The sequence below is a fragment of the Cyprinus carpio genome, chromosome A1 (assembly GCF_018340385.1).
Source record: "Cyprinus carpio isolate SPL01 chromosome A1, ASM1834038v1, whole genome shotgun sequence".
Taxonomy (NCBI): domain Eukaryota; kingdom Metazoa; phylum Chordata; class Actinopteri; order Cypriniformes; family Cyprinidae; genus Cyprinus; species Cyprinus carpio.
In genome coordinates this window covers 3,577,971-3,650,059 of record NC_056572.1, presented here as the reverse complement: position 1 = coordinate 3,650,059, position 72,089 = coordinate 3,577,971, and the positions used below count along the sequence as shown (strand labels likewise).

Sequence of the window (72,089 nt, the reverse complement as noted above, 5' to 3'; positions counted from 1 at the left end):
TATAGAGCCCACCACGGAAGGAGAGCCTTAGCCCACCGCAGACCCAGAGCTATTGCCCGCCATGGACCCAGAGCCAAAACCTCCGTCCATCCCACATCCACCAGTCTGCCCAGGCCAGTCCCAACAGCTGTCGATTGTTTCCCTAGATTAAACTAGTACAGAATGTCCAAGCTGATTTCATTCATTTCCATTCAATAAAAGTGGATGCTGATCTACTGTCAGGTTCAAAAACAACATAGTTAATTCTATCTCTGCACATTTTCTGAGGCCATACAATATATGATTTTAAGCTGTTTTCCCAGAAAAAATTTCAATTGTAAAAATGTTTAATTGTCATTTAAACACTAAAATCATGCTGTCTCCATTGGCTACAGCGTGTCCTGCGAGTGATTGTGACAAGACAAGTCTGAAAGTATATTTCTGAATGACGTTTGAAGATTGCACTCCAAAAAATACATGGATATTTTGGAATGACCATCAATGAAGAAAGACTGTTTAGATGCAGTTATGGCCTCTACCAGCAATTGTAATTATACTAGTTAAACCCTGACTCCATGATTAGGACAAACAGCTAACCCTACTCCAAAATAGGAATATCCAACTTTTCCACATAGAGACACACAGAGGAATAGATCAATGTTTGTAACTCACAGATTTTTTATGCTCTTTGGAAAATCAGTTTATGAAATGCTTACAAAGTAGGATTTATTTAAAAATAATAATAATAATAATAATACACAAAGTTGGAACCTAAAGTTCAATATTTTGTAAATACTGACGAAGCAGTAATGTTATGTAGAAATCTCTCATCCAAAAGCAAGCAAACAAATTAAAGAAAAGGAAGAAAGAAAGAGGACATATAAAGACTCAAATAATGTATGTATGTGTATGTCATATATTATACATAACTGCAGAAAAATTGCAGAATTACACAGAATAATTGGAGAATTTATGACATTGTAAAACACACACACACACACACACACACACACACACACACACACACACATATATATATATATATATATATTTATATATATATATACACACATACATATATAATCATATATAATGTCATTTAATTTCATGTTAAAATTCTGTATTAAATTATTAGCTGTTTTTATGCCGTTTTAGTTCTAGACAGTTTATAACAATCAACCATCATCCAAGATGTTCCATATACTAGATTACATATTGTAAAGGTCTTTTGCTCTAGGCAGGTCAGGAGCATTAAAGTTTTAGTTCATAAATTGCTCACCCTCAAGTCATCCTAGGTGTATATGACTTTCTTCTTTGAGACGAATCCATTCGGAGTTATATTAAAAATTGTCTTTGTGTTGCAGTTCATCAGTCCAAAAGAAGTGAAATTTGCCCATCCATAAAAAAAAAAGTGTCTCACACGGCCCCGGGGGGTGGGGGTGAACAAAGGCCTCCTGAGCAAAATCAAATATCTATATTAAAATAATCCTGTTTAGCTCTAGACAGCATTAAAGTTTTAGTTCATAAAGTTATACACAAAGCAATTGTCTAGGTGCTCACCCTCAAGTCATCCTAGGTGTATATGACTTTCTTCAAAAATTGTCTTTGTGTTGCAGTTCATCAGTCCAAAAGAAGTGAAATAAAAAGCGCCCATCCATAAAAAAAAAAAGTGTCTCACATGGCCCCGGGGGGTGGGGTTGAACAAAGGCCTCCTGTAGCAAATCGATGCGTTTTTGTAAGACAAATATCTATACTTAAAACGTAATAATCACTTTAATGTAGCTTGCGGCAACAGTTGTACACAGAAGCAGTTCCAGGCGGATGATGTATGAGGTCGGCGTTGCGCATGCGCTGGTGAGTCTCATGAAAACCAACGTTTGTTTACAGGAGTAAAGGAAGAAATGTTTCCTTACTTTAGCAAAGGAAAACCAGTCTCTTCTTGGCTTATGTCGAAATCCTCTGACATTCTTCTTTACAAATCCTCGTTTTGTACTTTTAATTAGTGACCGTTGTTTTGTTTTGATCTCTCCCATGCGCTTCTGCATTCATCACTTCTGAGCGGCACATGCACAAAGCCGACCTCGTAAGTCATCCGCCCGGAGCTGCTTCCGTGAGCACAAGCTGGATTAAATTGATTATTGCTTTTTAAATATGGTTATTTTTCTTACAAAAACGCATCGATTCACTACAGGAGGGCTTTGTTCACCCCCTGGAGATGTGTGAGACACTTTTAATTAAGGATCGGTGCTTTATATTTCACTTCTTTTGAACTGATGCACTGCAACACCCGCTGAGTGCCATTAAACAGCTAGAAAGATCAAAGACAATTTTTAATACAACTTTGACTGGATTTATCTGAAAGAAGAAAATCATATACACCTAGGATGAATTAAGCGTGAGTAATTTATGGGCTAATTTTCTTTTTTGGGTGAACTAACCCTTTAACAACCAAACCAATTTCAAAATCATATCCCTTTAAAAGTATACCAACAACTGTAAAAAAGTATTTATAAACCCATAATTACAGTATTTACAGTAACAATCTTACAATAACATGGTCCATTTAAAATATTATTCTGTTCTATCAAAGATGGTTTTCCTGCATTGTTGGTCCACCTCCGAAAAGCTGTACCTCAGAGTCCAAAATATCATCTTCTACTGTACTAAACATGTTTCTTACACACGCGCACACTCTCACATCCTACCTCAATTGCACAAAACACATATGCAGTAAAATGATTTCCACATAAGCGCACCTCATTTTAAGGTAACCCACATAACCTGCTGTGTCTTATCTCCAAACTCAACACACAATCACGGCCACCACATATAGACTATCTTCATCTGTTTAATAACAGTTCTAATTACGTCTTATCTGCACCCAGTTACAGCTGCCCAGCCAAGTGAGCATCTGTTATCAGAAGAGTGCAGTTTGCTAAATAGCATGATGTGAATTCATGATATCTGGATGCTTATTAAGCTAGCTTGTGTGTTTGTGGGTTGCCGTTTTGTATCATCCTAATATGGGTGTAAATGCATGAATGGAGGAGGGGCAGCTCCAGTATTATCTGTTGGCATATTGCATCCCCGTGTGTGTATATGAATGCATGTGAGTGTTCTACTTTCCTAATCTCAATAATGAGGACTGGGATATTATTAAGCCGGTTTATGATAGCAAATATAAATTATGTGTATGCCTTTATAACATATCCATACTAAGGGGACAGAAAAAGGTAGCTAGCAAAATCAGATAAAAGTTCCATTTGGCTAAAGTTTTCAAAAAGGTTTCAAAACTCATGAAACATTATTATTATTATTATTATTTATTATTATTATTTTATTTTATTTATGTATTTATTTATTTTTATTTATTTATTTACTTATTTATTTATTTATTTTTTGAGGTAGGGTTTGGGTTAAGGTTAGCCAATGTAAAATATTAGATAGTTAAAATAATAAAAAGCTATTTTAATTATTATTGACATTATATAACATTTTAGCATTACAGTTTGTGACTCACTAGTGTCCTATCAGGTCTCTGCAAAAGAAATGCTGGAATTATCACATTACTGTAGAATATAATCAGCACCTCAAGCAATGCTTAAAATGTACTTTTGGAGTGAGACAGTCTTACATTTTGGATCAGGTTAAAGTCTATTTTCTTTAAGGCTTAGTCATACTGGATTATAAATCCCAACACTGACATGTTTGCATCAGCAGGGACAACATGATTCTACACACACTCTTAAATTTTTCTCTCTTAAATGTTTCTTCTCTCTGTATTAATGTCAGCACTAATACAGTATCTCTTAAGTTAGCTCTTACAGGATTTTTTCAGATTCAATACAAGGTCAGCTCAATCTTTTTGCCTGAAATCTACAGGCCAAAGCATTGTAAATATATGTGGTGTTAAAAAATATATCTACCAGACCAGACATTGTAATTTTCATTCACCACTATATAAGTTTACCCAACTATGACAATATCTGCTTCAGAGACACCTTCAAAACTAAGGGTCCATGGCAAGTGCAAACTTAAAGGAATAGTTCACCCAAAATTGAAAATTCTGTTATATTTTACTCACCCTATAAGTTGTTCCAAACCTGTATGAGTTTCTTTCTTCTGCTGAGCTAAAAGGAGATAATTAGAAGAATGTGGGTAACCAAAGAGTTTCTGGTCCCCATTGACTGCCATAGTATTTTTTTCTCTCTCTCATATGAAGTTTCCTTACAAAGTAGGTCTGTCTAGTATCTCATTATATAAAGTTCACAGGAATCCAGGTCAGAAGAGTCTATTATCTGAATTTTCATTATTAACTGGATTTATTTTTTGCTTGATATTTTATATTCTTATGATGGTATAGTTTTTTTTTGTGATCAGTGTTGTTCGATAAAGTGTAGCTCTTATGGAGTGTCTCTTCACCAAAGTGTCCAAACAGTGGCAATATTGAAGAAATGTTCAAATTCAACAACATGGGCAGAAATTAGCAATCTGGCTCTTTTGGTTGAGAGATGGGAAGTATTAATGTGTGTATTGATCCTGATTAGATAGGAAATTACATTAGTTTGTTTTGTGACACAGAGCATGAGGGAAGCTAAAAATAGAGGACAGCTGAAAATCCACAAAATGATTAGAAGGGATAATGTAGGCTAAAAAGGAGGTGTGTGTATGTGTGTGCATGTGTGTGTGCATTTGCAGATGCCAGTGAATGCGAAGGATTTTGTTAACCAACACGGCTTTGATACACACTCATTTTATGCTCCAGCAGAACATGTTGATATAGAAAATCTTCAATGGTAAATGTTTCATCTCATGGGGTGTACTTGTCCACTTAATTTTAATGACTGAGTATTACTTTAATTCTAAAGAACTGGATTCATTCATCAAACGATGCAGTCCTTTGAAGTTGTTACAATGTCTAGTGGTGGTGCCCTGGACTGGCCACTGGATGACACTCTTCCCTTCCAATGTTTCATGTCATGAACTCCATTTCCCATAGTTCTTTGCCCGGTCTATTTGTTACTGATTATCATCAGCTGTTGGTCATTTAACCATTAACTCATCATATATACCATGCTCACTTTCTTTTGTTGCTCCGTTATTGAATGTTACGTTTTGTTTTTCTGTCTCATTGTTTTCTTGGAATTTACTTTGGGGGCTTCCTTGTGGTTTTGCCCTTGCTTTGTTTTTGGATCTTTGTGTGACAAGGAATACATCTGCACTTGGATCTACTATTTTGTTTCTGAGATTCTGTGACAGAAGCTTGGCCTAGCAGAATGAGTTGGAATGAGTTCGCTTTTAGCAAGGGTCCGAGTGAAACTGGTCCGCATAGTGAAATGCTTTTTTGATTTAAGGTTCTAGTGAATTTACAAACATAGTATAGGTTGTGTGGTTTATGCACATTTCCAGAGTGGGGAAATATGCAGCACTAACCAGCAAGTCATGATTTCTGTGAGCCATGTAGATAATTGCATGATTTCAAAGTCAAACATACTGTTGTCTACACAAGCATGATTACATATGTTGTTTTGAAACACTTATCAGAACATAAGCGACTCAACGAGTTGCATTCTCAGTTTTGCCAAAGGAGACACTTCAGCAGCAATTAGCTTGAACTACTTTTCTTCTACAGTCAGTTTTTCCTTTTTCAGGTCAACTATAGTCATGGCAGAACCACAGTTTTAACAGAATCTTGATGAGTAAGTTAACTATCAACATACTTATACCAAAACAATACAGTTTAACAGCACAGTCTCATGAGGTTCATTACCAATATAATGCAAAAACATGTTGTAAAGGGAAAGTTCACCCAGAAATGTCAAAAGGTTTTGAACAACTAAGTTTCACTTTTTTTGTTATTTGTATAGTTGGTGTGCCACTAGAGGTCTCACTTCCCCTTATCGTCACTCCACTTTAGAACTGCATTTTCCCATAGTCTTGTCTGTTTCATCACTGCTCATTGCACTCAGCTGTCCGTGGTTATCAATCATTGCACTCAGCCAATTCCCCGTTAGCATTGTCATTTCCTTGTGTATAAATACCCCGGTTGTTCTGTCATTGTCACGGAGTCCTTGTTCGATGCCGTTCCTGAGGCCATTCCGAGGCGGTGCCCGATGCCGAGGTCGTTCCCGAGGCGGCGGGGTCCTTGTCCAATGCCGTTCCTGAGGCCATTCCTGAGGCCGTTCCTGAGACCGTTCCCGAGGCGGTGCCCGATGCCGAGGTCGTTCCCGAGGCGGTGTCCTTGTCCGATGTCGAGCCCGAGGCTGTTCCCGAGGCGGAGCCCGAGGTCGTGCCCGAGGCCGTTCCCGAGGCGGTGTCCTTGTCCAATGCCGTTCCTGAGGCCGTTCCTGAGACCGTTCCCGAGGCGGTGCCCGATGCCGAGGCCGTTCCCGAGGCGGGGTCCTTGTCCAATGCCGTTCCTGAGGCCATTCCTGAGGCCGTTCCTGAGACCGTTCCCGAGGCGGTGCCCGATGCCGAGGTCGTTCCCGAGGCGGTGTCCTTGTCCGATGCCGTTCCTGAGGCCATTCCCGAGGCGGTGCCCGATGCTGTTCCGGAGGCCGATGCGGGGCCCGAGATGGTTCCGGAGGCGATACCCGTGGCCCAAGGCCGTTCCCGAGGCGGTGCCCTTGTCTGAGGCCGTTCCCGATGCCGTTCCCAATGCCGTGACCTGGCCATCGCCACAGCCTGCTCCTTACTGGCTCCCCGATTGGCAGGTTCCGTTCGGGCCACTCAAATGGCGAATTCCTCCCTGGCCGTCTGCACAACGAGAATGGACTGATCCACCGTGGCCACCTGAACTGCCTGGCCCCTCGTGGTCCCCTGAACTTTCGGGTCCACCATGGCCACCTGAACTGCCTGGTCCCTCGTGGTCCCCTGAACTTTCGGGTCCACCATGGCCCCCTGATCTGACCGAGCCACCTGGGCTACCAGGGGAGCTATCACTGCCGGTCCCAGTTCCCCTACACGGGCCTGGCCCGCCATCCCTCCCCCTGTTCTGCCTCCACCAGTCCACCTCCCTCCTGGTCTCTTTGTTGTTTTTGGGTTATTTTGTTCTGAGGAGCATCTGGAAGCTGCTCCTTAGAGGGGGGGTAGTGTCACGGGGTCTGTTCTGTGTCTCCCTGGGTGGCACTAGGTCTCACTTCCCCTTATCGTCACTCCCACTTTAGAACTGCATTTCCCCTAGTCTTGTCTGAGTTCATCACTGCTCATGCAAGGGTCCTCAAGCTTTTTTGTCCGTGGTTATCAATCATCCAAGTGCAACTCAGCCAATTCCCCGTTAGCATTGTCATTTCCTTGTGTATAAATACCCCGGTTGTTCTGTCATTGAGGGAGTCCTTGTTGAATGTCACCCTGTGTTTTCCTGGTTCCCTGGTTTCTCGTGTTTCGGATGTTGTGTATGTTTCTTGTTTCTGGACTGCTTACCTGGACATTGTGACCTTTGCCTGGCTGACCATGAGATTTGGATTATCCTAATAAAACATACTGCAATTGGATCTACCTGTTTGTGTCAAAAGTGTCGTGACTGAACGGGTGACAGAATTATGGGTGAATTATCCCTTTAAGGATGTCGGTGTTTTTTAAGAAATTAAGAATACTTTTACTGAGCAAGGATGCATTTAAATTGATCAAACGTGACAGTAGATACATTTATTATGTTGTAAAAATTTCAACTATATGCTGTTCTATAGAATTTTCTATTCGTCACAAAATTGAAAAGAAAAAATCAGCACAACTGTTTTCAAATATTGATAATAACAAATGTTTACTGAGCCCCATATCAGTACATCAGAATGATCATGTGACACTGAAGACTGAATATTTTTATATAGTGTAGACTTATTCCAGTCAGTGGGGTAAAAGATATCAAAATAGAAAAGGGTAATTTTAAATTGTAATAATAATTCACAATATTTCTCTTTTTACTGTATTTTCAATCAAATAAAAGCAGCCTTGATGATCATAAAAGACTTTTCAACAGCAGTGTATGTTTTTGACTGTAAGAGAGAGAAAGACAGAAAGAGACCAGAAAAAGGGAATTGGATTTGGATGACTAGAAAAATTAATTGGCTTAATAATTATAAGATTGTATTCAGCCAAAGTCTGTGGTGAACATAAAGAACCCAGTGAAGCAGAACAGGTCCAGTGGGGAAAAAAGTCTGTTCTGTGGGAGCAACACAACTACTATGCCAGCCAGACTTGAAGAAGCGTGTGTGTGAGACAGATTTGACAGATGAGTCACAGGCTCGCCTACATCTAAATCATTGGTAATGGAGCATAATGGCAGATTAAATAATTGTCTAATGTAGATGATCAAATTTCAGTGCACTACAAATTGTCTGGGGACCCTGTAGCCACCCCTATGTTTTCTTCATATGCAAATGAATACGCAAAAGCACAAAGCTGGAACTACAATGCTTTGATTAATGCTTGCTCGGTGTCAGTTCTTCTGTCACAAGTGGAGAATATTAAAACATTATGTTAAGCATATGATGTTTTAAAACCAGCCTCTTTTTATCAAGGGCAAAGTCTGGTGAGTTTGAGTGAAAAGCAGATATCAGAGGTCCTGCTGTCCTCTTGCATCAGAGCTCTGCTTTCATCTGCCATAAAGCTCGGGGCACTCTGCTGACTTGCAGTCTCCATCCTCAAAGTCAACCGGTGATTCTGGTAGGGTAAAACCAGTTTCAGAGAAAACTTGTGCTTATGAGCTTTAAAAAAAAAAAAAAAAGTCTGTGAAGTCCAGATCTTTGTCTGTTTTTGATTCCGTGACCTCTTTATCTGATGTACAGAGACTGACAATAAATCACGTTAAGCAAAAAGGGCAATACTCAAGAGGTATGTAGATTCTGTTTAAAATAGCAGGAGGGAAAGCCCTACCTGCATAGCTTTTATGCACAGAGAGTTAGCTCTCCCAAATCTACCCTGAACACCTGCAGCTAGGGAATGCTGCAGATTTGCCTCTGGAATACAGTCAAGGACAGGTCAAAACTGAAATCGGTTGCACTGCCCTGTGATACAGTAATGCCCCATCTAGGATATCAGATTGACCCTGATGACCTAAAAGCTTGCGATTGAAAGAGTGGAGCCTAATAGAAATAAAAACATACAGAATAGACATTACATATTTCATAATTCCGCCACATTTTCCCCACATTATCATGTTGCTTGAGCTGTCATATTTCCATATTAGGTCATTTTATCTCTGTCATCAGTAAGTGATTAACAAGACACTTTCACTGCAGCAGGGAATAATATCTGCCTCACACCGGGACTTCCTAATCCTAATCTATATGCCACCTGCAGAGTGTTTCCAGCCACAGTGATTTGATTTCAAAGGTGATAGATGGCCAGCTGTCCTCATGTGGTTATTCATGATGGCCAAACACCTTTTTTTTTTATTATTCTGGAGTGCTTTGGGTTCAGTCTGGTAAAGAGTGCAGCTGATTCAATTATTCATTTTCCTATGTTGCTGCTCACGCATCTGTTTGGTGTAATAGGTCTTCTTAGAATCCCTCCAAAATGCAACATCTAGTTCTAGGTCAGTGCTGAAATATTTATGAATATGCAAATATTTGTTTAGTAGGGTGCAAATGGGAGCCCGGTTCGAAGTTGAGGGGCCATCTCTTCTGAGATCTCTCTTGTTGCATATTCATAAGCGTCTATCAGACCTGTCCAGCATATCTCGGCAGAGTGATAGTGTTTGCAAAAATATTGCTGATGAAAAGTGTGTGCATGTGGTAAGAAGACAGATGATGTCACTTCGACTTCTTTTACACCTGGTATTAACATTCATCAGATGAGCCGATCACAAGTGGACAGCGCTAAATACAGGTAAACATGGGTAGGAAATGGTTAGTGATCCAATCACTCATATACACATGTAAAGAATTATTTCAATTAACATTTAAAATGTTTTGAAAGAAATCAGAATTTAAAAATAATCTGATGTCTATTTTACTATTGTCCTTCTTGTTTAATAGATTTTATTTTTTTAAATAAATTTTGCCAAAATTATAATATTAATTCTTCTTTTGTAGTTCATCCAAAATTTGCCATGCTTTTGACACAAATATACTGGATTACATGTACTTCTGACTTCAGAATTGGCTTTTTTTTATTGAATGTTGCAGTGTTTATTTTAAATGGGTTTTCCAAGCACATCATTAGTTTTAAGAAAACAAGTGTCCCTCATTCAAAAGCATTAATGGGTCTGCCCCCTCGCAACCACATCTCTTCTCTGATGATGTGTATACCAACATGAAGGCTGGGCAGTAAGTTTGTGCAGTAGCCAGACTAGTATCAATCCTTCACCTCCAGAAACCATTTCAACTCACATGAAGCGATCACAGCAAATAGCAAAAAGACATCAACTCAACCATCCAAACCAATCCAAATGGAAGTCCGGTCCTACATTATTCTTCTTGTTTGAGAAGACATTTCACGCAAGTATCTTGGCCCTTAAGTCAGAAATATCATTACAAGTTCTGAGCATATGAATGACCAAGAGAAGTCGTACTTGGGAAACTTAATTCTAGATAATACACAAGTTATGACAGTGGAAGAAGAGCATTGATTTCAAACATATATATATATATATATATATATATATATATATAATATTCAAATAATATAATTAATTCAAATAATTATCTAATTAAATTATAATATATTATATATTATATTATATATATATTATATTATATTATATTATATTATATTATATTATATTATATTATATAAAATGAAAGATCAGTTAACAGAAAGAAAGTCTTTAGTGAATGGTGTAAATTCACTGAACACCTGTGTTTGACATGCAAACTTTTATATATCAGTTTTGGTCTATGCTTGACCTCACCCTAAACTGGCTCTCACCCAGACTTTCTCTCCCACTCTTCATCTCTACATATCCTATCCATCTTCACCACTGAGAGTGATGAAACCAAGTCGAGTTCAGATAGTGATTCACTTGGCTGATGGTGAGTGGGTGAATTGCTGTCCTTTGAAAGGATGGAGAACCACAGAAGAAGGAAGAATGCAGGACAAAAAGAGAAACTAGAAACTAAACAAATCATATGAAACTGCACCACACGTACTGGCAATCACCGGCATTGCCGGGATCAATCTGTCATGCAGAGAGAACAGCGACTATATATTTTTCACAGGCTCAAGCCAAAATGTGGGCACAATATGTCATGCATGCACCCAACACATACAGAAGGCTCTACAAGGTATTGTAGTATATGTTTGCTGTATGATTTACTCCATATGTAGCTGCATTTAAATGCAAATCAGCTGATTAGTTAAATGCCAGTAAAACACTTACTGTGCTTTATTGTAGATAACAAAAAACATTTTCTTTTTATTTACAATTTACAGATTGCATAGAAAACAATCCCTTAGGCCTGTTTCACACCACTTGCAAAATTAATATAAGCGGTGCATATTAATTTATTTTTATATTTAAATATTAATAGCTTACAGCATTCACACACTTACTGCAAGCATTGCAGTTTCGCCATGAGCTTATTTTTTTACTTTTCACTGTAAACCTATTTATCAACACAGCCTTTTCATTACAGGCTTTTATGCAGTAATATAAAATATTGGCATGAAGTATAAACACATTTGAAAAAATACATATTTTCAGAAAATCTGACCGAATCCATATAATTGAAGTCATTTATAGCTACACTCTGGGGTTTCACTCCCATGTTGGTTCATGCACATGTGTACAGTAGGAGATCTACCTCCTCATATCAATTAGATTTCAGAATGAACAAGTTTGCAATAATTCTCAATGGCCTACAACCCATAACCATTTTATAATTTCTGGACGTTATTAAAATAAATGTTCAATCTACTGCAAATAAATGCATTTATTTATTTATTTATTGCAGATCTGCTGAGTAAAACCACAACACACGCTGTTAAACATGGTTAGCATAGTGTATGTCATGTGAAACACACCTTATTTATTATAGCAGCTGAAAATCCGAATATGTACATTTCTGGAGGCCACCCTCTTGGTATGTGAACTGAAAACTAAACCAATCTGCCAGTATATTACATACCTGTCAAGATCTCAGGTTATTTGTGTCTGTATGTGAAATTTTGATCACAAATCAACCTGGCTGCCAATAAGCAACAGCAACCAATCTGGATGATACATGCCCTGTCATGTGACTTGTTTCACATCTCATTTAATTCAGCTCTGACTCTACTTTCAGTCAATATTAAGACACAACAGATGAATTCCTCAGTAAACAGAGGTTAAAATAAAACAAATATTTTACAAATTTTATCTGTTTGCTAATAGTTGGCAAAACATTTATGCTATGTTGCATTCCTTATTGCCCTTGTCCCTTCTCATATTTTTCTATGCATAATATAAATAGGAATTTAATATACAGTACTGGTCAAAAGTTAAGCTCTTATAATTAAGTTCTTTAATGCATTTGAATGGAGTCTCTTATGCTCACCAAGGCTACATTTATCTAATCAAAAATACATTAAAAACAGTAATATCCTGAAATATTATTACAATTTGTAAACTGTTTTTTATTTGAACGTTTTAAATCCCTCTTTTTTAATAGATTTCAAGAAAATAAACACATAATAAATGGGGGGGGGGGGGGGTGTAAATAGGCTATCAATTCATTAAATTATAAGCTGTTTTCTCTAAAAAGCTGTTTATTCAGCATAGTGATGCCTCTCTTCCATTGACATCAATTCAAAAAAACTCCACGTAATGGCAAAGCGGAAGCGATAGCATTGGCCATTATGCTTTTTTGCCTAAAGGTTGCAGGCTTGCCTTCTAGTGGCTTTGGTAGTATTTCCGGATTTCATTCATACTATCCACCTTTTTCTTGTTGTAATAATTTGTAAATTCTATGGGTCTGGCTTCCAGTCTCATCTGCCTCCACTCCATCCAGCTATTTTGCTGAACAAAACAGTTCGTTTTGCTGCTTGATATTGAAAGTTGGTGTGTCTTATCATATTATTTTAATGTATTATCTTAATTATGAACATACTGGTTTGTAGTGCAAAAAGTTTTACTGTTTACTGCACGTTGTTATTCTCCTTGTTATTTAACTATAGTGGCTAATAAACCGGAAGTCTCACTCATAGGCTTACTTCCGCATTGAAGAAAAAGTTGGATATAGAACATACTTTTTTAATGGTCGTGAAGTAAATACAAATTCAAATGTAGTACCTACTCAGACAGTATGCTATTTCAGTTTAACAGGTGACTTGACATAGTAGTTGACACTTAATTTTCCCTCTTCCTATAGGTCCATACCATACGCTTGTCAAAATGATGATTCGCTTGTCATCTGTTAGTCCCACCCACAATGTTTACAATGTGAGCATAATAGTAAAATGCCCGTGTTTGTGGAGTTGAATTTGAAAATAGTGAAACAAATATAAATCAGTCAGTTTTTTAAAAATAATATATTGGATATCCCAATTGAAACTAAGCCTTAGCAATGAATCCGGACCGTTTACAAATGAAACCAGAACGCTTGCGTGTGATGGATTAATAGATTGGAGACCTCTGAGCATGTTTGAAGCATCATATTCATAGGTACAGTGTTTGATCCGTTAAACAAATGCGTCCTTTGTGGAAAGAAACACATTAACAGTTAGACACTGTTCTACGCAGCAAATTGCATGTTTGCAGCCGCACACATTTCTGCGGTCCAATATTTACTCTGAATGTGAACTGACAGAGACATTAGATTATGAGATCATCTGCGAAGCGCCGTTAATTATCTGAGACTGAGGTAATGCTTTACAATAAACTTCCATTAGTTAACATTAGATTAACTAACATTAACAATGAGCAATACATTTGTTACAATTTGTATTAATGTTTGTTAATGTAAGTTATTAAAAATACAATTGTTCATGGTTATTTGTGTTAGCTCAGATACAAAAGTTAACAGATACAACTTTTAATGTTAATTATGTAATAATGTTTAATAAATATTTAAATGTTAATCAATGCTTTAAAAAGTATTGTGAGTTGAACCTTTGTGATGTATTTTTGGTTGACAATTTGACATGCAGTTTTCATACTACACTTGCCCACCCTGTTTTATGTAGACACGGCCATCTAAATATTCCTGGCCTCGCCCCTGCAACAAAGTGGCTGCACTCACTCTATTGACTGTTTCATGATTGTCCAGACTCGCTGATGACAACAAATAATGTTTCGAGTTTATTCTGACACCTTCAGTTCTGCTTATGCTCACAAATCTGTAAAAACTCTTTTTATGTAATTACTAAAAAATATATAGAGCTTTACAGGTATTTAAATAGTGTTGAAACTACAAATACATACAGGCACTGAGTATTAAATGAAGTGTTTCCACACGGTTGCTACATGAAGACTTCTAAAACATCTGTGTATTTGACAGATGTTGTATCCAATCCACTTCATCTGTGATAAAGAATGCAAACACAACACGAGCATTACTATAGTGAGCAGCCAAAATCCAGCCAAAGTAAACTCATCTATTAATTAATCACATGCCATTTTTATTGCTCAAGGGATTGGCTCAAAAAAAAAAAAAAAAAAAACTGGATGCAATTTTTTTTTTTGGAGCAATGTTGCTTGGACACTTTCACATTGAGAATGGATAACAAATGTCTATCTGGATACTTTAGATTGGTCGAGAGCCCTGAGTCTCCCTGAGCCCTGAACTATCACATTACTGGATGAGTGATGGACCAATCTGTGTGTAATAAACATAACTAATCCTATGCCCCAGGGTTTTTTTTTTTGGGGGTTTTTTTCACAGAAGTTTGGCATCTATTCACAGAGGGTTATGGTTCTCTCCCCAAGCAGCCAGTGGGTTTTCATGCCAGTGAAATACTTGCCAAGTTGAATGCAGTGGAAGATTTACTAAAGTTGGATCCAGTCCCAATTTTGTGGATGCTGGACACATTCACCCAGTTCCAACACTGCCAACACCTATAGAGCATGAGGTTTCATAGTTACAGCCAATGTTAGAGGAGGCCAATTTAGCTATTCTGCCCTAATGTTTCATTAACTTCCCTGTTGTGTCACTCACAAATATTTGGTTTTTTAAAAAGAATTGGAATCTAGTTTATTATATGTACACTGCTGGCCAAAAGATTGGAAGAATTCAGATTTTTCAAAGTTTTTGAAAGAAGTTTCTTATCCTCACCAAGTCTGCATTTATTTATATTACAGTAAAATATTATTGAACTTTAAATATATATATATTAACATAATTTATTCCTATTATGCAATGCTAAATTTTCAGCATCATTACTACAGTCTTCAGTGTCACATGATCCTTCAGAAATCATTTGAAATATGCTGATTTGCTGTTTTGTTATTAACAATTATTATTTGTGCTCAATAATTTAATAATGCTAAATACAATTTTTGCTGCCTTATGTTTTCATATAAATACTTTAAGGATTCTTTGATGAATGAAAAGTACAACAAACAGCATTTATTTAAAAAAGAATTTTTATCATGTCTTTACATTTTTTTTTTTTTTTTGCACAGTTCAAAGTGTTTAATTGCTGAATAAAAGTATTAATCATTTGAATGACAGTGTATCAATAGTAGTGTTTGCATACAAATATTAAGCAGCAATGGTTTTCGACACTGATAATAAGAAATGCTTCTTGAGCACCAAATCTGCATATTAGAATGATTCATTTAAAAAAAAAAAAAAAAAAAAAAACATTTTTATTTTCAATTGTAATAATATTTTAAAATATTGCTATTTTTACTCTATTTTGATCAAATAAATGCAGTGTTATTGAGCATAAGTCATTTCTTTTAAAAACGTAAAAAAAAAAATTAATTATTCTAAACTTTTAGCCCACCATGTACATTTTTGCAAGGTTATGATGACAAACCACATGATACAGATGATTCAGATTCTTACTCTGGGGTTGAAAAGAATATCATATGCATGCGTTCTTTAGTGGCAAAGTGTGGTTGTGCAAAATCCATACACAGACACCTGAGGTTGGTTGCTTATAGACACAGAATAATAGAACTGGGTCAAATAACTCTTGCACAGCTGATTCTCCATTGGAAATGCTTTGCAGTCTAGGAACGGTCTTAATCTGTGTCTAGGAAACCAGACCTTACAGGCTCATCAGCAAATCACTTCAAATTAAATGGACCATTTCTGAATCAGCTCTGATCATCATATTGCATCAGACTAAATCCTGATTAGGCTGTGTCCAGCTCTAAAATAGCCCCATATCTTGTGTACAAGAAACAGCAAATCAACACAGATTCATTGATCTTAAAATTGCTGTTTTCAGAAAATTCCAAACACTAAATTACAGCCTCCACGAAATTGACCAACTCTCATGTTCCAACCATAATCACACTTGGACAGGGCCAGAATAAATCACCCCTCCTTCCTCATAACACGATCAATTTTATACATATGAATCTTTTGGTCTCTTGCAGAGGGCGATAAATGCAGGAAAGGCTCAGATTAGTGCATAATTCTGTTAGAGGGCAGTGTAAATCCTGCCATTTTTATGCCGCTCGTTCGCTCTCTCACGCACTCGTTCAGTCGTTTGGGTTGAATTAAACAGAGTGTTTTCACCGCAATGTGTCATGTTTCTGAGAGAGAGAGAGAGGAAACGCAGCAGTTGTGGGCGTTTCGCTAGAACTATTTCAGTCAGGGCCACTCTCTTTGATTAAGATTATTGTAGAGGTCCTGAACATTATTTTGGCGGTAGGCTTTGCTCTGAAGGGTTCAGATTCTGAGCTGTCCACAAGCAAACCCCCAAAGCCTAATGCAAATAGCAGAATTGTTGAAAATGCAACAGATATAAAATTCCATGCAAAAGTGACAGATCTGTGAATGAGACTGGACAAGACTGACATTTCCATGAATTCGATCTTTAAAGATTAAGCAACAGTTAGCTGATAGATGATTTCTGTGGACAAGATGCTTGTGATCATGCCTGCACAAGGAGGAGCTGGGGATGGAGAAGGGTAAGCGCATGTCTGTGCGACAGACTAAGGCAAGTGTGAGTATGGATGAACTTGTATATTTTATACCAGGACAGTCAGGCACAAGAACAGTTTCTTACCCCAGGCAATCTACCTCATGAACGCATGATGAACAAATGTTCCCCACTTATGCAATAAAAATGTGCAATATCCGTATATTTATTTGTCACCCCTCCATCCTAGTACATCCCTGCATCTTAATCAATGCTATTCCATTATTATTAATAGCACAATTGTTTATTCACTTATTTATTTGCAAAGGTTTTATTTTATTTTATTAAGGTGTTTTTTTTTTTTTTTTTTTTTTTGGACTGTATGTTGTTGTCTCTGTGTACTGGAAGCTTATGTCACTAAAACAAATTCTTTGTATGCGCAAGCATACTTGGCAATAAAGCTCTTTCTGATTCTGATTCTGATTATTTAATTGAAGGGGGAGGAGTTGGCTGTCACACCGTGGTCTGCCTGAACTACGCTTGAGCTCCATTAGTCCCTCAAACGACATTGTATAAGCTTCATTCTATTGCTGTACTTATACTGGAGCATTGGTGATACTGCCTGCATTTTTTCCCATTTTCTGTGTTATTCAAAAGGTGATGCATAATGAGAGGTGGCATTATGTTTATTGACTTTCACGCTGTAAAATGGAAAAAAAAAAAAACATATCAATCAGTATTTGTTTTGTTGTAAAAAAAATCCTAAAAATAAATGTATTTATTAACGTATTATTATTATCATTATATTCACAATAATAATAAATGTATTATTATAATACACCTTCTAAAATTTTTAGATTTATGCTTAGAACAAGAAAAAAACTATTTGCCAATCACATACAAAAAATACACTTAATTCAAAATATATTTTCAGCAAATAAGTCTTGTTAAAAATCTTCATTTATAATGCAGTTTTGATTTGATTTAGTTTTATTTTTGAAAATCTTGTTTTTTTTTTTATTGTATATAATGTATAGATTTCACATACTTATGCAGAAATTCCGATTTCATTTTTTATTCATCAAACATTTTACTTTTATTATTTTTACTCAGTTTGCATATGAACTTGTCATTAGATCCATGCACAACAAAGAGTGGAGTAAAAGAGACAGATATAAAGAAAAATAAAAGGAGGGAGATGTTTTAAAAAGACAAAGACAGGTAATGCTTAAAAAAAAAAAAATAACAGAATAGCAAGCAGAAGGGATAGAAACCCCACAGAGCAGGAACCCCATACTTTCAAAAAGATTTGCAGGGGATTGTAGGAAAGCAGCAATCCAGGTGTATTGCTTTTTGAAATGCTGAGTAACAGTGTCACCGGGTGAGGTCATTTCAAACAGTAAACTCCGTAATAAACTCTTTTGGTAGTGTTTATAAAGTTGTGGTCACAGTTGTGGCCAGGCATTGAAGAGATATGCAGATGTTCATGGCATCATTTTGGATCATTCTCCACTGAATGATCAACATCAGTGAAACACACTCAATATATATTTATATACAGTAATATATCAATCATACCTTTATATTTGTTTTTTTGTTCTCTTCAGACAAAGATAACTCATATAAAATCATTACACAAAGTATGTCTTACATAGATTTGCTGATACAATTAATGTAAACATTTAAACAAAGAATTCATACATACAAGTACTTCTGACCAAGAATGAAAAAGTGGTTTAAAAAAGACAATGATAATAATAATTTCCTGTTTGTTTTGATTGTGCTGAGGCAACAAATCACAGTTTCAGGGCTAGGCGCTGCTTCCTGACAACATATTTGGATATCAGGGTTTTTTTTTTTTAAATCAAGTTTGCTAACTTTTAAGCAAACATTCATTTTGTTGTGTTATTTTCACATCTTACACAATATACACTCACACAGAGTCCACCTTGACCTGATTGTTGTTGGTCATGAGTGGTGAGGGTTTGCTCTTTAGTCTCTCTTGTGCTTCATTAGAACTTTCCACAAAGAAGATCCTCGCAGTACATACCGAAACCACAATGCGCTTATACTCGCGACGGAAGTTCTGGTTCAGAACTCCATAGACGATTGCATTGAGGCAACTGTTAAAGTAGGCCATGAAATAACTTGCCACAAAGAGCCACTCAGGTATTAAAGGAACCACACGCTCTGGAGAAATCGCCACCGCCAACCCGATGAAGTTTAATGGTGCCCAGCACACGGCAAAAAGCACGAAAACAACAAACATTGTGACGAAGTTTCGCACGTCGTGAGGCGTGATCTTGGGACGATTGTCGGGTTTCACTCGTCGTCGCACCTGTATGACCAAAACCCAGATTCGCAGGTAACAGTAGGTGACGATCATGATGGGAAGGATGAAATGGAAGAAGACGACGGCGATCGTGTAGGCCGAGCTCGCCGACTGCTCGAACGTACAGGAATAAACCCGTGGATCATACTGCAGGGAGCCTACAAATAAGTTGGGCACAATTGCAAGCACCGTCAAGGCCCAGATTAGCAGTACATAGCAAACAGAGTTTTTGTCGCTGTAGAGCTTGTCATATTTGAGGCTGTGGCAGATATAACAGTAGCGGTTAATTGCAATGCCGGTGATGTTGAAAATGGAGCCGATTACACTGACGCCCATCAAAAAGCCGCTGATCTGGCAGTGCATGTATCCCAGGTTCCAGCCCCGGTGAAATATGGAGGTCAGGACCAGCGGATACGGATAGATGGCCACCACCAAGTCTGCCACCGCCAAACTCACCACAAAGATGTTACCTGAGAAACACACATAAAGAGAGAGATACAGGTTAAGTAGTCTTTGACTGCATCCGAATGCTTAGGCTTAGAGTTGAAGCCATATCAGCATTGTGCCTTATATTAAGTGTACATACATGTGTGTGTGTGTGTGTGTGTGTGTGATCGTGTGTGTGTGTGTGTGTGTGTGTGTGTGTGTGTGTGTGTGTGTGCGTGCGTGTGCGTGCGTGTGTGTGAGTGTGTGTGTGTGTGTGAATATATATACAGTGGAGATAAAAAAAAAACTACAATTTCCTAAATTTCAAGGTCACTGCTTGGTCCTATTTGAAGTTATCCTAACACGAGTGGAAAAACAGTATATTGCCAGCAGAGTCAGCATTTTTTACTAAGTCTTCCAGGAGTTCAATAAAGCTTTTATTGCCCCATAAACACAAGCATGAGCTGCACTCCAAATATTTGCCTCCATCAATTCATGGAATGTGCATTCTATGTAAAGTAGGGTGCAGGTGTGCATTTATAAATGTGAGAGTGTGCAATTATTAATTAGGTTCCCTCACTGTGTGGATGGTTAGGCATGGCCTATAGCTGATGGCTGCATTAGGGTAAGAGCACGGGCGGTTTTAATGAATGCATATCTCTAATTGCCGCCAGGCACAAGAACTTGACATTGTGTGTAAAGCTGAAATAATTAACTAACATTGTAATCAAGAGGGAAACACTAAAGGCAGTTGCACTCCCTCTTTTCTTAAGACTGTATAAGAAGATGCATGCAAATGCAAACATAGATGCTTTCTGTTTCATACAATACGATATGTTTGATTTTATTGCATTACAAAAGCACTGATATTATTTATTTCACAAAAGGGAAAGAAAAAAATACAAAAGAAATCTGAGTAATATGTCATTTTTGTCAGAGCAATGAGACTATTTGGAAAGCAAATTTTATGCTTCTCAGATTTTTCTACTGAGAAAAAAAAGACACTAATAATCTCTCATGCATTAAAAGAGATCAGTTTACCAAGATACCAAAGTCTACAATCAACCACCTGGACTATCTGATATGCTTTTCATCCTGTTTGACAAATTTTTTTTTTTCCTTTTTTTAAGACATAGATTATGAAACTAGGGTCACCACAAGAGATGGAGTCAGAGGAAAAACTGCAACAAGACAAAAAAAAAAAGTATTTTTACAAAATGTATTTTTAGGGCTGTATAAGTTAACATATTAACTTCCACTGTTATCTTATTAGGGGTATTTTATTAAAATTTATTTTTTGGGCTGTATTATTTTACATATATTCTTCCTCTTTTTTTATAGTGATGTTGATAAGACATTGAGAAATGTTCTTATGAGTCAGCTGTCTCGCAGCCCCCTCGCAATGTCAGCGTGTGTCAGTAGTCTTGTCAAAGCGTAGAACAGAAGCACTAATTTGTGGGCAATGGCGGTCCGTCTTGAAGATTAGCTTGCAGTGGCCTGAAGCAAAGCTGTCACTCACATATCCCCTCAAGCATGCCGTTGACATGCCATCCAAGTAGGGCAATGTAATTGTATCAACATTTTGGGGTTTTTAAAAGATATCTTCTACACTCCTTTTGGACAAATAACCTTGGCTGTTCTTAAATACCAGAGGTCATTTCTCTGAGCATCCTTCTTGTTTCTAATATAAAGCTTAAAGGGATACTTCACTTAAAAATTATAATTTTGTCATTGTTTACTCACCCTCATATTGTTCCAAACCTCTATGTTCTTTCTTTTGTGGAACATATTTTGGGGGGAAAATAATCTTCTGAAAGGCTTTCTTTTTTTTCTGTTCAGTTTTTAGTATGTTTTTATTATTATTATTATTATTATTTCCCACTACTATTTTGTACAACACTGACTTTAATTATATGGACAAAAAGCAATCAAGGCTCACTGGAAAAATATTTTTGTGGCAACATTTCTGAAAAATATTACACTACTTGTTGCACATTTAGCAACTTTTTTCAAAGTGAAACGTCCAGTCAGTGGTGCTAAAAGCGTGTTCAGTTTTTCCCAAAACAGAAAACCAGATGAATGTGATTCTGGCAATGTTTTATTATGTATAACCAACCGATAGTGTTAACAAAGGCAAATGTGAGAAAAAAAATACATTTTCTAATGCAGCCATGCCATTTTTGCTTGTTTATATCGCAAGTAAATGCTGTACCAGGTGAGCTACCTAGCAAGTTTACTAAGCCAGAAAATCCATATACATGTATATGCAGCTGGTCATGTGATGCAAACATCAAAATGTATTAATTTACAAATCATGTACTATGGTAAAAAAAAAAAAAAATGTTTTGAGGTCTGCCCCTGTAATCATAATTTTGTGCTGAATTTTCTGTGTGAATTGTAAAGTATGCTGACAAAAGGGTTGAATCATTCCAAATTCATTATGTGTTCCACAGAAGAAAGAATATTATAAAGGATTGCAATAATATAAGAATGAGTAAATGATGACAGAATTTTCATTTTTGGGGTAACTATCCCATTGATGATCTCTAACTGAATCTAAACATACACTTGCTCATGGAGGCATTCAAAAGTTCACAAAACAAGATTGTTTCAAATCTCTCAGCAGTCACGGTTTGTCCTAGACTCAAGACCTCAGATGGAGCCATTACAGGTTAAGTCTTGATGCACACTGACAGCAGAGGTTACTTGGGTTGTCTCTATGCAGACTTCACTGGTGCACTCCACTTATTTGTGACTAAGAGGGGTGGATGATGGAGGCTAGGAACCCTTCTTTCTTACAGACAGAAGGAGGAATGGAAGAAATCAAAGAATTGTCCTTGACAAAGTCAAGCTGTTAAGTCCCAAGGGAATGTGATGCCATTGGCTTTGCTTGGCTGCCAGTCTGTGAGTTTGGGTTATCAGAGAGATTAAGGTGTCACTCAAACCATTTTATTTAGCTTACAGGAAAATAGGACTCTGGCTCGTGGAAGACATTCCCCATTTTCTCCATCACTCTTTCCAGTTGGTTCCCAAACTTTTAAATGTTTTCCCTTGTGGTATTTTAGATCGGTACCAAACTGACAAGTGATAGAAGCATATTACCAGAAAGATATTAGTCTCTGCCCTTAAACAAATGGCCTCTGACATTCCCTCTAACCACTTAACACCTTGTAATCTTCCAGCTTCCAGTGAATCACATTAGTGTGTGCATATCATTTTCTCTTTTCAGAGTCTTCTATCAAATGTATGGAATAGGCATTCACATGCTAAAGTTCAGGGCTGCTTCAGGCATGGCCAGACTCGTCAGGTGTGGCCAATATCCTTGCAACGCCATGCTGTCTCAATTAGAGCACAATGCCTAGGGCCAGAGCTCAACTTGCGCAAGAGGAGATAGGTCAGCAGGTCACCAAATTAACAAGGACAGAATATGAGGCAGCTTCCCTTTCTTCCTTCAGGCAGGTCATTATACATAACCTTAATGTATGTTAAACACCTCACGAATATGACTACATTTCAATATGTCAAGGCATGCCATTTTACAGATGCATCAGCAGAGGAAGCGCTGTAATTGCATGCATACAGTATATTACATTTACACTTGACTACTTAACAATTAACATTACGAATACTGTTTTAGTGTAGAAATACATTATCATGAATGTCAATCTATACTTTACATATAAACAATATTCTAGATCGCTTCCTCAGCTCTTGAAATGGAAAAAGTTTTCCACATAGATTGACTGATATGGTTTTTTAATGGATTCAGTAATATATGTAAATTTTAGGGATACCAGCATGCCTAAATTTAGTTCAACAGTCAAATTATTCTCATGACATTTGGTTCCATTATGGTTCTGGAATTTCTGCATTCTACCACCGATGAAGATGTATGTGCAAATATATGTGAAACACACAGCATAAGATCAGAGGTGTCCAATCCTGCTCCTGGAGAACCAATACCCTGAAGAGTTTGGATCTAACTTGCCCCAACACACCAGTCTGAAAGTTTCTAGTAATGCGGAAGACTTTGAATAGGAGGTTTTTTTGCATATTTACTTGGGATTGGAGCTAAATTATGCAGGACAGTGGCTGTCTGGAAGCAGGATTGGACAACTTAAAACTTTTGTGATTCATTGTTTATGGCAATTTAAGATGCTGGTCGACAAACATGGGTTTATCAATGGCTGATGTTTGATAAGAAGAAAACAAGGTATTGTAATATATAATATGCATATGCATAATACATTTAACACAAACTAACTGAATCATAATTTTTCACTCAAAAAAATAAAATAAATAAATCCACTGTCCATTCACAAAGATATCAGTAGAATAAATACCAATTTATATAAAATATCAATGCTGAAAACTTCAAAAACAGCAACCTGCAATATATATCAGCAGAAAAATGTATCATGAAAAGTTCTCATTTGGCACTCAATAAACTTTTCTTATTATTATCAATACTGAAAATAGTTGTTCTGCTCAATATTGTTTTGTGGAAATCAAGATACATCTTTTTCAGGGTTCTTTGATGAATAGAAAGTTCAAAAGGATGACATTTATTTGATATAAAAATATTTTGTGAGTGTTCTTACTGAATAACAGAACTTAAAAAAAAATAGATTAAAAAAAAAGTCTTAATGACCCTAAACTTTTGAATGCTAGTGTATGTCTGATTTATTATGACTCACATGCTCTCTGAAATCGTAAACTGAAGAAAAAAAAGCAAGGTAGCTAATGCAAAAAGAATTGTTTCTCCATTTCCATTCTATTCTACATCAAAAAGAATAACAAAAACAGGAATCAGTAATGAATTGGAATTGTTAAGTGGAATCAGAATCAGAATCATGAAATTATATATGATTTGACATTCAGTTAGATGTTTATTTTGCGTGAATCACCTTATACTACAAGCTTGAAATAATGTTGCAATTCTCTGCATGACATAGCACAGAATCACCCCTTTAATTGGGCCTGTGTGTGTTTTCACAACTCAGTGAATGAGAGAGGTTTCTGAACACTTCGTTGATGAAGATTATACAGTAAAAACCCATAAAACGAATGGCAAAGACTCTGTGAATGGAAAACAGCAAGTGGGTGGCTTTGAATGTAAAATTCATAATGACTCCAATTATAGTCGATAAAATGAAAACCTCTAGGCTTTCAGCTAATTATCAACCAATTACCCTTCCTTTTAAACACCCACATAGCTGGCTGTGGTCCCTTAATATATCTTTCTGAGACAAAAATAGGACAGGGAACCTGTGACAGAAATAGCCTTCTAGTTTTTCTCCAAGCTGTTTACTGTGCCAGCAAAAGCCCTTTCACCTGTGCAGTCTACCATAATGTGATTTGACCTGATATGAATATCATGTTTATGAACAAGAAAGGTAATTGACAAGCCTCTCTCTCGCTCTCCCTCGCTCTCTCACTCTCTGTATACTGCAATTCTGAGTCTGTTTGAAAACAAAAGAAGCGCTTTGATGGCTCTGTATGAATATTAATAACAGTACTCCTCAGAAGTTCATTTACTGAAGAGAGCAAAAAGGTATGAATTTTATTTTCACATCTGAATGGAAATGGCTCTCTTTTACTCTTATGGGTTTCCCCAAAGGCACACCAAGCAAAGCACCAAGGTCAAATAGTTTTCAGTCACTGGGTTTAGTGATGCACTCAGAGGCAACAAGGTGTTACATGGAGGACTGTGAGCACAGTAATCTGCTTGATTAACTCCCTTCAGTAAACAGCGCTGAAATTCAAAACCAACCCCTCCAACCATGATGCCATGCTGCTAGTGTGGAGTTAAACTGAGGGACAAGGGCATACAGCGACACATTAACACATTAGTGTGCAGACACATGCAGCATGAAACTGCAGACGCCAGAAGCTTCCGTATTTAGAACCAGAATTCCCTCAACACGCTTAAAGACTATATGGCATTGTGTGTGAAGGATGACTTTAAATACTACATGCCGTATATGACAAATGCAGCTTACAGCCCACAACAATGAATCTCATAAATAGGGAAGATGAGGTGAATTTATTGTGCAGGTCTCACAACACATACTGTATTCCTTATAAAGGTCAAAATATGTTTTCATAGATGTCTTAGCTCCGTAGTTGAGTTTGTTTGCTCATATATTTATTCATTCATAATGAAGGTGTCCATATTTGGCACTCAAAAAAAAAGAAAGAAAGAAAAGAAAACACTGAACCTGGGAATCTCCTACGTTTGTGTTTATTATGACATACAGTATTCAAGTTAGAAATTAAATAGCAGTATCTAAAATAAGATAAATGAACTATAAATTATGGAAAAAAGCTCTTTTGTTGTGTTGTACAAGGGAAAAAGGATAAGTGACTCATATCACTATTACCAAAAAAATAATTGATTCACACTTGGCATCTAAGAAAAATTAATAAATATGTATTAAATAAGATTAGTGTAAACTGTGTTTACTGTGTAAACTGAATTTAATAAGAAACTTGAGGAAACTGGTTGCCCTAAAAACATTAGTATTGTGAACTTTAAATTAATTAAATGTTTTGTAATGTCAATTAATTTGCAGTTATTACACATAATATATTTAAGTTCAATGTACTATATAAGTTGTTTTATATTTTCAATTTGATAAATTATAAAATTTAGAAAAAGCAATAATTCATATAATTTTCTGTTTTATTTCAATTTAATTCCAAATGGCATTTTAAAAACACAACAAAACTTGAATTTTTCAAGTCCCGAAAACATTTCCCCATAAAACTTGATAAACAAACACACTAGTAACAAATTAACTTATTGTTAAACAGTCTATCTCAGAATCACAACAAACTGCATAAAAATGATATGGTTTAGTTTGATTACACTCTTGAGTTCACAATATTGGTAGTATTGCATTTTGGGTGCCAGCTCACCTTTTCCCAGGTTGAGCATTATCTGCTGAATACAAAATAAAGATTGGTCAGTTCATCCATTACCAAACTTTCGTCGATTGCCACAATGGGTTTAGCTGTGGACTTTCTTGACCACTGCTGAGGGAGTCTGTATTGTCAGCTGCATCCTAACAGAGGATTATTAAGATCTTGTCATTTGAAAGTGTTGCCTGTGTAATGTTAAATTACTTTTTTAATGGTAATTTTGCCAATGTTCAATCATTCTTTATACAGTTATGGTGTCTATATTTATTTTTTCATTTATGTATGTATTTGTTGTTTTTTTCAAATTTGACTTACAGTGCATTAGGCTATATATTTTTTATCAGTATGTGTGTTCGCTGGGAATTGAACCCACAACCTTTTGCGCTGCTAACGCGATGCTCTACCACTGAGCCACAGGAACATATAATGTCTATATGCAAATAAACAATGTGTTCTCTTTCTCTGTGTTATATCTGCTCCAAAATATCCCTCTTTATTTGTCAGCAAAAGTCTGACGGATTACGTATTTTACATCAACTGGCTGACATTTGCTGACAAATAAATGGGTATTTTTGACAGTTCCAGGGCTTTTGTGAAAACTGCAGATCATGCTTCAGCATTTCTGCATCCCAGCTGGATAAATCGGACAGTCTGTCATTTCCAAAAAAATAATGTTTACATTTATGAATTTGGCAGAAACTTTTATTCAAAGCAACTTACATCATTAAAGGTATACATTTGATCAGCTCAGACATGACCTTGGTGTTTCTAACATCATAATCTCTTTATTACCTGAATTAACATGTAAGAGCCAAAATGTGAAAATCAACCCCAAACACTCAGAAATGAACCGCAGACCAGCTTAATAAGATGAGTTCAGTTCAATTCAAATTAAAGGGCTTCTCTTCACTTTAAAGTTATTTTTGAGAATTCACCAAAATTCAGGCGAACCGCTCAAAAACCCCTAAAACAAATCCAATGAAAACAAACACTGCCACACTTAAATGACAAGCAAGCACTTTCAGAAAACCCAGATCCCCCTGTGAATGAACGTCCAAGCGAATTTCTCACTGGCCACAGGAATAAACACCATTGCATCCTGTTAAACTGACTTGAAATGATTACTCTTTGGCTTAACTCAAGTGTTTTCATTTTGAAAGAACATGTTTCAATCAAGTAGCTCAAAATAAATCGTAATCTGGATGTAATCAGTGCCATCTTTAGACTCTAACATCATATGTGTAAAGAGAAGCTAGATTTAACTTGCTAGTATGTTATTCTAGCACTTTGGCTGAACTTGATTTAATCATGGACAGTGGTTCCACATGATTGAAATATGTTATTTCCTCTCAAATACTTGTACAATCAACTAAAGTGAACTGAGAAAACTCAACTAAAATTAGGCATGTCCAAATAACTTGATTTAATCGTGTCGAACCAGTGTACATGATTGAATCATGTTCAGCCAAAGAGTAAAGTGAAATATAATTTTATATTAATACTTATTATTGTTGTTGTTGTTGTTGTTGTTGTTGTTATTCCCCTCAATAACTAATGCTTATACTGAAGAAGTTAACCCTAATCTAAATGAAAATACTAAATGCATAAAATAAAAATGTAAACTGAAATATTATTTTTAAATAGTTTATTATACTTATATCGTTATTCTTTTTTCTGTAACCCTTTTGTTTAGGGACCAATTATCACTATTAACTAGCTGCTTATTAGCATGCATATTACCAGCATATTGGCTGTTTATTGGTACTTACTGTATAAAGCACATATTAATGCCTTATTCTGCATGACCATATTTTAGATCCTCCTATACCATACCTAAACTTAACAACTTACTTTATAACTATTAATAAGCAGCAAATTAGGAATTAATTGAGAAAAAACTCCTAGTTAATAATGATTTAATTGTGAGAATTATTGGTACCAAACATTTTCCATATAGTGTTGGTCAACAGGGGCTCTTTGAGTCAAAAAGTTTGAGAATACAACCTCATGTCACTGGTGTTATGCCGCAGCTTGCGGACGGTGTGACGGTACCTGTCGTACAAGCTCAGTGTCTCCCGTGAGTGAGCAGAGATGACAAAACACCACAGGTGGTGTCACACTCCGCGTCAGGCAAGTTCGGAGCAAAGTTGGCAAGACACGAGCTGACAGATCCATGCCACAGACTCTGAAACACATGCACATTCACATGAACTCTGAAAGAAAGAGAGGTGGAGACAGAGAAATACACACAGCACTACTGAGGCCTTCACCCTGTCAGATGACAGGTTTGAGCCCAAGTCACCAAACACACACACACACACACACACACACTGACAGGACTGTCAGTTCTACTTCTCATCCACTGAGTGTCAAGCATTAGGCTGTCCTATTCAAACAAGCATGTCCTCCAAGAGCAGTGGCGTGTGGTGGTCTACTGTAATTTTCCGGTGTAAATTCATAACGTTTTAACAGTTTTAAATTATATGGAATAGCATTTACCTTATACTATCAACAAGGAAACACAAATATAATGTAATAGGAATATCGTATCACTCGTATCACAAAAAAAAAAAAAATGTTTGAAAGCAAGCAGATTTGTGATACAACAAAAATTCAAAAAATTAGATATATTATCAGTATAAAGTTTGAGAACCACTGTGCTATTAAAAAAAAAAAGTTCAGGGATGCTATCAAGCATTTCAAAATTTATTTCATTTATTTGTATTAATATACTTTGAATCAAGTTAACTACAGTTACACAGTAACAAAAACTATATATTTTTTTTCTCTATATTATTCAGAAAGGCTATTGTTGTTTTACTATTTTTATTAATATTCTCCTTCATAACAGCTCATTAGTGATCAAATTCTCACCAAACTTGCACAAAAAAAAGAAAGAAAGAAAGAAAGAAAGAAAGAAAGATGCAAATCATTTCAATTTGTGACCAAAAATAATGTTGTGGGTGAGGCAAAAAGATGCTTTGTTCTGAAATGTTATCTGTTGATGTCTCTGTTAGATATCATTACTTCAGAAATATCAATTAAAATTATTTTTATTGTTATTAAGAGTTATTAAATTCTGAAAATATTCAAATATTATGCACACTACCGCTCAAAAGTTTGGGGACTGTAAGAAATAAAAGAAATCTTTTTTAAGACATTAATACTTTTACTCACCAAGGATGCATTAAATGGATCAAAAGGGACAGTAAAGACTTTTACACTGTAACAATAAAAATCTATTTAAAATAAATTGAATTTCATCTATTCCTAGAATCCTGATAAAATGTCTCAACTTCCACAAAAATATTAATTATCTGTTTTCAACATTGATATTAACAATCAATGCTTCTTGAGCATCAAATCAGCATACTGTATTAGAGTGATTTCTGAAGGATCATGTGACACTGAAGACTGGAGTAATGATGCTGGGAAAAAAACTGTCTGAAATTGAAAAAATAATTTTATATTTCACAATTTATTTTCAATTTTAATAATAGTTCATAATATTATTGTTCTACTACATTTTTGATCAGATATTTCCATTTGTAATGACTAAATGTTTGCACACTAAAGCAAAATTAAAAAGTAAGATTAAAATCTTTTTCTTACAGTACCCTTAAAGTGACCATTTTCCTTTTCCCATTGAAAAAAGCATTTTATTAGAGCATACAGGAAGAAATGGTGTAAACGCATTCAACATGACTCACTTTCTGGAACAGAAGCAGCCCCCAGTTTTTGTGAGTTACAATAATGATAGCAGCAGAGAAATGTGTGCTACGCTGAATAACAGAAAAGCACATATGAGGTAACTGCTGACAGTAGAGGGTGGAGAAGTCAAGCATGCCTTTAACACATTTCTCATATTCATTATGAGTGTGTACTGTTAGGCGTGGGCTGAAGAGCTGAGCATATTATGAGGGTCAGGAATACAGCGCTCCTTCATTTCACCTCCTCAGTTTTAAATAAAGGCCCACTGAAAAAAAAAAAAAAAAAAAAAAAAATATATATATATATATATATATATATATATATATATATATATATATATATATATATATATACACACACACACACACAATTTCAATTAGTCTCAGATCTGTATTTAAACATTTTACTCATCAAAATTGTATATAATATCGTATAGTATATATACTGCAGTATATTATGTATATTATAAAAAAAAAACACACACACATTAGTCTCAGACAGAAATAATTTTAGAATTTCTAACATAGCAAGTGAATCCACCAAGGTCATGGTAAGTGGAATGTGACAAGGGTCACCAGGAACAATATAGTGTCTCTTGCCCTTTTGTGCTGCTGTGAGTAATAGTTATGATTGGTGTTGGAGAAGGTCCTAGAAAAACATTAAACACATTTATTGAGAATGAACAATAAGGAAAAAGCTTGTTTCCAGAACATTCCACGTTATGAGTCCATGATTTCAGGACAATCAACTTTTAAGAGGTGCTCAGTGTCAGCAATTCTCACACCCCGTGAGAGATTTTTAAAGGTACAGTACATCATAACAGCAGCAGTAAAGCCCAGTGGTGGAAGTGGCTTAGAGATTGAAAAATTACTCCAAGATACTCTCAATTTCCAGCCTTGCAGCCACAAGTAAATGGATTTGATGTGTTTGAAGTGTGTGTGCTCACATATAATAAGATTTAGAGGATCACAGGACTTGCATAAGAGACAGAGATACTTTTCATTCTCTCACATACAGTATTTTTTTATGTATAAGGTATAACTCAATAGCATGCATATGCTTGAAACCACAAACAGAGCTACCTGTCCCTTTATTGATAGTGGCAGTTGCCTTAGCCCCTTCCATCTGCCATTCACTTCTTTAAATCACCATTAAGAAGCAGATATCAGAAGCTCTGGCATGATGCCCAATATAGAGCCTGATCAGCATTTGTATATGTGTCTGTGTGAGTGGTATGGGACCTGCAGATCAGTTTTAGAAATGCTGCCTCCAGGCAAAAAAACGCAAGCTATTGCAGTCTTCATAACTGCTAGATCAAGTCGAGTGTTACGGAAGAATCTTTTAGTTTTTTTTTTTTTTAACTTTGAAGGTTGCAAGGGACTAATCACAAATTTGTTAAACTACACTTAAGATCCTAATTAAAAAGGTAGCTAGATACACCAGTGGTTTTCAAACTGCAAGATGAGGTCAAAATTCAAAGGGGAACAGTGTAATATTTCACTACAATGCTACAAACTACATTTTTAACAGTATAATTGGGCATATTTTGGCTAGAAGGGGATCTTAAAAAGTTTAAATCTTTACAATTATCGTAATATAATTTATTTGGCACAAAACAATGAGGAACAATTGACTCCAGCATCTCTGCAACCATACACAGGACAAGCGGATTGGAAAATGGATGGATGGATGGATGGTTTGTTGTTTGCTCGGGCAGGTTATGTATACCAAGAAGTGAAATAAATAAACAAAAATAAAGTGTTTGAAAAAAATAATCTGAATGAAACAATTCACTAAAACGAATTCCATACATACAGGCAGTTCAGAAGAGCGTTTCATTATTGCTTTAGTTCACAGCATCTAACAATGTGAATGTGTCATAACAAATTGTGACATTTTTGTGACATTACACTGCTACTCGAAAAAGTAGCTTGTTACTTTAAAAGAAACGAGATCTGCTATAATGAACACATTCTACTATGGTTCTATAACCTCCTCAACACTCGATGACTCAAGCAAACCCTTCAGGCTCATTGTGAAAAAGTCACTATTCAGGCAAATCAGTGACCCACTAGGAGAAGAACAGCAGCCATGCAGCAAAATGTCTTATAGCATGACAATGGTTCCATTATGTGCACACTTTTATTCAGAGTAACCTTCACCTTTTCAGATAATGTACAATGTATGCAGTGCCTCAAAAGACTTCCTGAACCTCCACTTATCAACTCACTCAATACAAGATGCAGTGTTGGACGACTGCAAGGCCCACTCTCAAGTAGTATGTCAGACTGTACAATATATAGTACATTTGAGCTTAAGACTCTTGTAACAATTGAGAGCAAATGAAAAAGAAAAAAAGAAATAAAGTCACACTGCAAGACATACAGTCACATTGTGAAGTACAGTATAAATTTGCATTTATGAGAAACATATTCGCATCATTTTTTGATCAGAGGTGGGCTTCCACATTAAGAAAAACCTGTTTCTGAAGAGGAAGGTTGTAAAAACATTATATACTGAAGACAATTGTGCCGAAGAACATTTTCAAAATCATTTCACATAATCTCTACGCCTGCTCTTTCTTTTCTTATTTCTCAATATCAGATTCACTGAAAAGTATAAAACCCCACACTCTTTTTAATGGGGTCATATTATGCGCAATGAAATTTTCCTTAATGTTTTGAGATAAAGAGCCTGAGCTTGTAAAACATCCTCCTCAGTCCAAAAAGACCATTTATTACTGCAATAATGACTCATTCTGAACTTATTCGGTACAGGTTGTTTTGAAGACTTTCACAACATTTTGCAAGCTTTGCAGCAAGGCTGTTACTCAAAGCTACAGTAGGTGTTTTTTCTTCTCAATGGCATTTGCTCGGCTGGCACAAGACTCCTACATCCACAATTTGAAAACTGCTATCTTTGCTCACACGCACTCAGTTCTGAGCCAATCACCAGAGTTGTAATGCTCTCAATCACTCTGCAGCAAAGGGAAAAATGACATCATAATGCTGAATGACTGATGGAATCGAAAAGTATCTATATTTATAAAACATCTGCCACATTATAATTGAATATTGCCAGAATATACTGCATGTTGCGTGCAAAAAAAAAAAAAAAAAACAGAACACACAGCTTTTTGAATATCCATGATTTGGTGAAAGATGCTTTTTAGTTAACTAGGGTCTGTACCAGTACCAGGGACTAATGGGTCCATGCTAACTAGCTAAACCTTGACCCCACTAAAGCAATGTGTACACCTGCGTCATACACACATGAACGGGCTCAGGTGTCCCAGACACCTTTTATGGAAAATAAAAGCTCAATCGTATCAATAATATGCAGAGAAAGGATGATTTCTTGCTTCTCCCTCTTTCGCTCCTCTTCATAAAACCAATTACCAAGGCTTGAGCTCCAATTTGCAATTACTGGGCCGAGCAGATTCTTGACAAAGATTGGATTAATCCCATTTCTGCCTGCTATTTTTTCAAGTGCACTTAATATAGGAAGCATTTTATAAGAAACCACTTAACTACTGTATATAATAAAGTGGACAAAGTCTCTAAAAAAACCTTTAGTACACAGAACCCAACTCTAGGAAAACTTCCAGTGAGCTGCTGATAAGAAACCAAAGGGTAGAAAAATCTTAGTGCCCACCTTCATATTCACAATCATTTAAAATTATAATAACCAAAATCCAGTATTCTTGACTGAAGAATCAGTATTGTGTGGTGTGTACTTCAATCAAAATGTCTTGCATAATACCACTGTAATTGTTTTATTTATGAGAAAAAACCGCCTTATTATCTACCAGCAAGAGAAATGACCAGATAGTCACTGTATTCCCTATACTGTAAGATAAATTGAATATTAAGACTGGATCACCAGTCAGCTTGAAAAATTATAGTAGCTATCTTTAAGTTTCCCGAGTCATTACAGGAGGGCAGAAACCGTTCAGCAGCTAAACAAATCTTATTCCCAAGGTAACATTATTTCAATGATTCAGTGCTCCTACAGATGGGATTTCTCACGACAGAGCGAACTATGGAATAAATGAATGTGTCAAATAAAAGATTGAAAACAAAAAAACAAGATGGAGAAAACAGAAGCAACAAACAAACACACGCATGTGTGAAATTGCGCCCACGCATACAGTATGTTCTTCTTTGTGACATTCTCAAATATTCTACAGCATGCATCTGGGGTCTATGTCTCGTCTGATTGGCCAGCAGGCTGATTCTCTTATTTCTATCATTCTTTGCTTTATTAAGCAGATGTATTCAGCCTCAGTTGACCCAAAGAGATCAGATAATCTGCTTAAATTGAAAAAATGTAATGCTTTGACCCAAAGAGATCAGTTTGTTTGATTTGAAAAAATGTAATGCTCATGTAATTTCATTTTAATTTTTTTTTTTGTTAGCCGTGTAAAGGTAAGACAGAGCATGGATCATCTGGCTCCATGTAGCTGGAAGATACAGCACAGAGAGTAGAGAGACAGTCCTTCAGGGTCAGCTAGCCTTAATGCTAAGGTTTACAAATATTGCAGATTCTTGTCTTATGTTTGGATGCAACATATTTCTCTCTCTCATTTCCTCTTTCCGACAAAGACAAGAAGGCTTTTACTGCTAATGCATTAACGGTACACAAAAAAACTGAATTGTACCATCAACGTTCATAATTAAAGCTTATAATCAATAAGTTTTCTTCCAACATTCTTACTCAGGAGAAATCAGGATTCTCTGATGAAGTGAAAGATCAAAAGAACAGCATTTAACAGCATTATTACTGACCCCAAACTTTTTAAAGGTAGTGTACAATTATGATTTTGTGATGACAATCATGTGCTATTAACTTGCAAATATCATTCCTACAGTATATGACATGAAAGTACCACTGTATAGCAAATATTTCATAAGGCTTACATACTTTTTTTTTCTAGTTTTCATTGTGCACACACACACACATACAAACTTATACACAAAGTAGGACAGGACAGAAATGTAAATGATACAATATTGCCAAAGCTTAGTATACATGTACAAAAAGATAAAAAATAATAATATAATAACAATAATAATTAAATGAACATCACAGTAATAGAATTAAATAGTATAACATCTTAGAAGTATTAAACTGTAACAAATTACAACATGTCTCCTTATCTCTGTCTCACTTGCACGCACATAGATGGATGAACACTGGCAGACACACATATTGTAAATACATAAACACATGCAATTATGCAATTTTTAGTGTGTTTGAAAGGAGATCTAACAATGCTTGTGTAGAATGCAAGAGAACAGGACCCGAGATAAGATACGCTTGTATTAACATTATGATAACACATTTCTCTGCTTTTCATTGCTACTGCTTTCCTCACTTTCTGTCACCCTCCCTCTATTTAATTAATTTTCTGTCTCTCTCTATATTTACAGTATCTATCTCTCTATTTATATCCACCACAAATATTCCTGTCTGTACTGTAAGCAGGAGTCAAGATACTGTTTTAAGATTCGTTTTCACATAATATATCTCACAATAGTTTTTTTGTTTGTTTGTTTGTTTGTTTGTTTGTTTGTTTTGTTTTGTTTTTTTCTTGTTTTAAGCATGAATCTCACCTCACTAAACTGTTAAGATTATTGAAAGAAAAAAACATGAAAAGCAAATTATGTTTCTGTCCAACAATGTCCGTATTGAGCAATACTGCAATCTTTAATATGAACATGAATGGAAATGAGTGATTTCCGAGGACAGGCCGGTGATGAGGGGTATGTAGGTCAAAAGAACAGGAATTTTATGTTTTCTCTGGGGTCTCTTAGTATTGCATTGTCTTTGTTAATGGCTTCAGTAATGTATCTCTGACCTCTTGACAGAATCCATTAAAAAGCCACAGTATCTCATGGTCATGTGTCTCTATTATAGTGACCGGTGGAGGAGAACAGAAGAAAAAGGGCAGAAGAAAAATACAGACAACAGCAAACAGGCACAGCCTGTGAGATTCACAGGTAATGCATCAGCTACAGGATTAAATGACCTATTTCTGACTATAATATTTAGGGCCTCTTCCATCATAAAGCCTGTGAAAAATAAGCTTCCTCTTTCACTCAGCCTCCCTCTCTTTTCACATACACATTCACTTCCGAAATGACAGAGAAACAAAACAACAAGAGCGCTTGATTTCAAAATCTGACTTCAAACATTATGAGAGAATAGAGCTATTGTCCTTTAGTTCTTTGAAGTTTTATTTATCACCCCTTTCTCTTCCTTTCATTCTCTCTCTCACTGTCAGACCAGACCTGACGGTGCGCATGTAGATTGGCACTGTAAAGCATGTGCGCTCCGTGTGAGGTCCTGAGACAGAAAGAGATGGATAAATGATTGGATGAAGGGATAACGAGCATTCCTCAGCACAGGCTGTTCGCAGGTGGGACGGATGAGGGAGCCAAACTGATACTCATGTGCAGACATGTGGGTGTTTACTGTGTTCAGATGGACTTATCCTGTATGCCTAACCCTAACCCCTCTTAATGCATTTTTAAATGACATGCAGTGTTTCACTAAACATCGATAAAAATCCTCACACTCACTGGATGCTGCCTCTAGAGACACTCTGGTAGTGAAAATGACACAACCGAACATACTTTCATGCTTTTCCAGTGGACACAACAGGAGAATCAGTCCAAGTCCAGCCCAAGTTGCTAATTTTTTGCTGGACGGGTAAGGAATTTTATGTGCACACTTTCTGAAACTAACTTGTATTAGCGTAATTTATATAAAACCCACATATGATCATACTGATCCATTTCAATAGATAGTAGTTCAGCACATAACAGCACAATCACTTTAGTGAAATTTCACAGGCAAAAAAGTCCATTGCCTGCTGTCAATAGTGTAGCAAAATATGAAGTATGAAAGTCACTTTCAAACCAACCAGCTTTCTGTTGGTTAACAGTAAACATAAATAATTACACAAAGAACGGTTTTGCTAACGCTACATTTTGACTCACTTTAACACACAGCAAAGCTGATCATTTTCCAAGTCTTCTGATTAATTTTGCAGAAAAACAATAACCAATGTACTGATTTCACTCACTGGAATAAATTTAGGGATACACCAAAATGAAAATTCTGGACTGAATCCGAAACCGAAAATCTATTTAAATAATACTATAATAATGATAATATAACACTTTTTCAATAATTTTAATGATACTGAATTTTAAAAATAGGCCTACCAGCCAATTGTCACATCTGTTTTTGATTTAATTTTATGTTGTTTTCATGTCTTTTATTTTGATATTTAGCCATTTCATATTAGTTTCATGTTCCTGTCATGTGTTTTCCTTGTTTCCTCATGCGATCAGAGATTGTCTTACTGTAGAGAGATGAAAGGGTCTGTATTTTTTACTATTGGAGAATCACATGTGCCATAATAACCAATCATATTATAGCCTTGAAGTCACTGAATTTCAGTCAGAGTTGTGCAATACTCAATCGCCGTTTACGGATACCATAGGAATGAATGAGAAATGCCATAAGCTGTATCCCACCTGTCGTAAAAAGTCAGTGACTTCTCTTATAAAACAGCATTTTTTTCAGTGTAAACCCTAAAAATAGTTTAATCCAAAAGTATTGTTTAGTGTAAAACATGTTGGAGATTAGCTGATTAGCTGAAAGGCTGTCGATTTATTAAATGATAAGCTGTTTCCCTTTAAAAAGCTGTTTATTCAGCGTAGTGTGTGTGTGTGTGTGTGTGTGCGTGCGCGCACTTTAACTTCCTCCAGCAGCAGGGGACGCAGACTGAGAGTGATGCACAAAGACAAAAATGTCACAAAGAATAAGCACACCCCAACCAAAATATGTCTGAGTGAGAGAACGAAAGAGAGGGAGAGGGGGGTCACAAAGAGGTAAAAACCGAGAAAGAAGCGGATAGGCACAGATGGAAGATGTGGGGAGGGAATGCAACCCAAAAGACTGAGAGAGGGGTCCTGAGGACAAGTAAACAAGTGTGCATAAGCGAAACGTCTCTGCACGAACACGTCGGGCAATGTGTTACGCGTGTTGTGCCTTTTAAAGAACATGTTTTGCGATGCGCATTGCAGGCATGAGTGATTTCAGTGCCTTTCATGTTGACTGCTTTTCGGGTCACTGTCTCTCACCTCTAGCAGCTACACATGCAGCACACACACAGAACTCCATTCAGGCACCACACACTTCAGCTCTATAAACACATGCACATGTACACAATTCTCAACGCACTACCCCCTATCCATTAGCAGAAACACACACACTCACTCACAAACTCACACATACTGCTCCATTAGCTCCACTCATACCAAACCAGAGACATACAGTATACTTCACTTATGTCATAACAGTACCGTAACAGTAAGGAGTTGAAAGCTTAATCACAGCTAGCTGCAAATTGTGTGCAACACTCAAATTGCCGTTTACGGATACCATAGGAATGAATGAGAAATGCCATAAGCTGTATCCCACCTGTCGTAAAAAGTCAGTGACTTCTCTTATAAAACAGCATTTTTTTCAGTCTAAACCCTAAAAATAGTTTAATCCAAAAGTATTGTTTAGTGTAAAACATGTTGGAGATTAGCTGATTAGCTGAAAGGCTGTCGATTTATTAAATGATAAGCTGTTTCCCTTTAAAAAGCTGTTTATTCAGCGTAGTGTGTGTGTGTGTGTGTGTGTGCGCTGGCACTTTAACTTCCTCCAGCAGCAGGGGACGCAGACTGAGAGTGATGCACAAAGACAAAAATGTCACAAAGAATAAGCACACCCCAACCAAAATATGTCTGAGTGAGAGAACGAAAGAGAGGGAGAGGGGGTCACAAAGAGGTAAAAACCGAGAAAGAAGCGGATAGGCACAGATGGAAGAGGTGGGGAGGGAATGCAACCCAAAAGACTGAGAGAGGGGTCCTGAGGACAAGTAAACAAGTGTGCATAAGCGAAACGTCTCTGCACGAACACGTCGGGCAATGTGTGTTACGCGTGTTGTGCCTTTTAAAGAACATGTTTTGCGATGCGCATTGCAGGCATGAGTGATTTCAGTGCCTTTCATGTTGACTGCTTTTCGGGTCACTGTCTCTCACCTCTAGCAGCTACACATGCAGCACACACACAGAACTCCATTCAGGCACCACACACTTCAGCTCTATACACATGCACATGTACACAATTCTCAACGCACTACCCCCTATCCATTAGCAGAAACACACACACTCACTCACAAACTCACACATACTGCTCCATTAGCTCCACTCATACCAAACCAGAGACATACAGTATACTTCACTTATGTCATAACAGTACCGTAACAGTAAGGAAGTTGAAAGCTTAATCACAGCAAGCTGCAAATTGCTTGAAAACAGCATTAATGACATAACAAAATTATCACACTGATCTTACCGATGTGGAGCAGAGCATTAAAATACTGTATGTGTCAGAGAACCTGACTCTGTCAGAGCTGTTTAATTAACTTTCCAAGTTGACATACTTATTTAATCCATAAAAATGGTGAAGTTAACACATTTGGCTTGCTGTCTGTGAAAAATGGGGTGCCTGGATAAAAGAAAACATCTTATGTGAAAGAAATGTAAGATCATTTCTTATTTAATTGGTTTTCAGTTGTAGCAATACATTATATGCTGACTTTACACCATAACACCTAATTTACACGACCAGTCAGAGGTATGAAATCATTATATTTTAATGTTTTTGAAAGTAGTCTCTAATGCTCACCAAGGCTGCATTTATTTAATCAAAAATACAGTAATAATATAATATTATAAAATGTTATTATTACTATTTAAAATATCAATTTTCTTTTATTTTCTTGTCAAATGATCCTTCAGAAATCCTTCTAATATGCTGATATAGTCCTCAAGAATCATCTCTCATTATTTTGTCAAAAAGCAAAAAAAAAAAATAATACAACATAAAAGCTTTTTTAAAAAAGCACTTAATGCTACCGTTCTGGATGAGAGAGCACCTCGGTTAACTGTCTGGGAGGAAAAATCATGCAATAGTAATGCATTTCTTTCCATAAAAAGACAATGTAACATAAATAATTAGGTATTTAGGAGTAACAGAATAATGTAACATGGCATTTAAAACTAATGTTCTCTTAACACATGTGCTTTGTGATTAGCCCCCGAGTGTGTACTGTTCTAGTATCTATTCAGAGATGTGATTTAGCACAATTTGTGATCTTAATTGGAAGTGCTTCTCGATGCATTGTGTGTGTGTGTGTGTGTGTGTGTGTGTGTGTGTGTGTGTGTACATGTGTGTGAGAAAGAACACCTGTGCTCTACAGGGGGATACAGATGCAGCAGTGTGTACAAATACAGACACTTGAGCACAGCAGGACGTGACAGAACAGAAGAAAAAATCATCAACTTCTTGATGTTATTTACCAGCCTCTCAGCTTATTATCGCTAACAATGGTCAGAACAGATAGACAGGGGACCGTGACAGATCGAATGCCCTATATAACCCTCTCCAAACTGGAAAAGGGCCTGTAAGCGCAGAAAAAAATAACACGAACATGTTGCAGAAAAGACAAACCAGCACTTATTTGGTGAGATTTCAGCACATGGATGTGATAATGATTCCCACTGTGATGTTCCTCATGCTGTTAATTAATAAATGTGTACTTGCTGAGGATAACCACATGTAAAAGAAAACAACAGCGCAGCAGGAAGTAAAGCAAGATCTAAAGACCTTATATTTTCAAAAGACTGAAGGCTTAAAGGAAGAGTTCACCTTAAAATTTAATTTTGCCGAAAATTTACTCACCCTACAGCTTTCCAAGATGTAGATGAGTTTGTTTCTTCATCAAAACAGATTTGGAGAAATGTAGAATTGCATCACTTGCTTACCCGTGGATCCTCTGCAGGTAATGGGTGCCGTCAGAATGAGAGTCCAAACAGCTGATAAAAACATCACAATAATCCACAAGTAATCCACACCACTCCAGTCCATCATTTAACATATTGTGAAGTGAAAAGTTGTGTGTTTGTATGATTTAAAATATTGTTTATTGAATTTTTGCTTTTAGGTGTAGCTTCTGGACAAAATATTAGTCTGTTTTGGACTGTTCTTGTAAACGGCGCTTGATCTGTGCATATATCTTATGATATGACTTTTTCACTGGAGAAAGCAATATTATGGATAGAGGGCTCATATTTTTACTGGAAACAACGGTTTGAAGTTAAAAACGTCTTAATGTTAGATTTGTTTATTGATTTTAAACTTGCTTAACCCCTTAACTGTCACTTCCATTTTTAAACATAAGACTTGTAAAGTGCACGATCCAAACTTAAATTTTGATAATTCATGAACGAATAAGTTTTGTAACATGATATTGATGTACCATTTTCATGGTAATGCAATGTCTGATTTTAAAATGGGTTTCAAAGGATGAATTTTGAGATTTTAAGTTTTCAGTTGATATATAATTTCTGATGATTTATAAAGTGTGATAGAGAAAAAGGCAACGAAAAATACTTTTTTTGACAAAGGTCAGAACTCCTGTAATGATATAGATTTTTGAGGGTGCACTCTTGTCATAAATTAAGAACTCCTGTAATGATATAGATTTTTGAACAAATAACATCGGGTAAAATATCTATTTAGGAGTCGTAGACCTTTCCAACGATGTACAGTTTGTCATGATTAGATTAGGATTTAATTGTAATATAGTGAAGTGATTTTAGTGACAGTTAAGAGATTAAAGCTTGTGGATTATTGTGATTTTTTTATCAGCTGTTTGGACTTATTTATACTTATTCTGACAGCACCCATTTACTGCAGAGGATCCTGCAAGTGTTATAATGCTAGCTAGCGATGTAATGCGATTGATGAAGAAACAAACTCATCTACATCTTGGATGGCCTGAGGGTAGGTCAATTTTCAGCTAACTTTCAATTTTGGGTATATGATTCCTTTAAGATCTATCTCGGAAAGCAATACATTTTTCACACAGAACAGTGTGTGTGTCCTTAGAAGTGGATAAAAAATTTAGCTAAACTGAAATCTCTTTGAGTTTTCTCTTAAACACTTAAGGTTAGGATATGGTTAGTGAGGCACACATGAGGAAAGAACTGAAAAGTTTTTCTCTAAATGTGCAGATTCTTTTGGGAGTTTAATGAGAGGATGTTTCTTACAGTAGAGTGCACTTTACTTAAACTCTCCCTTGAAACACACTATACACCTGTAAAAGCTTAAAGAGACAAGACAGGACAGTTACCTTGTTCGGCTTATTGCCTAATGGAAACACATTAGTTCTGATTCTTAGATATCTCAAGCATGATACTAAATTTGGATTTTACAACAAGTAACCACCAAAATATTGGCTACAAGTGTGTTTTGTGCTTGTTCTGATCCACTTTCAATAGCATTTCCCAGAAACTGTTTACTGCACCTTTAAGACAACAAAATATCAAACCATACCTTTGTTTCAAAGCCCAACATTTCCTCATTACAGCAAAAAAGAATAAAGAAATGTCTATCAGTTTCCAAACTACACCTGATTTGTTATTCTGTTTTCAATGCTCTGAAACCCATACATTTTAAGTCTGGTCCAAAAACTTTTAGTGTACTTTATATTTATGGTTCAATACAAATCCTAATAACAACCAAGCAAGAATCCAGTGTGTGCCTCCTTCCATGTTAGTGTAAAAACCTTTCTCAAATCTCAGATCCCTCAGAGTGGCTTTTCTGAAGCCTTTCTCCACTGGACATGGCTTAAAGTCACAGTGAAACTGTTCCTAGGGCCTTTAATTCTTTCCCTCAAACTCGACCAGTGGTGACCCGCCACTGCAAACCCATTTCCATCCACTGAGAACTATAAACACCACATCTGAGGGTTTGAGCAAGTAATGAATTCCTTTCAGACTTCAGAACGGCTACAGAAAGGATATCACTGTTATCATCTGCACTAATTATTTGGCTACACTCATTAGAGACAGCGAATCCTTCCCAGAATTCACTTACAGTACATAGCTTTCATCAGTCCCCCACCCACACACCAAAATGATACAATAATACACAACCACAGTGTAACAAAAAGCAACAGAAATGTGAAAGAAATAATCTGGTGTGCATAAACCCATGCCAGTAAATGGTCAGCCAATACAAACAGAGAATAAGCTGTGACAAACAAATTATATCAGGCTTAATAGTGAATACCAGAGGGAGAACACTGTCAACAACTTAAGCTAATACAGCACATCTAGTACAACAGTCATCATAAATTTACAATACAATTCAGTTATCAAATCTACAAAAAAAAAAAAAATCAGCATTTATGACCATAAGAGACTTATTTCAAAAACATTTTAAAAAATGACTGAAAAACAGTGACACTTGTAGTTGTAAAAAAAAGTTCAAAAGCCGTCTGAGTGAACTTTCTTCACTCAACACAGGTAAAAGTGTTTTTGCGAATAGCAGAACCAATTGTACAAATACCACTCTAGTGTAAACATGCGCTGTCTGCTAAAGCCTGTGGGTTGCACACAGTAAGAGCTCTCCATTACTACACACATCCTCCTCTGACCTAAAAACAAGGCTCTGGTCGCCCGCTTACACGTACAATGAGTCGAGAGAGAGACATCCCAGATTACGGTTGAGCACTGCAATCACACAGGCAGCGGTACAGCACTCCTCCCCCAGCACACACTGTCACTCGTTCATCTGGCACTAGAGGACAGCCATATGTCCAGCAGTGGTGGTGGCTGCTTCGATCGCTCTGAATTACAAGGAGGGGATTTGGTTGATTGGAAACCTTGGCTGTCTCTGTGGTAATTGTTCATGTTATGTGTGTGTGTGTGTGTGTGTGTGTGTGTGTGTGTGTGTGTGTGTGTGTGTGTGTGTGTGTGTGTGTGTGTGTGTTTCTTCAAATGTAAAGCCGTCCCAACAGGTACAGATTGGACGGGGGTGGGATAGGCGTGACTCCAACATAAATGAAAGTATTTTAATAAATTAATCAATTTGAATCTTTTTTGGATTAATCGGGCTTGCTAATTAAATAATCATTGCTCAGAAATGTCTAATATGGATTACAGACATTTTCCAGCCTCCATTCAACAGTAACTATACATACCTAGTCAGTCTAAAGTTTTTGTCTATTTCTTTCATCTTATCATGGTCTGTCTAACCTGTTCTTCCCATAAGAAAGTCTGCAGTTTTTGTGTCTTCCATTCTTTTTTTCATGGTCTTTCTAACGTGTTCTTATAATGGGAGTCAATAACACTCATTAGTAACACCTGGGAACACATATTCACTATTAACTTGGAGTTAGTTAGTAAGGTAGTTGTTAAATTTAGGTATGGTGTGGGATTAAGCGATCTAGAATACGGTCATGCAGAATAAGGCATTAATATGTGCTTTATACATACTAATAGTAAGCCAATAAGCTAGTAATAAGCAATTAGTTAATAGTGAGAATTGGTCCTTAATAACTAAATAAAATCTTCCTTACTAAAAAAAGTTACATATCTAAATACATGATATTGCTTTTAAATCCAAGAAATTATCATATCAGTTTGCATTTGATTTTTTGAGCTCTCAAAATACTTATCAATACTAAGCAAGTTTCATCACTGGACTCCAGTAAAACAACATCTTTAGATATAACTTCCAGATTATCAAAACCTTAACCCAAATAACTCAAGAACTAAAAATGAATACTATAACAAAAATGTGCATTTGCTTTGAAACAATTTCTGTGGTACATTTTTTTTTTTTTATAGTATTGCGTAAGCACGTGTATATTTGATTTGTTTGATTGTTGTGGATCAAAATTAAATAGAGGATTAAAACTGTCATACCAAATGAAATGAATGAAAGCCTGAATCACATGATCTCTTGAAGAACTACACACACACATGCTGCATGCGCTGCGATTAGCGGTCAGTGCAAAGGCGCACGGGAACTGACACTGGAAAAGAATCAGCCTCCAACTGCTCGCGAGTGGGACAAACTTGAGCGCGCAGATATTCGTTGCGCTCTTTCCATAAACTTCTCTAGGTCCCAAATGTCCGCGCTCCCAACACACATTTAATGATCGCTTGGAAAAATGTCAATATACACAATGTGGGTCAAAGCTTAATTAAATTGAGTCTGCTGTTTTTCTAAAGAGTCAGGTTTTCCTGTACTTATCTGCTGATATTCCGATTTTGGACAGGTTTCCTGTTCGTGTGTTATTTTACCACTCTGTGATTGACAGGAAAAGAAATACAATCCCATGGCACATCATACTGATGTGGACAGATGAATGCCAAAATAACATGACATATATCTGGCACAGCACATCAATCAAATCCAAAGAATGTGTTCATTTTCCCTAACAAAGCCAAACAGCCTCTCTGGGTTCAGATCAGAGTTTAATGCTCGGATACCTGCCTAGACAATCTCACAAGATGAAACAGCAAAAGAGAGGGAAGCCCCAAAGCACAGATGCTGACACAGATATGGACTCCCCATAATAATTCAACTAACCCGTTCAGACCTGCATTTGTCCAGAAAAAAAAAAAAAAAAAAAAGACTCACAATAATAATTAAACTAACAATTTTATTCACAAAAAAAAGATGTTTATGTTAATTTTGAGGTTTTTTTTATTATGCACATACCTTTTTTTATGAAAATCATGGAATTAAAAATTGGGGTTATGCCCCTTGCTCAAGTGTTCAATTATTCAAACCTGCAACCTTTCACTGAGGTCCCACCACCTACAACATTGGCAGCTTACCAAAAAAAATAAATATAATAATAATAAAAATAAAAAATACTATATAGCCTATAGAACTTTTGACAAAGCATGTAGAAGGTTTGCTAAAATCCCCCACTGGTGTTGCTGTTACAGGAAAATGGTTCTGAAAATAAAATATATAATATCCTTTGTCAGACATGATATGAAAAGCACTCAAATTTGATGAAAGTTGCACAAAATGTGTAGTAATATTATTACTGAAATCATATCTTGCTGTTATGCAATAGTACACAGTACATATTTTGTGTACACTGAGACCATGGACATCACTTATGACTTTGTATATATTTTGACTTATGCTATATGACTTATATTATGACTAACACTGATGCCACCTCTCAAACAGAATGCGTGAAGAAATTTAATAACAAAATTCAGTTCATTTTGATGGTATTGTTAAAACAGTCGTGCGTAAAAACACGCACACATTTGGAGGTTAAAGTGCAATTTGGTTGCACTCGATAATTGGTTTGGTTGCACTTGATCAATTGTACATTATATCAGTGTTAAGTGGAAACATTGGTGTACAGATTAGGACACAGCACCTGTGATGCGATTTCAGGGAATCAGAGATGCGTGCGCGCTCTCCTTTCGGAGTCCTGTCTGTCAGTGATGTTATCTGGTCTATCTTCTTCTGTGTTCACGCTTCAAACGCAACATTTCAGCAGTTTCTGTGAAATAAATGTGACACGCGTGTGCAAGCTCGCGCGCGCAACTCACCTGCGTTCCGAAGTTTCTTGTTTCTGTAAACGGAGAAAATCACCAGCAGGTTTCCTAAGATATCCACCACTATAGTGAATATGAGGAAACACCCGAGAGTAGTAGTGACCCAGGGCGGCCGGTGAAGTGCTTGCTCGCTAGGGTCCAGTGCAGAGCTGTTCAGAAAACTCCCATTCATAAACATTGTATTTCGTCATGAAACTTTTCTCAATCAACAAAATAAACCGTGCGGTTCAGGTGGCGCGCGTCTCTCCGCTGGGATGTCATCTCTTCTAGGGCCCCCGGACAACTTCCCTCGGTTCTCTCGTCGGGGCTTTCGTGTGTCGGGGTCTGCACTTTTATGGTTATGTGTGCACCCATCACAATGTTGGTACATGACATCCATGGGCATCTCCAAAGCGCCTGTGAACATGAGATGAACTGCAACGGTGTGTGTGTTGCCACCCTGTGGTCGTCATCGGTAATATCGCTTTCATTCACCCATTCCATCTGGACGAGCCCTTTTTTTCGTCTCCTCATTCATTATTTTTCATCCGAATTTAAAAAAAATGCTTTATTCAGTTTTCATCGCTCCATGCAGGATGTGAGATACGTGATAGAGACTCTGATTTTAACTACTACTATAATAATATGAATAACATTATATTATTATGATGATCATCTTCATCATAATTATCAAAAATATAATAATAATAATAATAATACTATAATACAGGAATAATTATGCAACAGTTAGTATCGGTCCTCTTATAATTTGATTGGCCAAGCAGCTTGTATATTAAAGGAATAATTATGAAAATGTTGTCATTTTATTTGATTTGCTGAGCAGTGGCAGGTTGGTTTGGTTCATGGTTTATAACGCTTAATTTTATATAGATTAGTTAGTATTAAAATCGATGGGAAAATGTAATTTTTTTCTGTCTGGTATATACTATGTCATAAATATGTGAATATAGTATTTGCCATGCAGTTCGCATGCATGCTCCATAATTTTTCTTCTCTCTGTGTAAAAACATATAGGCCTAACATTTTAAAGTAATATATAAACATGTATATCAGTATAATATTCTTGTTAAGTTGTTACGCATCGAACAGGCGTACAGTTTCCATGTCTGGGCCTACGCATGGAGATAAACGTTAGGATCATGATATTTCTGTAATGCTACAACATACCGCGAGTCTATATCAGTGGCGTTTGTTGTTTGCTTTTGGGATTTGCTAGAACGGTTGGACTTGGAAACAGTGACATGTGACATCTGACTAACTAGTTAATAATAGCTGAAATGAATTGGACAGTGGTAGGATGAGAGCAAATGGATTCTGTGACGGCACTCATATAGTCTCATCCCCTTTTGTGACTGTAAACCAAATGCTTAAAACATCTCAAGGAGAGCAGGCTGTCTGCATGACTTAAGTTCAGAAACTTGAGCTTGTGATGTCCCATCAGCACTCTACCCCCAGCAGAACTGTCAGCCTCCAGCCATTACGATGTAATTTTAATGCAGTGATACTAAGGGCTCCAGTCATGAAAGCAGTTAATAACTAACAGTGTCTGTCTCTCCTCCAACTGTCAGGTGGTCTAAAGGGAGACTTTACTGTGAAAGGTCTTTACATTTACAATGAATAGACAGTGTGTTAAACTCATGCAAAACTATTTGCACACGTTTGCAGAGTATGAGACATTCCTGAGGAGGGAAAGTGAACTTGTGGGGAAAGAAGAGATGAAACGTTGTTGGCCAGTATCATTGTGTCGAGATAAATACATGGCAAGGCCATTACTGTTGCAAACATGTGACTCTTTGTACTTTAAGATTGTTTGATTAATGCTCTGAATACATACTGTATGAATGAATACTGGAGTTAAGCAACATATTTAGAATTCCAAAATATTTCTGAAGTTGCAAAAGAAAAATATTTTAAAGGGATATTTCACAAAAAATACATATATTATATATTCTGTCATCATTTATTCACTGTCATGTCATTCCAAACCTGTATGAATCTCTTTTTTCTGTCGAACATAAAAGAAGATTTTTTGGGTGGACTATCCCTTTAAGAATGTACACTTTAAACCTGCAAATATTCTCCTAAAATGTTAAATGTTACACACTGTGACAGTATTTGTGGTTCCTGAAGTCAGCATGAAATCAAAATTGACTTTAAAAAAAAAAAATTATGTAATATTGATAACAGAAAAGGTCGATGGTAACACTCCATGATGGTTTAGATGTAAAATTACAACCTGCAATGGTTTTTAAAGATCTGTCCACTGTAATGGACACTATGTATCAAACGGTTAAACCATTCTTTACTTCACCTGACATCAAGTACAGTAAAAGATAATAGCATGATTCTTTGCGACGTAATGTGCATTTTCCCAAAGCTAAATGAACAATTTTACTTTTCAGTCTTCCTGACATAATTGAATTATCTTCCTGACAGAACTTTAATAAGTGGAAACTCCTGATGAAGCTAAGAAAGGAGGGATGACAGATGAGAGAGAGAAGAGAGTGAGGGGCTGGTTTCTCCTTTGAGGAAGACTGGGGAAAGCTTTCCCTCATATATGACAATGAGTTTTAAAGTTGTGTTTTTTGTAAGAGAGCAATATGTTGGTAACTCCCAATTTTGTTTCTGTGAATATCTGTCCTATTTTAATCTCAAAACCACAGCATGTGGAGACAGCAAGACAGCACTGTGAACTCTAAAGCCTTCACCCACCTGTCACAGCCACAGGACGCCATCACCCATGTGTGTGTGTGTGTGTGTGTGTGTGTGTGTGTGTGTGTGTGTGTGTGTGTGTGTGTGTGTGTGTGGCTCCAGGAGAAACACATGAGAGTCATAATTCACAAACATATGAATAAATAATAACTCAAACCAAGAGACAATAAAATAATCTGATTTTGTTCTCACTCTAGATTAAATGGAAGATTCAGATTCACATGTGCAAACATCTAAATCAGTGTCTTTACCAGTAATCAGGTGCTGCAGTTGTTGTCCTTTCTTTGACCTACAATACAGTTTTGATTATTGTAACACACTAAACTTTGCCACCTACTGGTGTATAACTGGCATAAGAATGCAAACACATTTAGAGCAGCACTAATGTACCACCAACACAAGAATAGTGAATATGTGTTGTATACAATAAAACAAATAATGATAAGAATAAAGATTAATATTTGCACAAATACATTTTGATTAATATGTAAAATAGTACTTGTATTTTTTTCAAGTTTTGATCTGGCCTCAACAAATATTACGCAATAGCGCCCTCTGCTGTTTGTCACATTATGGTGCATCAGCTTTACCTAACAATACACATGCCTGCGGCTGCTGGGAAACCTTTTTGCTGCAAAACATTTTAATAAATAATTTGATTGAAATATCATTGGAATATGTTAATCAAATACAAAGGAATGGTTCTGTTACTGCAAAGTTTTTCAGTTATGCACTTACCTCTTCATGCCGGTGTTTAAAGGATAATTCAGTCAAAAATAATAATCATCACATCCATGATAAAGAGATAAGTTGAATTCTTCATCTGAACAGCTTTGGAGAAATGTAGCATTCCATCACTTGGTCATCAATGGATCCTCTGCAGTGAATGGGTGCCGTCAGAATGAGAGTTTAAACAGCTGATAAAAACATCACAATAATAACGTCACTTAATGTCTTGTCAAGTGAAAAGCTGCATGTTTACATAAGAATTTTCTCTTGATTTAGACGTGATGACTTTTTCACTGACGAAAGCAATAGAGGACTCGTATTTTCGCTGATTGTTTATAGTTAGAAACATCTTGATGGATTTGCATTCTTACAAACACAACTTTTCGCTTCACAAGGAGTAATTGATGGTCTGGGGTTATGTGGATTGCTTGTGGATTACTGTGATGCTATTTAAAAATCACTATATCATTTCTATTGCAGAATGCAGTGCACAATTTAAGATGTGATGGAAATGTTTATGACAGCTCAGATGAGTGACAAAAAAGAAATGAAACTAGAGTCTAACTGCAGACTGTCACTTTTCATATCTGAGATGTTGTCTCTCCACGTGGTTTTTGCATTGCCATAATTGGGATATCATTCTGACAGCAGCAGAAATCCCTTTTCTTGCAGGAAACTGCTGACTGGTTCCATCATCTATATGAAAAATGCTTGAGCCCAGCAGAAAGTCACAGAAGACATCAACAGTCCATTCTTACCCTGTCATTCTGAACCCCAGCATCTCCACTGCCCTCTGCTACACAAACACACCAAAACTCCATGCTGGAATAATATTATGCAGGTCACATCTCACATATACAACTACAAGAAGAACCTTTTCGAATTTACCTGGATTTTTAATCATAGAATTCTTTGCCATGTCCTCAAGAAAGTGAATTGCATGTGACATTCCTGATTTTTAAAGAAATCCATGTAAATCCAAAGGTTCCACATACTTTTTCCATTAGCTATACGTTTGCCATAGATGGACCTACGGAGAAAGCTAATAAATTAAGTCTGCAGACTTCTAAGAGTCACAGACATGCCTTTGAAGTATTTTTCATGTACATTGACCATATTTCTTTAGAGATCTCTGAGCTTCTGCTGGATGTGGGGAAATTCATTTAATGAGAGTCTGTTCACGTGAAGTCATTCAAACACACATCATACTGTATATACAGAGACGCAGTGTTCCAGTGGATCCATGCTGCAGACGTTTGAAGGCAGTACAGCAGTAGACCAGGCAGTGATGAATGGACAGCGTTTCACCAGAATAATCTTTCATAAGGTCTGCTTGATCAATTAAGAAGCATGTCAAAATTATTCAGGAAAATTATAATTTTTTTATTCAAAATAAAATGTTGTTTTGCACCCTCCTGAAATGGCAATGCCAAGAGGGGTCAAAGCTGTATAGCTGTATTTTTTTGTATTTTGTATTTTTATTATTATTATTATTATTATTATTTTTTTATTCAAAATAAAATAATCAATCTCTACACTCATAGTTATCTCTACATGTTAAATTGTGATTTTACCATTACATTCTATAATAACATAATTTTACATATTTTGGACCAAAAATAAATATTTTGTTTTTTTTTGTGTTATGATTTTATATTTTTCTGTGAATTTTTTTATTTCATTCATGCATCTGAAATGCACTATTATTTTTCCTTAAATTAACAATTTTTTTTTTTTTTCATTCATCTTTTGTTTTGTTAATGGCTTTCTTACTGTTAGACTCCAGTAGCAGTGAATTCAATGGATTTATAAAGCATTGGCTGCTGTTTGCTGTCCTAATGGCCTGTCAAGTTTTTAGTTTGATGTATTCATGGATATATTTTATTGGGAACTTTGTGACAGGAGGTGAACAAATGGATGTGCTGTCAGCCATGCGCAGCATTAATATTTGTCTTTGTGTGTGAACTCTAGCAAAGTTGCTGCTCTCTGGGATATTTTCTTCTATCTGAGTTGCTGATGTTTTGATGTTTTCTTGTTTATGCAGGACTAAATGTTAAATGATGTGAAGGTGACTGAACAACAGTGTCTGAGAGACTACATCCATTTGCAGCACTGTTGTGATTGTTAAAGGAAGAGTTCACCAAATAAATAAATAAATAAATAAATATTGAATTAAATTAAATTTTGATAAAAATGCAAGCTGCCACTTCTTGATAAAACACCAATCCATAATAATGCTTCCATCCACTGTTGTTCTCTCAAATCCACCATCATGTGCACATTCCTGTCTTGATTTAGACAAGATGACTTTTTAATTGAAGAAAGTAATATAATAGATAAAGTCCTTGTATTATAGCCGTTAGCGGAAACATTCTTAATGAAAAATATTAATGATGGATTAATTACAAACATACATGCATGCATGCTTTTGTGCTTGGACTCTCATTCTGACGGCACCCATTCACTGCAAAGGATCCAGTGGTGAGAAAGTGGTGTAATGCTAAATTTTTCCAAATCTGTTAAGATGAAAAAACAAACTCATTTACATCTTGGATGGCCTGAGGGTGAGTAAATATTCTGTAAATTTTCTAATTAATTATTTAAATGATATATATACAGCAAAATAAAAAGAGGGGTTGATTGAGTCTTACAAGGATTTGTTCAGGTTACTATTTACATAATAACTGTGATACATATGCAGTTCTCTTATTTTCTTCAGTTTAAACACTGAACACTGTTCATCTGGAGATGAAAAGGAACGCCCTGTTCACAGACCACTAGGGGGCAGTATAAGACTACGTAAAATTTCAAATTCATTCATTTGATCGTGAACTGAGTACCGTGTATATTTTAAGTAATTTTTAATCAGACAGACACGTACCCCAGTAACATCAGCAAGATATTATACTGCTTCAGCTGATGTCTTTTAACAACCAACATGAGTCAATATACATGATTCATAACAATAAACAAACAAATACATACATAATAAAAAGACCAAATGTTACAAGGTACCAGGCCCAGATACAATCTTTCTCTTCCATTCCTCTCTTTCATCCAGACAGCTTAGATTTCGTTTATCTGCCCAATAACAATGAGAAAAATAATAAAATGGAAGATGATTAATTTAAGATCCTTTCTGTTGGGTCATCATAATTTGAATTCCCCTAAAATATACACTATTTATTAATACTATTCTATTTAGCTGTATTTTATTTCATATATAATTTCAATATTTATGCTTTACTTCATTTATATAATTATAACCTCATTTTTAATAAACAATTTTAAATATCTTTAGTCTCCGTTAAAAATAACACTGAGGTTTGGAGTGATATGAAGTTCCAAATGTAGGTCCAGGAGGAGCCTAATCATTCAGTCCTGTCAATCATCAATTCTTCCAGCATCCCTCCACTTCCCAATCTCCCTCTCTATTTCTCTTATTCTCCTTCTATGTAGTACTGCGATGTGGGGTTGTACTCGGAGCTCAAGCCAAGCCTCAGGTTCGAGCCTCCATCGAGGACAGCAAGACAAGTTTGCTTACAATTAACCATCAGGACTGGATGGGCAGGTGAACTTGTGAAACGAGGGTTAGTATATGAGGTTTAATTTTTGGGTGAACTATCCCTTTAAATCTTCCTGAAATAAATTGACTGCACTGAGGGGAATAAGGAATGAATGAATCAGTGATGAAGCTGCATCACTGACCCAAAGTTCAGCTCATCCTTAACTCCTTTCTTCTATTGGTTACAGAGTGATACATGAGGGCATGACCTCCGGAACAGCATGGTCAGATGTTTGTCAGAAATGGTGAGGCTGCAGCCTCTTGCTTTCAGGCCTGATTTCTGCACCTGAATCACAGTGATAACTAATGGGCCATTGAGCCATCGACCCGGCAGACCTGCTGCTGGCTCACACTGTTCGTTCATGCACACTAAAGCACAAACACAAGCCAAAATATATTCTTTTACAGTTTAATAACCAAAAATATTCATAAACAAACAATACACTTAAGTGTGATATGCAATGTATAAGAAAAACAATTCATTACAAAAAAAATGCATGCCTTCAATCATCAAACATCAAGTTCTGCACAAGTGATCCATGATCATCCATGATCAAACTACAACATACAGTATACATAACAATATGCAACAATATGCATAACATTTAAGTGAGATTTCCTCCTGAGATCAGTCCCTCTTTCCAGACACAACTTCCAGTATTTAAGATACAAAAGGTTAAAAAAAAAAAAAAAAACGGAAGTGTATTTCGTGAATGTTGCACAATCGGATGTAATGCAGCCTCATGAATATATAAATATTCTAATCCTACAAATGTGTTTTGTTTTGGTTTGGATGGGGAGATTTTTTGTTTTAATCTAAGGGGAATTCTATCACAATGGAATAAAATGGGTTCATTTTTACAAAAGAGTTTCATTTTTACTTTTTCATAAGACTCGATTTAACACCGAAGTATGTGCTCTACTGTACACTGTACATTTTCACATGTGATATTTTTTTCTTGATAATGTAGAATCTTCGTATAATATACATTCACAACATATATGGTACCTGATACAAATGAAGCAAATCTGTGATTAGCCAATCAAACACCTGCTCTGGTGACTGGATTATTTTAACATACATTCAACATCTTTCTAAACCTCACAATGACTCTGTTTTGGCTGAATATGAATATGGTGCAAGATAATATTTAATGCATGATAACCTGTTAACAGCAGAACACATAAGGAAACCATGACACATGACACTTTAAATGTGCAATAATAAATAAATAACAGTGATCAATAGGACTTTTAGAGATGTAATCTAGATATTACTGTATGTATCTTGTTTGACCATCATAAACAAAACTAATACAATCCTTGTGTTTAAAGTCTTTCTTTCATTGCATAAATCTCATAGATGCACAAGTATGACAAAATAATGCACAGATATTACAGCATAATGATAAAATATAAAATTAATAACAGTATGATGCTGAAATAAGATATTACATCAACAATGGTTTTACAGTTTCTGATATTGACTGAATGAACGGAGTCTAGTGTGAGCATCCTATTGTAAACAGTATGTGGTGCTTTCTTGCTCTATATTTTCTACTTTTAATAGCTCTGATTTAAATTGTACCATAATTTCATTCGGTTTCCTTTCATATGCTAATCTGCACACTTCTCTTTCTTCATTTTAAACACTGAAACGGATCTTGGGATATAGAAAACTAGATCAAAATACCAAAACTGTTTATTTCTGACTTCTCAAGCTGCACTTTGTACTCAGTATGGGGTTTAAGAGTATGCCACTAACACACACACACACACACAAAACATGACACTTTTCTCTAAGACAACCACAGAGATGCACAGGTAGGCATACACACACACCTGACTGGAAAAGAAAAGAAGGAGAGAAAAATGCAGAAAAAATGAGACCAGAGAGCAGAAACAGATACCCTGAGTGAGTGAGACAGTTGTGCGCTGAAGCGATCCAAAGAGTTGGTTTAAACCTCTGCTGTTAAATTCTCTACTGATTCTCCATCTAACAGCACAAAAAAATGAGTAAAATAAAATAAAATAAAATAAAATAAAAAATAACAGTTTTATCTCACCATCAAAGAAAATGCTCTGGGTGTACTGCAAAAAATAATTTTCTTAAATCAATATTTTTGTTTTATAATAACCACTGAACACGATAAATGTACTTGTAAAGAAAAAAAGAGAATGTTTAAGTTTATTTTTCTAAACCCATTGGCTAATTGCTTGTTATTGTTTATTGCATAAATCTTTGGCTAGATTTATGCCTAAAACAAAACAAAAAAACCGCCAGTGGTATAAGAACTATAATTTATTTCAGATACAGTCTCTGAGATGACTTTTTGATGTAATGCTAAATTTCTTCAAATCTGTTCAGATGTTCAATTCTGTTCTGAGGATGAGGACATTTTTAGTAAAATATTATTTTTGGGTGAACTATTCCTTTAATTTCTTATACAATTTTGCTTAGTTATTTTGTAAGAATGTTTAGATATTTTTTTTTATGAAAACCAGGGACAAAACTATTGTTTAAGAACATTTTGCAGTACTTATGAAGGAGGGAAGGTTACAAAAATAATTAAGTTTGTAAAACAATATACCAAAACTGCATTTTAACTGCTTTCTCCAAACTGAATGTTCAAGTCTCACCCTGATGAATCTGAGAGAGATTTGGGATACAAATCTAAATTGTGCTTAGTCTGGTCTTTTTGCCTTTGTTTAGCTCCCCAGCAGACTTTGTTTCCATTAAATGGACAGTGACCCAGAATCCAGCTGTTACTGTGGAAATGAATCACTGTGCAAAAACAGAAATACTATAAATAAAATATTGTGTAAGGCATAAGGGAAACATCACAATAACCATTATTTACAATGATCTTCTTTAATCTTTCGCTAAAGCTTTCCTTTACTCCGCACAGGAACAGCATCTCAGTTTGTGTGGTTAACTTCCTCCACTGAGTACTGGGATGCGCTTCTAAATTCCAAAAAACAGAAAGAATGATTCAGAGTTCTGAATATGCATTAGACCTTGTTATGATGTTCTTTCTCTGAGCTTGAAGCGAGTTGGGGAATAAGGGCACAGTATAATGAAGGATTGTGTTACTCACTTGTAGGTATAATTAGCATATTCACATGCAAAAATGCTGATATGCTCTGACTGTGTTTGGGCAGGTAAATTAAATATAAATCGAAGACGTGTACGCTTACAATGTTAAAGTGAATTCCAGTATGCGACCTGATTTCCTTCTCTCGTCTTCCTTCCAAATTTTGGTCCTTCCATCCGTAGCTTCTACCCACATTCCTCTCTCTTTTCTTTTCTCCTCATACTCTCCATTCTAGCCTGTCTAATATAGACAAATTTGCTAGACTGTAGCAGAAGCTGCTCATTGATCAGTACAGTTTGATCAAATCTCAAAATCTCTCTTTTTTCTACTACAGGCCTGTTGTTCTGACGTTGCTGTCGCTAAAAAAAAAAAAAAAAAAAATGAATGAATGTGGATGGATAGTCCAAAACCCGCTGTAACTTTTGATTTCACTGCTAAAGCATTAATAATAATGCTTGATTTTAAAATAGACGGAAGATAATACACACACATACACACTTATCTCTCCAGCACTCTTTTTCCCAAGAGACATTTTACTGCACTCCGGCTATTCTTAGACGATAGACCATTTCTATAGAGAAAATCTGGCTGTGCACATTACAGTTGTTTTAACTGACTATTTTTTTTTTTTTTTATAATTTCCACTCTGTGATGTATTAAATATTGAAATAAAAGACAAAAAATAAGCTATCAAAGTAACATTGTCTAGGTGTTGTAATTAGATGCCAATTAATAAATGCGCTTATATATATATAATAAAAGACAAAAAATAAGCTATCAAAGTAACATTGTCTAGGTGTTGTAATTAGATGCCAACTATATATATATATATAATATATATAGATATATATATAATATATATAACTGGATTACTTTTATACATAATTCGGTGTACTATGTGTGTGTGTGTGTGTGTGTGTGTGTGTGTGTGTGTGTGTGTGTGTGTGTGTGTGTGTGTGTATATATATATATATATATAACACACACACAGTACATTTAAAAGTTTGGAGTCAGTAAGATTTTTGAAAGAAGTCTTTTATGCTCACCAAGTCTCATTTTATTTGATCAGAAATATAGTAAAAACAGTAATATTGTGAAATATTATTACAATTTAAAATAACTTTTTTCTGTTTTAATATGTTAAAATGTAATTTATTCCTGTGATGCAAAGCTGAATTTTCACCATCATTATTCCAGTCTTCATTATCACGTGATCCTTCAGAAATCATCTTAATATGCAAATATGGAAATATTTTTTATTATGAATGTTTACAACAGTTGTGCAAATTTTTTGTGGAAATCATGATACATTTTTTTCTATTCTTATTATGAAGTTATGGTTATGTTTTTTATTATGAATGTTTACAACAGTTGTGCAAAACATGAATAGAAATAAAAAGAAATTTTTGTTATTTGAAATAATTTTATATATATTAAAAATATAATAATAATAATAATAATAATAATAATAATAAAAATGAATAATTAAATAAGTTAATAAAAATCTTACTGATCCCAAGCTACATTTTAAATAAATACATATCATATTTTTTATAGTGGTGCCAGTGAATGCGAAGTAAAAATTGTATATAGCAGGAAAAAAAAAAACACCCTGCTTTCTGATGGGTTGGAAATATGGAGAGGTATTATGGATAGATATACTGATTGGTTGGATATTGGATGGAATTTTAATTGTTTATTAGATGTTGAAGAGGAGGATGTCTGTCTTGATGTGCACAGCCATAAAAAAAAAAAACTGCTTTTAATAGATAAATACATACTAGAAGACATAAAGGAAGAGCACAGCTGAGTATTCAGCTGTATGTCAGTAAGTGATTTTCTCTGCTCTGGTCAGCAGATGCTCAGATCTGTCTGGATACACTACAACAAGAGCACTGGACTGGAGGCTTGTACTGTACGACGGTCACCATGGAGATGATTGACAGCAGGACGCATTTCAAAGCTTCACTGCAACCACACAAGCTCCGGCTCGGCCTAAACACAACGGCGCCACCTAGAACAAAAAAAACACAAATCCCAATTAGAGAGAACGATCATGCGTTAATGGGATTGATGTTCTCAATGATGAATCAGTTTCTCTCTGTCAAAAACACACACGCTGCTTAATGCTCTCTCTCCCGCGCACATACACAAACACAAACACATCGTTACCCACACACATCCCAAGGCTTACAAACGAAACAATATGAACTCTCAGCATGTGGGCGAAGGAAACGTCGCCTAAAAACATAACGAGAAATGAAGCCCAGGAGAAATCAGCCGGTTGCTATAGCGAGAGGTAATAACAGACGCCGTGATGCAGAGAAGAGCTGTGCTTCTGTCACAATGATCGAGGTCTTGCATTTACATAATGAACAAACAGCGCCAGGAGGAATGAGGCAGAATCACGCCGCAACAGAAAAAGGAGCTGTTACTTGTGACACGAAGGGAGGAGCAGATGGATGAATAATGTAAATCTGCAGATATTACTAGAAAGTCAGGTGGATGGACAAACACTAACTCTATGTGTTTACCTGTGTCCACTCATTGGTTTGGGGGTCGTAGGCTTCCACGGTGTTCAGATACACCTGACCATCATAACCACCGACAGCATACAGACGGTCCCCCAGAAGACACACCCCCACAGCGTCTCTGCTGAGGCTCATGGGAGCCACTGCTGTCCACACGTCTGTCTTTGGGTCATACCTGGAAGAAGTGGTAAACAGATGAATTATATAGACAAGCTGATTTACAAATATTAACTACTTTTATATTTCAGTAGACCATGCCATCTCTGCACCTCAAGTGTCATATAAATTGGCTTTTTTGCCAACAAACCTATATTAGACTTTCACAGAAATCCATTATTATTCATAGATACATATATTATTCATAAAATCACAGATTTAAATACCCTAACGACTCACTCATAGGTGCACAGACATTTTGAAATTGGATTGCATGACTACACCACACTGCAATTTTGCCCCAATAATGTTGTATATAAAGTTATTTGTATTTCTTTAGGAAAAAGCAGTGGTGGCAAAGTGCTTAAAAACAAAGCACAAAAATATGATGTGTTAAGAAAACAAAACAAAATCATCTTATTTATTCACTGTGTGTCATTTACAAACAGTCTGTAACATTCTCATATTATGCAAAATATTTAAACATTTTAATTATTTGTATTTTGGATACATAAAATGCTAGTTTTGAAATTAGTCTCAGCAAGAAACATTTATTTTCAATTTTATTCCCTAAATTTTACAAATGTACTTTCTACCAATGTCATTTCCACCACAGAATTCTATTAAATTTTTTTTGAGCGTGAAATAGAAATAAATCAATATTTGTAATTTAATGTCAAAAGTGACATTAAATATCTTTATAATACTACAAAAAAATTATTTTTATTAAAAAAAAAAAAAAGAAGCTTATTTTTAACTTGATAAAGAATCCCTGGGAAAGAAACTTTTTTCAACACTGGTAAAAAAAAACTGGTAAAAAAACAATAAATGTTTTTTGAGCAGCAAATCAGCATATTAGAATGATTTCTGAAGATCATGTGACACTGAAGACTGGAGTAATGATGCTGGAAATTCAGCTTTGCATCACAGAAATAAATAACATTTGAAATATATTAAAATAGAAAGTTATTTTAGGTTGTAATAATATTTTACAAAAGTACTGTTCTTACTGTGTTTTTGATCAAATAAATACAGCCTTGATGAACATAAAAGACAAAGAGATGTGTAAGATATGCAGGTAGGAAACGTGCATCTGTGTCTCCGTTCTGTCAGAAATGAAGGACCTGCCAAACAAATGTTGACTGGCAGAGACTGAGAGCAGTCTGGGTGCAGGAAATGTTCAGCAGACAGACAGCTCTTTTAAATAAAGATGCAGACAGAGACAGAGAGACAGACAGATGAGAGAAGATGATGAGCATGAGTCATTCACACTAAAAACCAAATACATTCCAAGACATGACCAAGAGAAAAATCACACTCAGAGGCCTACTAACCACCCAGAAAAAAACCATCCCAGCAGACTGATGTTAGCTAAATGTACTTACAACACGAAGCAGCTCATAAAATCAAAATGCTGTAGTGTTTCTGCTCTCAAAGAAAAGCTTTTATCTCTTCATTCATTTGGAAAGTCGCTATGATAAAAAAAATTATTATTAATTTTTTTTTCACAATATCATGCTTAAATCACAAGTGGGACTTTACCTATGCTTCTGTTCAAATTGAATCTCACAATTTTTTATTAAAACACAAGCTGCAGTGTCATGTGGTGCTCAGATGGTGTGATGAAGGTATGCACAAGTTTGTTTGGAAGCATTTGTGTAATAGAAATCCAGAAAATACGAATAATTTAACTGGTTTATGCAACAGACTAGGATTTTTTCCATTATGAATAAAAAAGAATGGAAATCAGAATAGATTACATAGATGCAACATCTTTTTTCTTTTTTCTGTCTTTTCGTGCACAAAACGCTGGTGAGAATGAAGCTGTGCAGAAATGGGTGGTTTTATGACACGCTCTCTAGTCTAAATGACAGAAGAATTCTATAAAGAACACGTGGTACTGAATGTCAGAAAACTTTATCAGAGTGCATACATCCTCTGACTCACTCTCAGCTATGAAACAATTAGAGGAAAACCTCATATCCTTTACTAACCTGCACTACAAGTTTCTAGAGCACTTATTAAGTCAGTTTCTCTTCAGGGACTCATCTGTAGCACTTTGATGTAAACACATTCAGACCTAACCATAGCATATGACTATTTTAAGCGACATATACCGGCATTTGCCACTTACACAACATGAGAACACTCTTGAGTTAAGACTACAGCAGAGTTTCTCAGTGACCCAAAAATAGGTTAGTCTGTGATTAACCAGATAACTGTAGTTATAACAAACTAAAATAAATAAATAAACAAAATAAGAAATATAACTAAAGGGATATTTTCACTGTAAAATAAATACCATTCAAGAAAAATAATATAATATTAATAATAATGTGAAACGACTGCTTTTATTTTGTCAGAAAACTGCAGAAAGAAGTTTCTACCCCTAAACGTTGACCCACTGACCCCATTCTGAACCTTTTGATTTTGTCCCTCTTACCTTTCGACGCAGTCTGACAGTCGAGAGGCTAAGCTTGACGCTGGGGCATCATGGCCACCGATGGCATACAGAAAGCCATTCCACGTCGCTACACCAACACCGCCTCTGCGCTTAGACATGGGAGCGCAGCTGCTCCATTTGTTAGTGTGAGGATCGAAACACTCCACTGATTTCAGACATGAACTTCCATCCCGGCCGCCCACAGCATATAGCTTAAAAAAGAGACAGAAAAGGAGAGGATTATAGATTAAACAGACAGACAGCGTTTTAATGGCAGACATGGAGTCTGTTCAGTTAGAAGCATGCTTTTATGCCATCTATGCTTACTTGGTGTTTAACACTGCAACTCCCACAGTGCTTCGAGGTGTTGCCATGGATGCAACAAAGCTCCATTGGCGAGCTTGAGGGTCCCAGCGCTCCACCGTGCTGAGATAACTCCAACCGTCATGACCTCCCACTGCATACATGGGGCCTTCTAACACTGCAACGCCTACAAACACACACACACACAAATTATGAGATGTCGCACATAAGCCTTCATGTGGCTTTTAAAGATTCTTCAAGTGTAATATGCTTGAAAATATTGTGTAGGCCTTATGATTTCTGCAGTGCAGAAACATGGACAGAAGCACAAAATCAAGTCATAAACATAGAATATACATATATAACATGGAATGTCTCAGAATTTGGGATCTATGATTAACTAAATCATTAAATAGACTAGTGTCTATTAATATTAAACCACAAAAAGCATGTTCTGTTTTGTGTGAATGAATAAAACATTTATAAAATACAGAAACCAAAAATCTTCACTATAACATGTCAAAATAAAAGTTTGGTTTAACTTGAAGAAATTATGACAGAAGTATATTGATATCGTACAGTAGAATTTAATTCTTAAAGTAATAAAAACAATAATAAAGTTGATAATAGTAATAAACTGATTTCACCAGGCTCTAAATATTGTGTCAAGCAATTAATATTGTGAATTATCATGAAAAGTCCAATGAAGACACTAAATGCAAATGTAATTCCTCACCCAGGCCGTGTCTGTGTGTGGACATGGGGGGCATGACGCTCCAGCTCTTGCTGCGGGGGTTGTAACACTCTACTGTGTTGAGGGTCTTGAGTCCATCTCGTCCCCCGACCACATAGAGGCGGTCGTCAAGAACCGCCACGCCGAACTGCAGCCTTCTTCCACTCATGACAGCCACCTGCCGCCAGGTGTCCCTCCGTAAACAGTACTGCTCAATACTAGTGGCCCCTTTAAAAACAATTACAATCAGTTTTAAAAACACCTGTACATGAGTCTGGTCTATCTGTAAGCCACACTATTAGCTCTGTACACACATGCAAGACTGCACAAACATTCCCTTATATCAATACAGAGAACAAAAAAGCCTTTAAAGCCTTGACTTTTACAGAAAGTAGAAATCTGAAGAAAAAAATGGCTGTTATAAATTAAATATAAAAATTACAAAGTACATTTTGTGAGGTTTATGCATGAAAATAAAAAAGTGAAAATCTGCAAAAAATTTAAATAAATTAATAAACAACATACATTTACTGTAAAATTAACAAACATTAACAAATCAAGGCTGATTAGGTATTCTGGGTACAGAGAAATCACAAAAGACAAAAAGACAAACCTGTTTTTAAGAGAAATATCATCTCTGAGTTAATAAGCTAAAATAAGAAAAAAAACAACAGGAAGTATAAAGCCCTAAGGAGCAAACTGTGGAAGCTGAAGTCTCAATCCTTTTTTTAGACAATCAGCTTATTTTACCTTCTAAAAATGTACAGTAATTGCATAGAATGAGTAAGATTATAGTAGGGAAGCTACAGAGCCGCTTCAAAAACCCTTGAAAACCTGATTCTTCTCCTTTAAAGGCCAGTGCAACATTTGGTTCCAGAAGTAAAAATGTAATCAAAGATATTGTCAATACCATAGAAACAAGAAACACAGCAAAAGAGCCCAGTAGTGAACTCATACCAATGAATCATTGCAAATTATATAATAAAATCTCCTTACAATTCCAAACAATATATTAGGATTTAGCTGACTATTTTGCAATAAAATGTAAATTAGATTCTATTTTATACATAAAATGTTTATAAATCAAGAGTTTTATATTGTATAATTATGTACATTGCAGTGTTTCAGTCCATTCAGGTCCAATGGACTTCAGTCTTTTTCAGATTTTTTGCTTCTAATCCAAGTATGTAATGCTGTGATTAATCTCAGAGCTGGGTTTGTTTAGTTCGTGCCTTGGAACAATTTACTGAGAAATATTATGAAATTCCAATGAAGAACATGAATGGAACAAAGTGTCCCGTCACTATGACACTCTATACACCAGTCGATATGAACTATGAATTATTTGAATCACCTATATGATTCACCATTAACACAACACAGCTCTGAATTCAGTTCATACCATTCACCTTCAGCCTCATTAAACAATACATAATTCAGACCTTCCAAGTGCATAACAGATCAGACCTTTGACCATAAAGAGGACAAAACACCAATTTAAATACAAACTTTTGTCTAATTTTTGACCTACTCACTTAATGTTGCAAGCACCATTAACTCAAAAGACTCTGAAAATGGTAATGTCTCAGCAGTCCACTGCACTAATGGAGAAAGACTGACAGACAGAGAGAGTGAACAAGGGAGAAATGGCATATAGAGGCATATAGAAGGCATATAGAACTTTAGAAACAACTAAAAAAAAAGGATGTGAAAGGAATACCTTTTGTGGCATCCATGCCACCCACAGCGAAAAGTGCCCCGACAGTGGCCTTGCGTGGACGTGTCCTCGGACTCTGGAGAAGCGGCCGTCTCTCTGGTAACAAATGATACTTCATGGCTTCCATCACCAGCCGCTGACACTCCACACTGTCTCTTAGCAGTGGATTTGACTCCATATCGGCTAAAAACTGCATGAAGAAAAGACAATAACTGTATGACCCAATATCACCAAAAACTACACAGTTTAAAATACATAATGTTTAGAGGAGGAAATACCTTCTCAAAGCACTATTTCCCTCTTAGCCTTGTTGCTTACATGTTTTTATGTAGATTATGAAGAGTTCTCTATCTGGAGAGTATTTAGGTGTCTTAAGAAATGTATTAATTAGGGCTACAACTAATGATTATTCTGTTGATTATTTGTTTTATTAATTGGATTAAAAAATAAAAATTTTCTGTATTTTATTGGTGGGGGGGAGGTATTCCAGTGTTGCAATGTGAAAACTGAAGGTTATGACAACAAATATAGTGACGGTATCTAGGCTATGCTACACATTGTGTATGAAAAAAAAAAAATTTAAGTGTTTAAATGTAAGTCTTACATTATAAAAAAAACGGTTATGATTGTGTATATAGTGAAGGTATATAGGATAAAAAAAAAAAAAAAAATTGTGTACGAAAAAAAAAAAATTAAGTGTTTAAATGTAAGTCTTACATCATATTCAAAATTATTTTTTCAAAAGTATTTCTTTTACATCCAATTACATATTAATCCCTCATAAAAAAATACCATTACTTGTATTACATGAATTTTAAATGTAAAATTCTGTGTATAGTGCATAGACACAATTAATCAATAATAAAATTGTCATTTATTTTCAATATCAATTATTTTCTATTTTATTTTATTGATTGGTTGTGCTACTAAATGGAATTGCAAAAATAACAATGTCTCAAAATAACTGCCCAAACACTCTTCCCTTCTGCCACTGGCAAAACAAACTTATGCCCCAATCTCACTTGAATGGTTAAGATAATGTTGCAAAATGTACTTTTTAAACTTGGTTTACATATTTTTATCTCTGCATACTAAAATGTTATAGAATACACTTCAGCTCACTTCAGGTAAATGCACGGCTGTTACATTGCTTCTCAAAAAACTGAAATCACATCAGTAATGCCGTCATAAAAACCAATGAACTGCAGGCCAACTTCAAGATGTTGATTTGTGCTGCAGAGAAGATTAGCTGTAAGATTAGCTAAAAGCTTTAAATCGTCCAGACAGGAAGGGTATTTGTGTGAGAAGTGACCTAGACACCAGCCACAACACTGACAGGTTGCAGAGTTATTTGTCCGAAATGAAGAAAACAGTCCCAGTCATTAACAAACTCGTCACAGATCTGGCATCTGCAAGGAAGTGTCAAGAAAAAAACTGTCATTACATCAGTGCTGGATATTGTTCGAATCCATGTGACAACCCTGAAATCTTCTGGAAGAAATTTCAGACTAATGAAGTTTAATTTGAGGTCTGTTTGGCACAAACCAAACACAGCTCTACAGTGCATACAGGTAACACCATGACCAGCCAGCAAACATGGTGGTGGCAACATCATACTCTGGTGTTGCTTTCAACAGGAGGAACAAGAACAACAAGAAAAGAGCTAAATAGATGCACATTATTGAGGAGAACATGTTTCAGCCAAAGATCTATGTTTATGTTGAAGACTAATTTTCCAGCAGGACTATGGTCCAAAGCACACAGCAAAAACTATGAAAGAACAGGCTTGAATCCATTTGAACATCTGTGGTATGACCTGAAAAACTGAAGTCCAGAAACTTAGAGCAAATATGCATTAAAGAATAGTCAAAACTTTCATAAACTAAATGTGCAAAGCTCCTGCAGACAAAGAAAAGACTAAAAAGAGGCTTTGAAATATACTTTATCAAAATGAAGGAAAATGCATAGACTTCCTCCTCAAAGAATAAAACATTCTTGATATATGAACATTTTATTTTGATTACAAAAAAAAAGTAATGGGTGATCGATTATGTTTTCAGATAATACCACTGTACTTGTATACACCACCAATCAAAAGAGGCGGCATTTATTTAACCAAAAATACAATAAAAGCAGTAACACTATGAAATAGTTTTACAATGTAAAATAACTCAAATATGCAATATCCCTGTGATGTAAAGCTGAATTTTCAGCATCATTACTCCAGTCTTCATTGTCACATGATCCTTGAGAAATCATTCTAATATACTGATTTGCTGCTCACAAAACATTTCTTATTAATATCAATGTTGAAAACAGTTGTGCTGCTTATATATTAATAAAATAAATTATTAAGCATTACAATTCCCCCAATCTGGACTAAGTTAGATGTTCTCTCACGTAAAATAAATTCTCTGTAATAAAAAAAAAAAAAAAAAGTGCTCTGTTACTGGAAAAAGGGGGAAATGAGTTGCTGTATAACAAAACAGATGTCATTTCCCACATTTATAAATATTAAAACATTTAAAAAGTTATGAAATGATGAACAAATGTAAACTGAAACAGAAAATCTCATAACACCGGCTCGGAATCATCAGATTGACCAGCCGGTCACCTATCCGGGCTAATCATGCAGAAAAACAGCTAATTCTGGTCACTGGTGGGTCGATCGGTGCATCTCTAGTACAGAATGATTATCAATGACTCCACAGTATTGGCAGTTTGATTAAAAGAAATAATAGTAATTTAAATATTCCTGATTGATCACTGACCCTCTAAATCCTCCAAAATATTCTAATTTGAGGAAGAAAAAAAATAGAAAAGGAAAATTCTTATTTTTAAGCTTAGTTCTGGCACAAACCATCTGAAAACACATTTCCAAAAACATAAAACATTTTTTCTGACATGAAATCTTCAACACTACAGCCACAAAGAGCTATATAACAAACTGGGTTCCAAACCAAACCCTTACCCTCATCCACTTAAAGACACACTTTGATAACCTGACAGGAGTGAATCCTTCCCAGAGGACTCAGGGGACACGATGAAGAGAGGAAACAAGCTTCTGATGAAAGGTCCTACCTACATTTCTTTTTTTAAAGGAGGGAATCCCAGTGAGAGACAGAGCTAGTGTCCCTCAGGGTCTCTAACAGAATACAGAGACTCTTATATAGGTTACTACTCCTGAGCAGACAAGCTTTTAGGAAGCTAAAACAGCCACAAACACACACACACACACACACACACACACACACACACAAACACATAAAACTCTAAATCATTTCCACCTCATCCATAAACATCACACAGGACATTCTCTATTCTTCTTCCTCTCATGTCTATCTTTTTCTCATAATCCTCTTCAAACGACACCTCTTGCAGCCCTGTTAACGAGTCTTCGTTCATCACATTCATCCTCTCATCTACCCCGTTTATATCCTCTCTCAGCTGGCTAGTAAATTGAGTAGCTTTTAATTAGAGGGGTGTCTTGGATAGTCACTGTAATAAAGGCATAATATTTTCTGCTGCAGTGTTATAGCCCCATAGAGACACTCTGTAAGATCACACACAGACAAACCCTGGAATTAGCTTCTCACCACACCTCCCAAAGGCGAGTAAAAATTTAGCATCCAAGTCAATTTACTTCTATAGCGCTTTTCACAATACACATTATTTCAATGCATCTTTACAGAAGGACATGATGTTAAAGTTTATAATATCTTAAGTTCACTCATGAAATTCTAAAATCTTTATTATTGTAAAAAGAATGTGCAGAGGTTTGGTCCTGATAGACTAGATCTGCTATGTCACTGCTGCTGCTGTAGAGCAAGTAGACTTGCTTCTGCTAAAAGCTCGGATCATAAAATTTAAAGGAAACATGCTTCTGCTGCTAAAGTGAGGAAGATCCCTCATAGCAGATCTAGGCAGGTGGTGCTGGGGAGGAGGTGGGCTAACATGAGGACACGCATAGCGTGCAGACATAGCATTCATTGAATATGTCCTGGTTATATATACAAACAGTAATGAGTATGTGAATCTGATTAAGAGGGAACATTGAGTTGAATGAACCTATTAGAACGCAAGTACAGTTTCATGGCTGAACTTTTAATTTCTTCATGCCTTATATTCACATTTAGCAGATTAGAGCTTAGTGATAATATAGTTTGCATTTTGCAATGTTACAAGCAATCAAGCAGCACTTTGCACATGCATAATTATTTCAATATAATAACCACTGAATAGAAGTGCTTGCCAAATGTGAAAATATTTCTTAAATGATTTTGCTCCTAATCTATTTATATGGCGATATAATGTGATAAAAATTCCACATATGCACCATCACATACATTTCTGCCAAATTAAATGGTCTGCACTGTATGTTGTTGTTGTTTTTATTTGAATCATGAAAAGGTCACACAATCATTTTTACAGTTTGACTTAATTATCAAAATATTATGTCATACTCTACACTCATGTCATTCCAAACCCACACAACATTCTTTATAAGAATGCTCTCTTTTCTCCTTATTTTTTTGATGAACTGTTCCTTTACACCATGTATTATTATGATGTAGCTACTAGCTACTAATAAAGTTACTCACATTTTTAACTTACATTTGGTGAGAATTATGTTGTCATTGTTAACTAATACTATTAAAAACTGTTTACTGTAACTGAAATAAAGCTAAAATATATACAGCATATAAATTTTAAACTTAAAAAAATAACTTTAATGAAAGTTAGAATTTTTGACAAAAATGACAAAAGCACATAAAATTACTAAAACTAAATTTAAAACTAGAAATATAAAAATAAGAACTAATGCAAAATATTAACAAATACTATAATAGTATATAAATAATACTAAAAACAACATGCATTCACATGCAGATTTGCCAAACCCCGCACAACACCAACACATTCAGCACATCCCGATATAGTTTCAATCAGCATTTGTTTAACACAGCCATGCTTGAGATTTGAATCTGTATGTATATCTGTGTGCACACCATCATTCAGCACCACCTCACTTAATCCATAATCACATCCATCACTGTGCTCAGAAAACAGTTTTCTAGTTAGAGCTTGAATATTCCGCCCATACAACACCATCTCCACCTCCTCAGTCTCTGCTTTCACCTCCCTCCCACTCTCCATACATCAACCCATACTTCTTTATCTCCACTCCTCCCTTTCTTCTTCTCCTCTTCGTGCTAAAAACAAAAGCTAGTCATTTCCACCTCTTTCATGAAAGAGCTTGCATCACATACAGTGAACAAGTGCATCTGTTATGAACTAAAATCGATCATCTCCACTGAACGTGAACACTGAAGAAACATGTTGGAAGAGAAATGAATGTTCTGGAGTTATGACGGCTGGACAGTGGATTAGAAAGATTTTTTCTTCACTGAAAAGCACAGAACAACCTGCGATTTACATTTAGATGGAAATGAACAAACTCCGCTCAGCCAGCCATGAGTGGGAGAACCCTCATCTGGAATTATTTAAATATTTCTCCTTTGCCACCTTGGAAAAAAGGGGGGAAGAGAGAAATAGAAAGGTAGAAAAGAAGGAAGAGGGAGTTCAGTGGAATTCATCATGCATTTAAAATGAAAAAGTGCAAAGCTTTGAGCGCCGATGCTCAATTAAACTGCATATCCATGTGAATATGTCCTCCGCCCACAGACTGTCTATTATTGCATGACAATAATATCAATAGCAGTAGGCCTGCACAATCATAAAAATTCTCCAAGATTACAATGACATCTGTAGCAATTAACAAGTCTGCTTCTGTTGCATCAAAATTTGCATTTTATAATGACAACCAGTCAAAATGAGCTAGACGCGTGTATTACGCTTTACTTCTGATTGGCACACAAAAATCAGTGGTAAAAGAGACATTAAACCTGACATGCAAAACGAAAACACTGACTGAATTTTCGGAATTTCTAGATCAGAATGTTGGTACCATATTTTTATGGAAAAATTCTGGCAACCACAGCTGCTGTTTTTTTAAAACATAAATTTCACTGATTTTGTTTTTACAGTGAAGGGAAATAATCAACAATTATCATGTTCGTCATACAGGCCCTGCAATGCGATATTAAACTGTACCTTTTTTAAAAAACCTGTTTAAAACATAAACATTTGTTTACATATTTTTTTCACATGTAGAAGACAACAACAAGAAAAACTTTTCAGTGGAGTGTGCGTACAAGGGAAAAATGTGATAAGGCAAAGAGAAACATTCTTATCACACTCTCCAGGCTCCAAATGCATCCCATCATAGAGTACACAGCCTCACAGCCCAGAAGAACAGCACTGACCTTCACACACACATAAAGACCACTGATACTAAAAGGGCCAAATAGCAATGCTCTGCACGAGCACATACAGTAAAGGCAAAGGCTTCTAGCTACACAAGCTTGATTTTTACGCCTTAACGTATTAACAGACAAAATGTGATGGAATGCAGGTACATGTTTGATTCCATAATGAAAATTAAAGGGGATAGAAAAAAATAAAATGAAAATTGACCCTCAAGTCTCCGCTGATTTCTATAATATGGAAAAACATACTATGGAAGTCAATGGGGACCAGAAACATTATTCAAAATATCTTCTTTTGTGTTCAGCAGAAGAAAGAAACTCATACAGGTTTGGAACAACTTAAAGGGATATTCTACCCAGAAATTAAAATTACCCCATGATCAACTCACCCCCAAGCCATCCTAGGTGAATATGACTTTTTTTCTTTCAGAGAAATACAATCTGAGTTATATTTTTAAAATGTCCTGGATCTTCCAAAATTTAGAATGGCAGTGAATGGTGGTCGAAATTTTGCATCAATTCACTTCAGAAGGCCTTTATTAACCCCCAGGAGCCGTGTGGAGCACTTTTTATGATGGATAGATGCACTTTATTGGGCTTCAAATCTTGATCCCCCATTCACTGCCATTATAAAGGCTGGAAGAGCCAGGACATTTTTTAAGTCACATACACCTAGGATGGCTTGAGGGTGTGTAAATCATGGGGCAATTTTCATTTTTGTTTAAACTATCCCTTTAAGGGTGTGTAAATGATGAGAGAATATTCAGTTTTAGGTGAACTATCCCTTTAAGAGTAATCTGACTTATTCTACACTCAGTCTTCTCTTTCAGGTCAAAGACGGTCAATTTTGCCCTACAATGAGAGATATTTTTTTCAATCCCCAAAATTTGTCTGAGATGGCAAAATCATGTAAATTACACAATGCAACCATATGCAT

General features: G+C 35.9%; 2 protein-coding genes across 8 annotated transcripts in view; both read right to left on the bottom strand.

Annotated features, from left to right (window-relative positions):
* Positions 1–18,047: 18,047 nt before the first annotated feature.
* Positions 18,048–47,319, bottom strand: mtnr1aa (melatonin receptor 1A a). Its single transcript, XM_019088556.2, has 2 exons — positions 46,834–47,319; positions 18,048–19,737 (listed from the first exon to the last, which is right to left on the bottom strand). Exons 1-2 carry the CDS (start codon positions 47,015–47,017, stop codon positions 18,869–18,871), a joined length of 1,053 nt encoding a protein of 350 aa, XP_018944101.1. The 5' UTR covers positions 47,018–47,319; the 3' UTR covers positions 18,048–18,868.
* Positions 47,320–58,654: 11,335 nt separating this feature from the next.
* Positions 58,655–72,089, bottom strand: part of LOC109096431 (kelch-like protein 5) — a 46,303-nt gene continuing 32,868 nt past the window's right edge. For all 7 annotated transcript variants that reach the window (XM_042766583.1, XM_042766596.1, XM_042766575.1 and 4 more), the window contains 6 exons: positions 64,827–65,013; positions 63,110–63,334; positions 62,398–62,560; positions 62,071–62,283; positions 59,475–59,646; positions 58,655–58,954 (listed from right to left, as the gene is read on the bottom strand). In XM_042766583.1, coding sequence (XP_042622517.1) covers positions 58,898–58,954; positions 59,475–59,646; positions 62,071–62,283; positions 62,398–62,560; positions 63,110–63,334; positions 64,827–65,013 — 1,017 coding nt within the window. In that variant the 3' untranslated portion in view covers positions 58,655–58,897. The remainder of the gene's footprint in view (positions 58,955–59,474; positions 59,647–62,070; positions 62,284–62,397; positions 62,561–63,109; positions 63,335–64,826; positions 65,014–72,089) is intronic.

Bases quoted from the DNA above. Each gene is read 5' to 3' on its own strand.
- mtnr1aa (XM_019088556.2), bottom strand. From the start codon at position 47,017: ATGTTTATGAATGGGAGTTTTCTGAACAGCTCTGCACTGGACCCTAGC. The intron at 19,738-46,833 runs GTGAGTTGCGCG...TGTGTTTCTCAG, and splicing joins CAAGAAACTTCGGAACGCAG to GTAACATCTTTGTGGTGAGT.